The sequence below is a fragment of the Vigna unguiculata genome, chromosome 9 (assembly GCF_004118075.2).
Source record: "Vigna unguiculata cultivar IT97K-499-35 chromosome 9, ASM411807v1, whole genome shotgun sequence".
Taxonomy (NCBI): domain Eukaryota; kingdom Viridiplantae; phylum Streptophyta; class Magnoliopsida; order Fabales; family Fabaceae; genus Vigna; species Vigna unguiculata.
In genome coordinates, this window is record NC_040287.1 from 30469954 (window position 1) to 30542042 (window position 72089).

Here is a 72089-nt window from a genome sequence, read left to right on the forward strand (position 1 = left end):
AAGAAAAAAGGAATAAAAACACAACCACCAACATCAAACCAACATTTTAAGCATGATTCAAGACCAAAAACATGCAAGACACTTAAAAACATTAAAACCCTAACTTCCCTCTTACCTTGATTGAGTTAAACTAGAGGGAGAAAAAGCAGTAATAGAAAGAGCACCACAGCTCCAAAAGCAAACTCGAGGGCTAAAAAACACGAACACAAGAATGAAGATGAGATTTTAAGAAAGAACCCATGACAGAACCAATGCAATAGAGTTGTAAAAGGAGAAAAAAATGGAAGTTTGAGCTTAACTTACATGGAGGAAAGACAGTTCCGCTAGTTGGGAGGAGGGTTTCGCAGCTGCCCTAGCACAACTTTTGTTTCAAAAAGAGGAGAAAGTAAGTGAGTTGTTGTTAGGTGAGGAGACAGAAAGGAAGGTAGGTGAGTAGCTGAAAGAGTTATGGGGGAAAACAAGTGGGCTGACTTTGGCCCTTTTCAATGAAATTGGGACCAATATTTTAGAATAGAGAGTGGGTCTTACAAAGTTCGAAAATGGAAGGTTTATGTTAAATTTAAATTATTATTAGTTTAATCTTTATTCTTTGTGTGATTTTGACAAAGTAATATATTATAATTTTTATTAGTATATAAAAAAGAGATTTCATTAAAATTTTAATAATTGAACCAAACAGACATTTAAAATATTTTTAATTTGAATATTTCTCTATCTTTTATATTTGGCTTTAAAAATATTTAAATTTTATCAATTATGTTTCATCAACCTTTCAAATTTAATAAATGTTTTGTTTCTCATCAAACTTGAAATGTATACAATTATAATTTATTTCTAAATATTGATATTGAAAACACAAGAATATCATCCTTTCAATATTAAATATTTTGATAAGATTATATTTTCTTTATTGTAATTAATTGAAACTGAACTAGTAGGGACCTATGAGTACGAATATATATCCATTATCCAATAGAGATAGGACATGGGAATGAGAAAAAGATTTGATACCCATATGTAGTACTCAATAAATTTATAGTTTTCAATTAAGTAGTTGGGGTTTAATTTGGGTGAAGTGGCTTAGCAGACATGATTGCTATCTTGCCTTATCATCCTTATATGTTATTTTTATATTTTCAAATCTTATAATTTATTATTTAATAATTTATCATTTTATAATATTATAATTTTATAAATTAATAATATATATATATATATATATATATAATTATACAATCATATAATTATAAAAGAAAAATTTATGAAATTATAAAAGAATAAAATTATAAAAATAATAAAAATCAATTATAAGAAAGTAAAAAACAAATTAAAATAATGAAAAAAATCACATATCGGCAGTGTTAATTAACGTGGTTAATTAGTAATCTTTTATGAAAGACCTAATCCTCTCTCCAAAGTTATTACGTAATTGAAATTTTTTTTAAACTTCTTGATGAGTGTAGACTTTCTATCCAAAGTTGAAACCAAACAAATAATTAAGAAAAAAAAGTTAATACCAATTTTATCATTGATTAATATTTTTCGAACACATCATTAGATCACTTTTTAGTTTACATATATAAATCTTAAAAGGTCAAATCTTTGTTTAAAGAATAAAATTACATTTAAATCAACTTCGTGTTCGTAAATACATTTAAGTTTAGTGAAAAATGTACAAAAAAAAACATAGTTTGTTTATCTTTTCAATTTAAATTTGCCCATAAATTATAATAATAATATACATAAAAATTTAAATTTAAAAAATTACTAGAAAAAAAATATAAAACTTGGGAATTCCAAGAAAATTATCCTGTCTCACTAGTTTTTGTGAGTTTAACTTTTAAGTACTAGTTAAGAACACAAAAAATATATTTACAATAAATTCTCAAATTAATCTTAAGAAAAGATGTGACACCTATTTAATAGATAAAATTTTAATAAATAAAATATTACATATCATAAATAAATAGAGCACGAGATAAAAGTATAAAGGATTAGCTATTATAGTTATTCATAGTATACTGAATTAGGAGTACTAAGGCACAAAACCATACCATAGACAGAACACAAGATGGAACAATTGTCCAAAAAGTGCTCACAGAGCAACGAAATTTCAAAATAATAGTTCACAAAAGGTGCTCCAAACAAGCATAAAACAGGACCTATCTTAAACAATTGCATCTCCATCATCTGAACGACCACCAGGAACTTTCACATCTGTTGATACCAAGTATTTGGTGATCATTGCAAAAAGAAAAGCCAAACAGAAAACAAACACAAAAAAAAGGGTAAGCTAAAGTAAATAATAACATGATATTGAACAAGCCATTCATTTAACAGATTTTTAAACAAGCAAATCAGTAAGCATACAAGGCATGTGATGACAAATAAATGCACGACCTTATGACTCAATTATCCGAATAAATATAAAAAGATTGGATTCACTGATGCTTGCACTTGTGGTGACTTCTACTACTCTACAGAGCCACTGCCAATGGGTTTCACCCTACCACGCACAAGGTTAGTCTGTGATCATTTAGGGTCATTATCTTGCCAAAGACTAATCAGTATGTTCTATGTGAGACTGATTGATTCTTTAGAGTTTCAGGATGCAACCTTACTTGAATCCTTATCTAATTATATACACTACAACACCACCATGAAATCTCGCTAAGAGACTTGTGGAATTATGTCTAGCTCATACCATGTCCATGTTCCAACACCAAAACCTCATGTTATCTCGAAGTATTATCACCTCATGTCATTCATATGAAATACAGTTCCAAATACCACACCATGCATGCTCAACATCATTTATCATACCTTTAAGGAGTAAAATAGCCAATAACAACAGAGAGCAATTAATAAAACACATCTCTGCACCTGTCTCACTTAAGCTAGAAGTCTTCACTTAAGTGACATAAGCCTCTCGCTTAAGCTAGGCATTCTCATCTGGGCGAGAGCTCGAATAGTGAGCACTGCAGGTTTCTGCGAGTTCTCGCTTAAGCGAGACCTTCTCACTTGAGCGAGATTACTCGTTGCTCAAACAGAAGCTCGCCGCCTAAGCGAAAACTCGAACAGAAACTAGGAGTGAGTTTCTACTACTCTCGCTTAGACGAGGCTTGCTCGCTTGGGCAAAAATATCAGGTTTCTCAAGCAATACCAAGCAACATCTTAACATTTCCAAACAACCACAATAGCAAGCAAGCATTATAAACATGAAATCGAACTAAAAATAGGCATATATTTAAAAAACATGAAAAACTCTAGCTTCCCTTACCTTTGACAGATGCTACAACTTTGGACAAGATGAGCCCTAAGAGGAAAGGAGCATTGCAACTCCAAAACAGTTTACGAAGCTGAAAAACAAGTACACAAAGAGATAAAAAGTGAGGCCCTAAGATAGACCCAAGGATGAACTAACATCATTGAGCTGGAAAAGGAGAACGTAGAAGTTGAGGTTCAACTTATGTAGAAGAAAATGAGCTCAGCTAGATCAGAGAAGAACGTGGTTCAAACCCTAGCAGGACTTCTATTTGAGAACAGAGAGAAGGTAAGTAAGTTGTCTTTGGAAAAGGAGGCAAGGAAAAGTGAATGATAACTGAACAGGTTCCAAGGAACACAAGGTTAGTTATGGGCCTTACTCACTAGAGTTGGACCCATCAACTTAAAACATAAAAAATGGGCCTTAAACAGGACCAAACGTTTTAGACTTTTTTAAAACACTGTTGTTATCTTTTATTTTTCCGAAAGTAACTGTATTTTTATTAAAATAATAAAACACAGTATTTACCAAAGTCCATACAAAAAAAATTACAAATAATTTTAAAATTAAAATAGTCTATGTATTCAATTTGGAGATTTAGTCGGGATTGCATGTTGAGGGTAGAAAATAATGTCGTGGGAAGTCTCTTTTCCAAATTTTATTGCATGAAGACAACAATAGTATTGAAAATTCATTTATACGCACCAGTGCAGGAAGGACTTTTGGCAGCGGTTGTTTTTGATGTTCTACACTGATTCCCGAACCGAAGCATATTGGGGCGGGGCCAAAAGGTGAAGGTTTTTGGTCTCGGGTGTGACCCGAAGCCATAGATCCACATTTATGCTTCGGTTATCCTAGAAACTGAGGCCATAGAGTCTCAAAATTTTTAGAGATTCACCGTAGCAAACCTCACCACCGTTCGCCGCAAACGAACCTCACCACCATTTCGCCATGAACTCCACCGCAACAAACCTCACCACCGTTCGAAACCCTAATTGTGAAAGATCACTACGCTGCCTCCATCTTCAACGGAAAAGCAATCCAGATCGCGCCTAACAGAAGAACGCGAGTCATCTGCCACCAACATGAAACCCCAAAGCACGAGTGAGGCGCTGGAACGAACCAGAGTTCCTCCACAGCAGCACCTTCGAACCTTCATCGGAGCAACTGCATCAGACCATTGACGTATAGCCACAACGTCACAACAAAGTGGCACAGAGCAGTGACAACCTTCGTCGGAGAACAGTGGTGGCTGTGGTGGACGGTGGCGCAATGGTGCGATGGAGTGTGGTGGAGTTCGCGCAGAGAGGGACAACAGCTTCGAGTTTGGGATGAAGATGAACAGTGCTGGATTCGCAAATTTGGAACCCTAAATTATATGGCCTCGGTTCAATTAATAACTGAGGCATAAAGTGGAATAGGCCTCGGTCATATTCCATCGAGGCCAAAGGCTCTGCTGTCGATGGCAATTTTGAAAATTTGGAGAACTCTGACATGTTATAGGCCTCGGTTGAGTGATAACTGAAGCATAAAAGCCCTTATAGGCTTCAGTTGGATTGGGACCCGAGGCAAAAAAGTTCGAAAAATTTCAAAAATGTCACTGCGTCCTTATAGGCTTCGGTTCCGCAATAACCGAGGCCTATAAGGCGATGTAAAAACACGATTCTGCACTATGGACGACTGAATCATTTCTCTAGAATGCAAATAACTTTTTTTTAATGTACGTTAAATAATTTTACATTTATATATGTATGTAATATATTTTATTTATAAATTTTATTGTGCTTTTTAGTATATATTTAAATACAATTTTGAATATTACTATTTCAAAAAAAATATTTAGATACTAAATCACTTTATTTATAAGTGATTTAAAAACTATTAATTTTTATAACTACATAATTATATGTATACTTGTATATAACTTGTGATCATGTTTGATCAAAGAGGTTCAGATAAGAATTTAAATTTATAATTTAATTAAAAATATTTGACACAAAATCAAAGATTAGAATCTGAGCCATTTAGTTGAATAAAAAGTAAAAATTGATGTAATCATAAAATAATAAAAGTATTTGATTGTGACGATAAAATATATCAATAGTAACAAAAATATTATATTTAATATAAAAGGAAAAGTGAGTACGCATCGTAGATATTTATTTTGTAGTATAATGTGGAAAGCTATGAGAATTGTTGGAAAAGAAAAATATCTTGTTGTCGTGTTGAAGACTTTTTGGAAATTAATTTTAATTATGATATTTGATATGAAAAGTAAGAAGAAAAGATGATATTTACTTACATAAAAAAACGTGTTTATAGGTTTTAGTCTTCTATAGGACCAAGTAAACGAAGAATATCTGTGCAGAGAATGCATAATTTATTTAATTAAAAGTTATGCATCTTTATATAATATAAAATATTCTTTTAAGAGATTTTATCTCTTTAAATTCTTCAAAATATTTACTTTGTGTTTGGATAAAGCATTTTAAGAATGTTGAGAAATTAAAATGCATTGTATTTAAATTGCTTGCAATTAAATTTCTTTATTTTTTAAATAACTTGTTTGGATAAAGAAATTAAAATACCTTACATTTCAATTTCTTGTTTGGATAAAAATAATTGAATTTCTTGTGAGATAAAATTTCATTTTAACAATATTTATTATAGGCTTAATTATGTTTTGAGTTCATGATAAATTTGGAAACAAGCTCGATAACCTAAAGGTCAGTCCACGACTCAGTCGGGCTGGAAAATCCAGATGGGCTAGGTTAGGTCGGCTCGACAATCCAGACAAGCCTGATCAATCTGATGACCCATACGGTTTGATCATGCCCATCAAGTTCGTTGACCTAGCCCGACCCAACCCGTCTAGGTCGTTGTCCCAACTTAGCCCCACTAGGTCGTTGAGTCCGTCCGACGCATCTGGGTTGTTGGGCCCATTTGTGCCACTGGGCACACCCAGCAAGTCTGTGTCGTTGGGTCGTCCCGACCCGGCAAGGTTGTCGGACCGATCGGTATCGCTCGAGTTATTAAATCGGTCATGCCCGTCTAGGTCATCGGGTTAGTCGGGCACGTCTAGATCGTCGGGCCAGTCGAGCTTGACTAGGTCATTAGGTCGGTCAAGCTTTTCGGGTAGTTCGGGTCGTTGGGCTTGCATGACACGTTTGTGTCGTCAGACCCGCCTGACACCTCTAGGTCGTCTGGCCTCCAAACTCGTGTGAGTCGTCGGGCTCGCCCGTCCTGTTTGGGCCATCGAACTCGCTGACCCGTCTTGGTTGTCAGGTCGGCTCGACCTGTCTTTGTCTTCGAGCCAACATGTTTCGGTCGTCAGGCCCGCCCAACCCATTTATGTTTTCGTGTTAGCCCGGTCCGTTTGGGTCGTTGGGCCAGCCCAACACATCTTGGTCGTCGAGCCCGCTGGGGCAGTGTGGGTTGTCGGGCCTGATCGACTTGTTTGAGTTGTCAAACCCGCCCGACCTGTTTGGTTCGTTAGGCCTGCTCGACTCGTTTGTGTCATCAGGTCGATCCAATTTGTCTAGATCGTCTAGATCGTCTGGCTAGCCTAACCTGTCATGGTTATCGGGTTTGCTGGGTTCGTTTGGGGTTGAGTCCAGAGTGTGAGGTTGAGTGAGAAGAATTTTAAATTTCACATTTTTTTAGGGTATTTGAATTTCTTCTAATTTAGCTAATTGAAATATACTTCAAAAAAATGCATGCATTTTAAATATTTTTTAATTTCTCTATTCAAACAAAATATTTCATTACAAAGAATTTCAAATTCTCAAAATAAATGAATCACCCTTTTGAATTGCCTCATCCAAACACACCATTAATTTCTATCTAGAATTTATAAGGTAATTTTCTTTATTTTTCTCTAATAACTTATAAGGTAGCGAAGTTTTAATAAAATCACTAGTGCTATTTGAAATTGCCTAATAAATTTTGAAATAAAAAAATGAAGTTTTTCAAAATGAGGTGACATTATTTAAACTATTTGTACAACTATAGGTTTCAGTTCTCAAATAATTGAAGTCAATATTAGTATAGGATTCGGTTCTTTAAAGAATTAAAGCCTATAATTATGCAAATACTTAAAAAATTTAGGGGTGAAAAAACGAGTCAGCCCAACCCATTTTAACCTGACCCGCTACTGACCCAAAAAAAATGGGATGGGCCGGACCAACCCCCAATTGTAAAAAATGGGATGAAAATGATAACCCATCTTGCCATTTTGGACAAGTTGGCGGGCTGACGGGATGGCCCGCCAGTTTTTTTTTTGTAGTTTTGGGCTTAAACCAACAGTTTAACCAATGCAAAACAAACCTTAATTCCTAAATAGAACACGTGGAGAGAAAAAAAATACAGAGGGAACAATGGTGTCAGCGGAATATTTTGGTCGCGGGACCCACGACATAAAACATTCATTCTTAGCTCTGACCTCAAATTATCAACATCAATCAATACCATAAACCATAACAATGGCAATTTCATTTACTTTCGTCAATAAATAAAAGCAATTAAAAGACCCAACCAGTAGTTGATCCTTGTAAAGCAGCCCCTAAAACACCAGATCTGGTGACGACGAAAGACATGCATTGAATACCCATAAGTAATGATTAAGAATTGCGACTCAAAACACATACAAAGACGTTCAATGGCAGCTGCGCCGGAACAACGTCCTCAACGGTGTAGTGGCAGTGTAGCGACGATGCAGGCGGAATGAAGGGCTGCGTGCAGTGGAATGTTCGTGATGGTTGTTCGGAGAAGACGAAGATGTAGCGGCGCCAGAACAATCTCGTTGACGGTGAAGTGACAGTGTCGCGGCAGTGCAGGTGGAACGAATGGCGTAGTGGAAGAGTGGTGATGGTTGCTTGAAGAAGAAGAAGATGCAATAGCGGCCCCGGAACAACCTCCTCGACGATGCAGTGATGGTGCAGCAGCGGTGAAGCTAGAACGAACGGTTGGCGCATAGTGGAAGAGTGGAAGTTGTGTGCGGGTTGCTCAGAGAAGAAGAAAATCGCATAACGTTGTTGATGCAGTGAAAATATTTGGGGGGGGGTTTAACCCTACGATGCGATATTGCCTCGGTTAATTCGAAACTGAGGCATATTGGCTTCTTATATGCCTCGATTGGCAGGAGGACCGAAGCATAAGGTCCCTACTGCCTCGGTTATAAAAGAACCGAGGCATATTTTTTCAATGAAATAATAAACAAATTAAAATACTGCAAATTAACTACATCGGGTAAAAAGTACCTAAAGCAGAAAAACTATTAGGCCTCAATTCAGTGGTACCTGAGGCATAAAAGTAGGTAAAAAATTTCAAATTCTGGGACAGCGAGAATTGTTAAAAAAGTTTTAAGCTATATGCCTCGGTTAGAATAACAACTGAGGCATAAAAGGTGACTTTAATTACAAAAATGTCATCACATGTTTATATACAGCGGGTGCACAAGAACTGAGGCATATACTACGATGTAAAAACTCTTAAATGCACTAGTGTTGTCTTGTGTTGCTGGAGAAAGAAAGCAGATGGAGAGACACGTGCACCTCAGAGAAGAGTAATGCACGAACAAACGAAGCAACCCTCACTCTCACTCTCATATCTCACGCTTGTCATTGTTGAATCTGACCCTCACTCTTAGATCTCACCCTCGTATTGTTGGATCTGGACCTCACTCTCGCTCCCATATCTTGTCTTCATTGTTGTTGGATCCAGCTCCACCCTACTAATGTATGGTGTGGAAGGTGAACAAAATTGTTGGATCTAGCTCACTCTATTGTTGCTTGGTGTGTATAGTTTGGTCGGTGAACAAAACACTTAAACGTATGCAGGCTGGCAAGATAGCTCACTATGTCTATAGCCTGGCAGGTTGATGGGTTAGGCGGATTGGGTTTTTTCGGGTTGGCGACGGGTTCAAATATCTAACCCAGCCTGCTTCTTTTCTGTCGAGTTAGCGGATCAGCCCATCAGGTTCAACCCACTTTGTCATCCCTAACAAAAATTGCACAACTATAAGCTTCCATTTTTTTAAAAACTGAAGCCTATTTTTCTGCTTCAAGTATTATTATTTTTTTAAAGGCCACAATAATAGGCTTCGACTATTACTCATAATCAAAGCATATAATCGAATAGGCTTCGATTCTTTTTCAAAATCAAAGCATATTACTTTATTTTTATTCTTTACTGTTTTGGACTTGGACTTCGATTTTAGAGACAACCGAAGTCTAATATCAAAATGTATGTTTCGATTTAGAACTGAATCCAAAAAGACTCCTCCTTTTTTACTTGTTCAATGTCTACCCTAATAACAACATTTGCATCTAATTTTGTTTAAAAAATTTAACCTCAAATTTTTAATATAAATTACATATCACAATATGTTATATTTTATTCATATATACATTATTACTTTTGTTTACAATATTTTAAGTTTATTTTTATTTTTTCTAATTTCATATTGTCAATCCGTAATGCAGAATATATGCTTATGTTTTAGTTTAACAACAGCCCGTCCATGTATATATTTCCTTTTAATATTAAATTTTAATAATATAATAATATTATTTTATAACATATCACTGATCAATTATGTCAATTTTATAATTTATAACAAACATATTTATATTCAAATATTATTTTTTTAATCTTATTATTATTAATATTATTGATTATTAGTATTGATATAGGTATTATTTTTATTATTAGTATCATCAGTAATAGTATTAGTGTAATATATCACTATTATTTGTATTGATATTATAAGTTGTACTTTCTATAATCAAATTACTTTAGATTAAAAATATCAATATTAAAATAATAGTTTTTCTTGTTAATTAATTTGTTATTAAAAAGAAAAAAACTCATAATTAATTATTAAATTTTTCTCATATTATCAAACTCTCTTATTGAAATATTACATTTATAACTGTTCCTCCGGAGAACAAATAAGATGTTAGATATAAATATCACCTTACATCAATCCGTAATCTCTCTAATGGGCTTCCTCTCGGCTCGCATATGCCATCTGCTGGTATTATGACTTGGACCCGTGAGGGATTACTTGCAGAGAAGACTTTGACGATCAAGTCAGCCAATAGATCCTCAGAAAGTCAAATCTCATGATTAAGGGATTAATGAATGCGTACCTTTAATTGTTGGGGTCCACGCGTATTTATAGTTTATTAATTATGTTTGGCCACATCATGGGATGGGCCCTTGTTTGAGCCGCATGTGGTCTGGGCCAGGCTCAAACCCCTTAGCTCGATCACCGTTGGCCTTAGGGGCTTTGCTAGTAATGCTTTAAGTCTGTAAGGGTCGTCAGGTTCTCGTTTCGTCTTTTGAACTAGGCGGCTTAGGCCGTTTACTCTTGTCCGTTTTGGTTTATTTGATAACTGCTTGCATGTTTGCGAGACTTTATGTAGGCAATTTTTTATGGTATAGTTGTGTTAGGCCGCTTAGGTGCAGTACATTAATCCCCCAACCTTTGTCGGTAGAAAAATAGAGACAAAGGGTGAAAAGTGTGAACGTTTTGGTTAGGCCGTCTAGGTGCAATACAATAACTATATATAATTATAACACTTAAATATAATTATTTATCTAAATATAGTAATTATTATATTAATTTTCTTAATACAAGTTAAAATAACACATTGACCCCTTACCTATGCATTACCAAGGTTAATTAATGGTTTTTCTTAACACTAATTTGTATGTTGTATCTATTTTGTACGAGCTTATATATTATATAGTACTATCATATGCCTACATTTTACTTTAAAAACGTGCATTCACATCTAATTTTAATATAATATATAACTAAAAATTTTAATTGTAAATTTTAATCATACACCAATATTGTTTTAATATACATCTCTAATCATTATTGTGTCTATTTTATAATTTAAAACAAATAAATTCATATCTAATTTTTTTTTCAATTTTATTATTATTATTAATAATATTGGTATTATTATTATTACTAGTGATATTATAAGTATAATCTATTACTATTTCTATACCATTACATTAGTTTTAAAGAAATCAATATTAAAATTATATTATTTACTTTTAATCAATTTATTATAAAAATATCCTCATTATTAATTATTTAACTTTTTTTATATTATCTAATTATATATTTAAATATTATATTTATATATATAATTATAACACTTAAATATAATTATATAAATATTTTTTAAATACAATAACAATTAATTAATTTTCTAAACATAAAATAAAAAAAATAAAAACAAAGACACGTGCGTATGCACGGGTCAAGACCTAGTTTTGTTAAGAAAATAAATAATTAAGAGATCCGATAAGTATATGCTCAGGCAAAGAAGTCTTCCATATTTTGATGGGTGTGTGATGTGTGATACTAGGCCGCTCATGGATGTATAATGGGATACCTAGGATGGTATCATGTCCTAAATTTCTAATATTAAACACGGAATTGGAAATTTAGAAATTTTAACTTAATGATTGAGAGAAGAAAAAATAAACACAGATACGTGTATAAATAAATAGATAGACAGAGGAAAATAGGTAGATAGATGATTAACTAGGTAGATAGCTAGGGAGATAGTTAGTTAGATAGCTATATTAAATAAATTCAATGATATGACAAGTTAAGAAAAAAATATAACTATCTCAATTTTATAGGCGAATGCTTATGAGGGTTGAGTTCGATAAATTCATACTTAATTATATTATTAAATGAATTATGATCTCGATAAATATTAGTTAATGTTTATTATATTTAGAGAAAAAAATTCTCCACAAATATTATATTGTTGTAATTGATGATATATTTATTGTATTCTAAAATAAGTTAAAAAATAATAAAACAATTATATTTTAATGTTGTTAAAAATTAAAATATAATTAAAAGTAAGAAATTTAAATTATAAAAAAATAAATATTATTTATTATTTGTTATTTTAATAAAGAAGATAAAAGATAATTAACACAATATTGTCAATATTAAAAAAACAATATTTTATTTTCTATTAACTTTTTAAAATTTAATTATATTTTCAGTAACATTAAAATATTAAAAAAATATTGTTTAGTTATTTTTTTCATAAAATAAATAAATTACAAATATGTAAAATTTATAAAAAATTTTGTTCACTAAATAAAGTAAAAGTGGACATTAAAGTTATAGTTTATTTAATATTACATTTATTTATAATTTTTTATAGAAATTAATATTTATTAATTATTTCTTAAAGAATGTCTTAAGACATTGATTAACAAAACCTTATATATATATATATATATATATATATATATATATATATATATATATATATATATATATATATATATATATATATATATATATATATAATATTTATTTTTGATAAATTTAAAAATAAATGTTAATCCATTAACCTTTAACTGTCAATTTATTTAAGGAATATATTAGCATTTATGATGAACATTTTAATAAATTTATTCTGATGTTTTATCTAAATACAGTAAACATTAATTTAAGTTTGTATTTTGATTTTGAAAGTTTGAAGCAGATTTTATTGGAATGCAGACTTCTAAAGTTTTATGAGTCATATAACAATATAAAATATTATGAGTCATATAACAATATAAAATATTATGAGTCATATAATTATTATTGTGAAAATATAAGAGATATGAAATATATGAGATATGTTATTGGAGGAACTTGTTATTTTATTTATTAATATGAATGAGTTGAAATATTTTTTTTATTTATCATCGGATCAGGTAAATCAAACTAAATGCGTGTTCTTCATCTTTTGTCGCATCTTACACAATGGTCAACTAACAATCACATGTGAATGAATTGAAAATAATTGTCACGTGACTTTAGGTGATCTTTTCTGAAAATAAAGTCACAAAATTATTGATCAAAGGATTTTCTCTTTTCAAATACGGATTTAGGCAAGATGTAGAATTAAATGAATACAAACTTAAACGAATATTTACTATGTGTTCACAAATGAATAGTCCTAATTTTCGATTTCCAAATTCTAATTTTTATAATAATAAATAAAATTAAAATACTTTAATGTCATGATTTAAATTTTAATTTAAAACTAGTTAAGATTTTTCTTTCTCGTATTATCTTGAACTGCTATCTTTTATCGTCATAAGTACGCATGAATATTTTTCAAATTAACCAGTGATTTGCGATCCAGTTCTACATTTATATTAAAAAACAACTTTAGAGGAAATAAAAAATGAAAATAATGTTTGATCTATAATTAAATAATAATAGTGATATAAAATTACAAATTCTGGTGAGAAAAATATTTTTATATTTAATCCATCCTGTTCTAAGCCGAAGATTGCGGGAAGGGTGGCAGCACATTTTCTTTCCCTCAACGGCGGCTGGAAACAAAAAACTGTTTGGACTAAAAGGTTTCAAAGAACTGCAAATTTCACGATTGAAATGTCAAGATGCAACTCATCAAATTCAAAAAACAAAAAATCAAATGACTGCGAGATAGCAACGTATTAGTTGGAATATTACGAGAATATTAATACATTGGAATAAATAAATAGTTAAATATATTTTAGTTTTTAAATTATTTCTAAAAATGATGTTTGTCACTAAAATAAATATATTGTAATTCATTTAAACATTTAACAAAAGTCACTAAATACTCATCATAGTCTATGTTCCACTCATTGAGTTCACCCCTTTGCTAAACGTAACCAAAAGTCAACATACGGTGCCCCTTATGCTTGTTCACATTGACAGACACATGGATTTGGGTAGAGTAAATGGAACAACTTGAGGTGATAGACAGTGAATTGTGGTGTTATTTATTGTGAGGGAATGAGAGATAAAAGTTAATGAATTTAAATGGAAAGTTTGTGAAATATGTTATTGATATAATAAATTAAAAAAAAAATATAAGATTATACATCTATTCTTGTCGTTAAAAATAATATAAAATAAAGAATTGTTGGACTAAAATTAATTTAAAAAAGATGATTATGATTAATATTTAAATTAAAAATTAATGGATGTAATATTGGTATTAAAAAAATCCTTTAACATTTTAATTTAAAAATAATGTTCAAATTAAATTAAAATAAATTTTTAATAATTATTTTTCTAATTAAAAAGAAGAATAAATACAATTAATGTCAACAAAATTGGTTGAATGGATAATTATATATATATATATATATATATATATATATAATTGTAAAAAATAAAAATTATTACCAAAGGTCATTCAAATTCATTTAATTTTTACTGAGAATTAATAGAGAAAAAACATATATAACCTTATGTAATAATATCGACATGAAAAAAATTTAATTATGCTATAAATTTTTTATTAAATTTCATATAGAATAAAAAAAATTAATAAATATACACCATTTTAATTACATAATTATTATTATATATTTATACACACAAATATGTATTAATTAGATCTAATAATCAAATATTCATTGTATTCATCCCATAACAAACTGAATATAAACTCTAAACACAAATTTAAATTAAACACACAATCTTATATCAATTTTAACAAACAACCTTACACTAATTCACATAATCATATATGAAATTATTTAAATTTTTTATTTACCTGGTGAAGATTTATTTACCAATCCACGAAGCCAATCAAATCTTTCACACCACCTAAGCAGATTCACTGAAGCTCAACCTCCGCGACCCGTGGTTAGAGATGATAAATCAATTTATTCTTTAGATATTATTCGAATTCGTTTCTGTTTTGATAGGAAATTTTTGTATTAATTAGGTATGAATATGGGTATGGGAAATCCCTAACTTTTTCAATTGGATATCGAGATAGATATAGGGATGTACATATCCCGCCATAATACGCATCCCATCATATCTCTGTCTCCATTTAAATTATTAAAATATTCATAATTAATTAAGTAACCATATATATATATATATATATATATATATATATATATATATATACTTTCTAGTTTTTATTTCTTCTAATTATTTGATTTGTCATGAAATTCATCCGCATTTCTAATATATTTTTGGGATCTTATCATAACCTTTATGTAATTATGTTAAAATGATATATGTCAATTAAAAAAAAAAGTATGTCTCACATTTGAATATTTTTAATATTTTTATTTATTGTATATTTTCCTTTCACATGAGAATGTTTAATATTCTGAATTTAAGTATTTAATAGCATAAATCTTTCATTTACTAGGTAATATAAAAAAAAATCTTTACTTCTTATTATTACTTTTTGTTTCATTTGAAAAACTCTTTTGTTTCGTTAAAATAATTTTTATTTTTTCTCAACCATTGAGTATATATGTTGGTATTTAAAAAGTTTTCTTAGATCTCTAAGGTATTATTCATTTTATCATACCCTTAATTATACATTTATTTTTTTTGTGCGATTTCTTTCAATAGTCTCTCAAATTGTTCATAAGACTCACATTTGTTAGTTTTTTAATATTTTTATTTGTTGTTTATTTTCATCATGTAGAATACTATTTTGATATATTTTATCTAATTTATTTTTTATTTTCTAACTCATTATCAATCATATTATAATATTTTAACTATAATTGTATAAATAACTTTTATTTACTACAATATAAAAATTTAATGTAATTGTCATGAATATTTTTTTATCACCATCCACCGAAGTTCAAAAAATACAAGATCTATGTTAAAATTTTATTATTATGTTTATTATTTATTCTTTGCGTCATTTTGATCAAGTGATGTAAAATAACTTTTATTAGTGTATAAAAAAGAGATTCATTAGAATTTAAAAAATTGAAATAAACAAACATTTAAAATATATTTTAATTTGAATATTTGTTTTCCTTTTATATTTTTTTTTAAAAATTAAATCTTATCAACTAGGTTTCATTAATGTTTGCAAATTTAATAAACGTTTTGGTTCTCATGAAATTTTATTTGGTATTATAATCTAAAAAGTAAAAAATTATAATTTATTTCAAAGTATTTGACATCGAATAAACAATCATCCTCCTAATGTTGAATATTTGAAGTGCTGGTTTTTATAAAAATGAATTAAAATGAATTAAAATTAATATTGAAGTAGTAAGAAAACGGGTACGAGTATGGGTATGAGATTATACCCGTTACCCGGTAGAGATGGGGATGAGACAAAAGTTTGATACCCGTTGGATTTGGATATAAGGATGTAGATGAATTTTTTCTATAGGGATGGGTATGAGATAGCGAAACTCGTCCCCGCCCCGTTGTCATCCCTACCCGGGACGAAACTTTGAACAAAAAATTAAGGATGTTAAATTAAATTTTTTATATTCAAATATTTTTTCTAATAAAAAAAATATTCATTTCCTATTTTCAAGTCGTCTACTCAAAATAAGCACATATGATAGTAGAATCCAAAATAATATAACCATCATATCATAAAATAACATTAAAAATTATCATTAAATGTGGAAGATTACTAAGCATGAAATAAAGTAGGGATGACAATCAGGCCGGTCCGGCCCATTTAGGCCCGTCCCGCATAAGTGTGGGCCTGCGAGCCAACCCACTTTTTTTTATTATTTTTTTAAATTCTATTGGAAGTCCTACATCGATTAGAGATAAAGTCAATTCACAATATATAAGTGGATGCAATCCTCATCTTACAAGCTGGTTTTGTGGGGTTGAGTTAGGCTTAAAACCTACTTTTTGTAGAGTTGAGTTAAGCTTAAAACCCAATTTTGACTTTTAACACAATTTTGAACCGAATACTGACTTATTATTTTATGTCTTGGGAACCGAATTCTGAACTGGTTTTTTTTTTTAAAATTTTTTAATTTTCATTATTTTAAAAGAGAAGGAAGAAAAGTAAAAAAGAAAAATATATGTAACAATTATAATAAGTTAATTTAGTATTTGATGTAAATTTTTGAGATAATAGTATTAATAAAAGTATAATTATATTGTTAAATAAAATAATTTGATTATTATTTTATTGTTGAGTAGAAAAATTAAAAGTGATGTATCATTATTAAAAATAAAAATAAATAAATAAATAAATAATTGAATGAAAATTTGTTGTTGAAGAAAAAAATATTCAAATAAAAATAAAAATTAACTTACACTTAAATATTTTGTATTTTTTAATTACTTTACTTTTCCATTTCTTTTTCTTTGATATTTCAAAACAAAATTAACTATACAATTTAAAAATTCTATTTTACAACCTCCAACCATAAATATAAATATAAATTTATTGTTAATCTAATAAATATATAATTCTTTCTAAAGCTATAATTTAAAACTACAAAAATTTCAAATAAAAAACTATAGTTTTGCATCAAAATTTTTTTTTTAAAAGTAAACGAAAATTAAAAAAATAATAAAACCAGTTCAGAATTCGATTTAACTGGTCTCAAGAAAAAAAAAAGTGCTGTCATATTGTAAGCCTCTCATAGTCGAATTCCTAACTCCAAGAAAATCAGGTATATTGATAAATAATATATATTAGGATTAAAAAAGGACATGTGTGCTAGTGAAAAAAGAAAAAAACACAAAATAAAGGTTGGGAACCGAATTCCCATCCAAAACCATGCTAACGTTGGTAAATATGAAAAACAATAAACAGTGTGCATATGTTTATTTTTTTTAAGTTTATCATCATGAATATTGACATCCGATTAATAATATATATATATATATATATATATATATATATATATATAACTAATTTTAAAATCTATTATACATATAATAGATATCGATATGTATATATCTTTTTTCTTTTCTTTTCTTTTATTTATTTATTTTTTAATTTAATTGATTTCGAAAGATTATTTATTTTTATATATAGTATCAAATTAAATAAACATATAGATAAATATATATTAATATTTTATTTTATTCTTAAAATTTATATTAAACAAATTAAAAAATTAAAATATAAATAAATTTTAAAAAATTAAGAGTAAAAAAATAATACAAAAAGATAAAGTAAAAAAATTAAAGAAAAAGGACATTTTTTTATACATACATATATATATATATATATATATATTTTTCTTATATCTTTCTTTTATTTTATTTTTTTAAATTAATTTTATAATTTATTTATTTTCTATATATTATATTAAAATATATTAAACATATATATATATATATATTAATATATATTAATATATAATTTTATTATATTAAAAAAATTAAAAAATTAAAATATAAATAAATTTTAAAAAAAATTAACCGTAAGAAAAAAGTATATATATATATATATATATATATATATATATATTTCTTTTCTTAAAAATGATTTTTTTAATTAAATTTATTTCAAAATCTAACTTATTTTTCATATATCATATAAAAATAAATTAAAAATATATATAAATATATATTAATATTTTATTTTATTCTTAAAATATACATTAAACAAATAAAAATTAAAATATAAATAAATTTTGAAAAAATTAACATGAAAAAATAAATAAAAAGATAAAATAAATATATATATCGGATGTTAGAAAAAAAAAACTTTGAAATGGATAAATTAGATAGTAAAAAAGTAATTACTCGTCGTGAGGGACAAAATGAAAATTTAAAATTTGTTTAGGATGCAGAAGCAAGTGTTTGGAGGTGGAGGGAGAACTCCCAACATGGTAAGAGAAAGGCTTTGAGACTATGGACTACAAACAAAATGATGGTATTCTTCTATGAAATTATGATAAATGATGGAGGGTTCTTTCGTAAAACCATACGTACAATTAGTGACTTGCATTAAAGATCCTATCCGAACAAGGATTCAGGTTATAAATATCGAAAAATTTATCTGGACATCAATATTTCTAAATAATTATCAATGACGCTAACTTTTCATAATAAAATATTATTATTTAAATAAAATATTAATTTATACGAGTAGAGTACAGGTATCAGACTACCACCGTACTATAAATATATGCAAATGAACATGTAAGCCAACTTGCCAACTTAATCATGATGATCTACGTTCCCTTTCTCTTGCTCTCTTGTTTCCTATTTCATCATTTTCATGCCATTCTATGTGACAGTAACACAGACAGAGAAGCCCTTCTTTCTTTCAAATCCCAAGTCACAGACCCTAAAAATGCTCTCTCTGCCTGGTCCACAAACTCTAATCACTGCAACTGGTACGGTGTCAGATGCTCCAAAGTTGGAAACAGGGTCCAATCTCTGAATCTACCAGGACTTTCCCTCTCTGGCAAACTGCCCCCTCACCTTTCCAACCTCACTTTCCTACACTCACTTGACCTTTCCAACAACACTTTTCATGGCCAAATTCCCCAATCATTTGGCAATCTTTCTTCTCTAGAGGTTCTTTCCTTGGCAAGGAACGCTTTGGAGGGTGAGATTCCAACTGAACTTGGTAATCTCCGCAATCTTTCCTTTCTTCAAATCTCAGTAAACAATTTCTCTGGCAACTTTCCCACTTCTATCTTCAACATCTCTTCCTTAGTCTATTTATTCATGACACGAAACAAGCTTACAGGTGAGTTACCACAAAATTTTGGCCTTCTTCTTCGAAATTTAAAGAGTCTATACCTGGCAACCAATATGTTCGAAGGGGTAATTCCAAATTCCATATCCAATGCCTCACATCTTCAAGAGATTGACCTTTCTAACAATAAATTTACTGGACCCATACCTCTATTCTACAACTTAAACCTTACCCGCTTCGCTCTTGGTAATAATTTTTTCTCTTCCACAACCTCGTTAAATTTTCAGTTCTTTAATTCCCTTAGAAACTCCACCCAGTTACAAATTGTCATGATCAATGATAACCTTTTGGCTGGGGAGCTTCCCAGCTCTGTTGCTAATCTTTCCCGGAATCTCGAAGATTTCTGTGTAGCTAATAATTTTCTTACTGGTACCATTCCTCGAGGAATGAAGAAATTCCAAAATCTCATATCCTTGTCTTTTGAAAACAATTCTTTCACTGGAGAGTTATCATCAGAAATAGGAGCACTAAATACTCTACAGCGACTTGCGATACACAGCAACAGATTGTCTGGGGACATTCCAGATATTTTTGGCAATCTCACAAATCTCTTTATCCTTACAATGGGAAATAACCAACTCTCGGGTAGAATTCACCAAAGTATCGGGCAATGCAAGAGATTATCTTTTCTTGACTTGAGCATGAATAGACTTGGTGGGACCGTATCAAATGAGATTTTTCAACTATCTAGCTTGAGAATGTTGAATTTAGCAGGAAACTCTCTCCAGGGTCCGTTACCTCCTATGGTGGGAAACATGGAACAGCTTGAGACCTTGTATATTTCTGACAACCAGCTGTCAGGGAACATTCCTGAGAAAATAGGGGAGTGTTTAACCTTGAAGTCGCTAAAGATGGCAAGAAACAAATTCAATGGTTCGATCCCAACAAATATTGGGAATTTATCATCCCTTGAGACTTTGGATTTATCATTAAACAGTCTCACTGGTCCTATTCCTCAAAGTTTAGAAAAGCTCGAGTATATGCAGAAATTAAATTTGTCTTTCAACCATTTGGAAGGGGAGGTTCCTACGAAAGGTCTTTTTACGAACCTTACCAAGTTTGATCTTCGAGGTAACAACCAACTCTGTAGCCTTAGCAAGGAAATTGTACAAAATTTGGGAGTACTTCCGTGTGTTGTTGGCAAGAAGAAAAGAAAATTCTTACTCCCTACCATGTTTGCAGTAGTTGGTGCTACTGCTTTGTTCATTTCAGTGCTCTTTCTGTTTTGGACAATGAAGAAGAAAAGAAAGGAGAGGAAAACCCTTGTGTCATCTGACCCTTTCATGGGGTTGTCCAAAAATATAACTTACGGTGATATTCGGATAGCTACAAACAATTTTGCAGCTGAAAACTTAATTGGAAAAGGAGGTTTTGGCTCTGTGTACAAGGGTGTTTTCAGCTTCAGCACTGGTGAAACCGTGACCCTTGCCGTCAAAGTCCTGGACCTGCAACAAAGCAAAGCGTCTAAGAGTTTCAACGCGGAATGTGAAGCTTTGAAAAATGTTAGGCATCGGAACCTGGTGAAGGTTATCACCTCTTGCTCCAGCCTTGATTATAAAGGCGAGGAATTTAAGGCCATTGTCATGCAATTCATGCCCAATGGAAACTTGGACTTCAAAATACACCCAGGAGATGAAGACTCAGGATCCCTTCTAAACTTGATGCAAAGATTGAGCATTGCAATTGATGTTGCTTCTGCTTTGGAGTACTTGCATCATGACTGCGATCCACCAATAGCACATTGTGATCTGAAACCTGCCAATGTCCTTCTAGATGAAAATATGACTGCACATGTTGTAGATTTTGGATTGGCAAGATTTTTGTGTCAAAACACATCAGAGAAGCAGAGTAGCACTCTAGGACTGAAAGGATCAATTGGCTACATAGCACCAGGTACACATTAACACTTTGCTTTCTATTAATACTTTTGCTTTATAGTTTCCTTTTACATGCTATTTGTGCATAACTGACATACACGCACCTATATCTGGCTCTAATAATACTAGTGTGATATGATATGTTTCAGAATATGGTTTTGGAAGCAAGGCTTCAACTGAGGGCGATGCGTACAGTTTTGGGATCCTACTGCTAGAGATGTTCACAGCCAAAAGACCAAGCGATGAAATGTTCAAAGAAGGGTTAAGCCTCAACAAATTTGTCTCAAGCATGGATGAGAATGAAGTAGTGAAGGTTGCAGATCGAAGGCTCATTGAGGATTATGAATGTTCAACACAAAGCTCAAACAGTGATGATGGTAGCAGTGGCTTTGACAGCAACACACATTGGATGCATAAAGCTGAAGAGTGCATCGGTGATGTGTTGAGAGTTGGTCTGAGTTGCGCAGCTGATCAACCCAAAGAACGATGGAATATGAGAGAGGCCTTATCAAAATTGCATGCTATTAAGCACTCTATGCTCGCTTTCTGAACTAGGCCTCAAGCCCAGATGCAATCGATGTGGCCCAAAAAAACAACATTTATCAGAATCAGATAAATAAGTATTTAATAAATTGCACTAGTCTCTCGTCATACAGTGTTTAAATTGTACTGTTTTCATTTTCAAAATTATACTCCCTTCTCTTAAGAAATTAGTATATGTTAAACGTGCTATATGAGGAAATAAAAGCTCTGGTGTGCTATTTTGGAAAAGAGAGATGTTAAAAATTATTTTACAGACTTTTCTGCAGTTATATAATGTATAAGGGTGTCTTCAGAGTAAAGAACGATGGAGCATGAGAGACGCCTCATCAAAATTGCAAACGATTAAGCACTCTATTTCTGTCCTTTGAACTTTAGTCTCATCTCAACTACATGCTTCCTGCAGTCTTTTAAAAGGAAAATAATCACTGAAAAATAATGTACTTACAGAAATATAGATATTATAAATGTAGTATAATATCTATATTTTAAACTATGTCGTCCACTTTCTCTTCTTTTTCTTTTAAATACAAAAGTTTGCTTTTGTTATAATATTTTCATCCTTAATGAGTTGTGAAATGGTAGATATTGGTGTGAAATTTTTTTTACTTCTGGGATTTCTGCATGCAAGCATCGAGGTGTTGACATTTTGGTATCCGCACACACACAGTTATCATAGAATATGTATATATATAAATTTATTGGCTGCAATTCAGGTCTATCCACTAATTAGTGGTGACACACATAATAGTAGTACAAATGATTCGCCGAAATTAAGTACATGAACATGTCATCATGTATTATTTTCCTATCTTCTACTCTAGCACACACATGCATATCGTCACTAAAAGTAACTTTTATGACTCCTGATGAAATAAAAGAACTAAAGAACGATAGTGCAATATTTCAGGCACAGTGAACTGTTATGCATCAGTTTATCGCTTTCTTCATGGTTTTGGGTTATATCCTCCACCACCAGGATATGATCCATATGCTGGTGGTAATTCATATTGGAATAGTCTTCTCCCTGCACCGTATAAAAGGAGAATATAAATAAATAATTGAGTGGAAGTGAAAGAAGGTAATGAATAAGGATTGTGAAACTATAACAGCAACATACCGAGTTTAATAGCAGGTTGGTCAGCACTTGCCACCATAGAGAACATGAGTAAAAGTAGTGCTGCAACAGCAACAAATGTCATGAACTTAGAGGCACCGTAGATGGCCATTTTAGAAAAATATATTTGTGTAGCTTATTGCAAGTTTGAGGATGGAAGTTTATGACTTAAGGAGTTGGTATTTATAGAGATGAAGACAGTGATGATCTCTTAGAAACGTGATCATCCCGTCTCTGACAATGTCTTCACCTAACCCTAATAATACCTCATACGTTGATCCATCTGATAGATTAATAGTTACAAGTGGTTATTTAATTCAACAACTTGAAACGTGATAATTAATAATAGACAGAGCAGCAGCAACAGGAGGAAAAGAAAAAAACAGAAAGACCAAGTCAATGTTAAACCAGACGTTGTTGCATGTGAACTTGGAGTCAAAAGCGTAGTATTATTTATGCATATATAATACTTTTCGTGAAGCTAGTTAGAGCATGTTTGCTGAACTTTTCACGAGCTCAACACGTCTTTATTTAAGACACTCCTTTTTGGTTTGTGTAGGTTTGGATCAAAGTTTATAAATAAAGTTTAATAAAATTTTAAAATAATTAAGTCTTCTATCTGCAAAACTGATTTTTCAAACAAAATTTAATGTGCAATCACTCTTTCAATCATACTTAAACATGAGCATTCCAACCAGAAAATCAACATAATCTATATTTCTCTTAAACATTAGTACCTACAACAAAACAAAGGTAACCTCTAATATTCTTTTAGATTTCGTGTTGACTAAAATGGTATAACTACTAGAACAGTTGAAAAGTTATTAGTTTGTAATTTCACTTCTTAAGTTGACAAAGTCAATAGAACAAATTCGCAGTAAAACATAGTTGGATAAATATGATTGTATTATAAATTTTAATTTTAATATATTGTATAAATATATATCAATAAAAGTTGACAAAAGAAATTTTATGTTTCATCCAAGACCATACCATGACTTGAGATAGGCCAAAAATTTTTTGTGTCTATCTTCTCCTCACCAGTGTAATAAGGGCTTTTGACCCCGGTTATTTTTGTCATTCTGCCTCAGTTTTAGAATCGAGGCATATTGGGGTGAGGCCAAAAGGGGGTGCTTTTTGGTCTCGGTTATCACCTGAGGCCATAAAAACACTTTTCTACCTCGATTGCAGAGGGACCGGAGCCATAGGTTCAATAATATTTTTTTTAATTAAAAATTTCGCAAGGCCTTTGGCCTCGGTTATGGTAAGAACCGAGGCCATATACCCCGTCAGTACCCATCAACAACCATCCATCATCAACAAACCCATTCTCTTCAGATTCACCCACTTTCCAGTTCAGAAGCCTCCATTTTATACGAATATCAGACCCAAATTCTAAGCCTTTGTTATTGTATTTCTTTTTTATCAAACTCAAGAGAGGATTTGGAAGATTCTCTTCTCCACGAGCCACCAAATTCACTAAGGTAGTATTAATGTTCTCACATTCTGAACAGCAAAACCAATTCCCTTCTGGTAATTCCTGGAAGAAAACAACACTAGTTAACAATTGCATGCATTAATTAAATTAAATAAATAAAATAAAATAACAAGAATATGAAAAACTGGACCAGCCGAAACCACGCTTGAACCCCGTCAGTACCCATCAACAACCGCCGCTGCCGTTGTGGCCGGCGTCTAGCGACTACCTTCACGCTCAACGCACTCGCTGTGGAAGTTGTATTCGCATCCAAGGAGAACCTTCAGCTTCGCGCCGTCGACGAACGCGCCGAGGCAGATCTAGCACTCTGACTCCTCCGCCGTCGCGCGCTGGTGCAGGATGAACGGTAGGCGCTTGATCGCGTCGGCATCGAGGCCGTCCTGAGAAGGAAGCATCGACGGCGCCTAGTGCGATGGGACAGCGTCGAAGAGGAGGCCGTGGTGGCGGCAGATCTGTCGAGCGAAGAAGAGCCACCGGCGAGAGCTTGTCACGACCTTGCAAGAAGAGCCATCGGTGACGGCTTGCGGAGACGGTGGCCGGAGCAGCGCAGTGGCAGCACAACGTGGTTGCAGAGCTTCGCGTGGTGGTGGTGGGTGACTGGAGCAGCAAGTTGTAGAGAGAAAGAGAAAGAGAGGAGAAATGCATCGCGGGGAAGAAAAGGGGGTTCGCGAATTTTGAACCCTAATTAAACTATATGGCCTCGGTTCAATTAATAACCGAGGCATATAGCCCTATTTGGCCCCAGTTCAGTGACACCCGAGGCCAAAGACTTAATGGTTAGTGGAACTTTTGAAATATCCAGCAACATTTTTGGCTTTGGGTCTTTGGAACCGAAGTATATAACCCTCTTTTGGCACCGGTTTTTTTGAACCGAAGCATATAATCCTCTTTTGCTTCGGGTTTTCGCTGAACCGAGGCATAAAAGTTGCCTGAAATTGTAAAAATGCCACTGCGCCATTATATGCTTCGGTTCCTGACCAACCGAGGCATATAAGGTGAGGTAAAAAGCAAAATCTGCACTAGTGCCTATTTAAAGATTACCAAATTCTTATCTTTTAAAACTTCTCCAACTATTGATAATCACATACCTCTCCAAATTGTATGTTGCTTACTATTAAGAGCGTTGAGGTAAAAATGCAAAAAATTTGCGCTAACTTAATTGTGATGCAGTGAACTTATTCCCAACCATCTATCACACGCATATTCCACACTTTTTGAGTTACTCTGCATAAAAAGGACAAGTGTTCTACACTCTCCTCAAATGATGAAGACAAGTCACAAAAACTATTTTACAATTGGATCCCTCCTACAAATAATTTAACCTTTGTTGGGAGCTTATCCTATATAAGTCTAGTAAAGAAAAAAAATATATGTATAGTAAATTCTCACATTAAATCTTAAAGGATCAACGTTTTAGACTTCAAATTATAAAAAACGGTTGTTATCTTTCATTTTACCAAAAAAAAAGTAACTATTTCTATTTAAAGAAAATAAAAACACAACATTTGCCAAAAGTCAAAAAAGTAATTTACAAAGAATTTTAAAACTAAAATAGTCAATATATTCAACTTCGAAATTTAGTCGTCATAAGCAGTGGCGGAGCATACAAGGGGCAGGCGGGTGCCACGGCCCCCCTCCCCAATTTTTTTAATTTTTTTTTCATTATTTTATATTTATTTATTTTTAAATATTTTAAATTATTTAAATATTTTAAATTAAATAATATTATATTCAAAATTAATAAAAATTAAATTAATTATTTTTTATTTATTTTATAATGTACAATAATAAATAATAAAATATAAAATTAAATATATAAGAAAACAAAATTATTAAGATATTTTTTATTTTCTCTCTTAATTATCTTTTGAGTTTTTTATATGTTGTATTCTTCTTTTATGTTTATTTATTTTCTTTTGTTACTAAAAAAAAGTTAGGCATAAACTCAATATTTCTACCCTTATCTTTTTATATTTTCTCTTCCATTATTAAATAAATAAATAAGGTAATTTTCTCTTGTCTCACTTGATAGTAAACTATTTCTTTAACATTTAGTATTATTTTTTTATCTCATGACCTTTTTGTATATTGATTTTTTATTAATATAGAAGAAGAAACAATGTACTATGTGATTTTTCATAGTCAATTTTTAATTGTAACTTGATTATCATAGTTTTTTTTTGTAATTATGTCTCTCAACTTTTGATTAGATTATGATAAATTATTTTTTAGTCTTAAACTTATTTTCTAAATAGGTATATTAATGAAAAATAAAAAAATAAATTTATTTTTTAAAATTGATAGAGAAACTACTAGTGAAGATGAAAACATGATAATATGGTTATTTATCGCATAATAATGAAATGAAAGTTTGTGAATATTTTTTGAATCAAATGTATGTTAATAAAACGGAAGATGAATATTTTGCAGATAATATGATTATTTACATCGAAAAATGTTAACTGAAAAATCTAATTATAATCAATTTCCATGAGTTAAAAAATATGACAAAAACGATAAACATTCCTTTAGATTGTATAATTTCTTTGATAATTATATATGTACTAGATTGTGTATTCATTTTTATTGAATTAGTCACAAAAATATTAAATATATAAATTTTGAGTATATTATTTTGGCTCCCCCAAAAATTTTGGTGAAGATCCGCTATTGGTCATAAGGATTGCATGCCGATGACAGTGGAAAAAAATGTTGTGGTAGGTCTCTTTTCCAAATTTTATTGCATGACAACGATAGAATTGAAAATTCTGTATATACGACTCGATAGTCTCTCTAGAATGCAAATAAACTTTTGTAATGTACTTTAAATAATTTTATATTTATATGTATGTAATATATTTTATTTATAAATTGGAATCTACTTTTTAATTCTAGTATATATTTAAATATAATTTTGAATATTAATATTTGAATAATTTTTATTTACATACTAAATCACTTATTTATAGAAATAAGTTTTAAAACTATTACTTTTTATAACTACATAATTACACTTGTATATAACTTGTGATCATATTTTGATAGAAGATTTTTTAACGTCCCATTTAATTATTAAACGAAATTAAAGGAAACGCCACACATAAGATAGTATAACAATGCAGTCCTGGGGTTCTCAACACTTCCTCTAACCAAAACTAGGCACACCACGATGCCAACAAAAGCAGGATAACAATTTAATTAAAAGTTTAAAATCCAATACAACGAAATACAGGGGCCATAGCCCTAAAGAAAAGTCCAAAGGAAGCTATAGTCCAAATCACGTGGACTAGGCAGCGAAATCTCCATTTCCTTGCTGGCCACGAGAATCTCGTCCATCTGCTCCCATCAATCAAATTGATGATCATCGCAAAAGAAAAGCCACACCATAGAACATACAACAAACAACAGAAAGGGTAAGCTAGAGCCAATAACATATTCATCATACAGTCAATTATATTTTCACCATACCATACTCATACAACAACCAAGCATATCATGACTCTTCATTCAATACACTACGACTCGACTCGACTCATCCGGATACGTATAACTTAGTCGGATTCAGCGGATGCTTGCACTTGTGGTGGATACCTCTGCTCGACCCTGAGCTGCTCACCCCCGAGCTATGTGTTACAAGTGTTACGATGAATCAAATCTCCCTCACCACAAGGTTAGACCTTAATGAATTTCAGGCCTCCTGCTACTCTCACCACAGGAGTCAGTCTGCTCTAAGTGAGACTAACTAGCTCCTTAGAGCGTCAGGATGCAACCTTAACTTGAATCCTTACCTAGTCATACAGATGGGGCACCACCATGGACACCCACTAACAGGGGCCATGGAATTACGTCCCGACCACTGAAGCGCGACCTCGGAGGTCTCACCTAGAGACCCCAATGAATTTACACGTTGACACGGACCAACGATCATAAATTCACAATATTAGAACGTTAAATCACGTTTGAAATTTCACACCAACCCCTGAGGCCAATTCCTCATACTCATCCCATTTTGGATCCATGCTACTGATCATCACCATCCCATGAGTCTAGGACCTCTTCTCATATCAATACCATGTTACTTTAATTCCAGTCCACTCATTCATTTCACATGTCAAGGTTCCATAATATCCGTCATTCACCATTCATGAATCATATCATACATACTTAGCAATCCATTGTGCACATATACATACATATGAACATGTATCTCATCACAACAATCATACCCAAACAATTTCCAATCATCCAAGAGCAATCAAACCACCAAACAGCGCCCTGTCTCGCCCAACCCCTCGCTCAGGCCGAAGGGTCTCGCTCAGGTGGTACCCCTTCGTCTAGGCGAGGGCTCGAAGGAGGAACAAGGAGCCAACACGGGATCTCGTTTAGGCGAGTCCCTTCTCGCCTGGGCGAGATGTTCACTCGCTCAAAAGTTGAGCAGGTCGCCTGGGCGACTTTTCGCGCAAAAAGGGGTTTGGGCGAGTCCCTGTTTGTCTCGCCTAGGCGAGACTGGCTCGCTTGGGCGAGATTGGCAGGTCTCGCCACTGTTTTCCTGCAACAGCGATCCCAGCCAACCCATCCCACATACATTAACACATTCACAGCTCATAACCACATCATACCAGCCCATAACTTCAACACGATAGTTCATACTTAATGAAAACGAAATATGCAAGTGAGCTAGAGCTTCCCTACCTGGAAATGGGTTCGTACAGGTCTTTCGACACAGAACTACGGAGCACAACCGCTCTAGAACCCGACTTGCAACTGGAACAGTGGATAAAAACGAGTTATAACAGAGTTTCCACTGCTACTGTGAAAGCTATACAAGACAGAGGCGGTAAGGGTTAAAGGTACTTACGTGAGCAGAACAAAGACCAAGCCGAACGTGATTCTCTGAACGTTGGAACCCTAGCAGAGGTAGAAGACGACTGCGGCTCTAATGCAAGGATAATGATTTTCTGAAATGCCAAGAAGTGAAGTGTTTAGGGCAGACCCTAAGACTTTATCTGTTGGGCCGGCCTTAGGCCCACTTACAAGGGCAGCCCACTAACTTTTAGGGCAGAAAATAAAAAGGGGGCCTTACAGAGTTTTAGACCGGAATTTAAATTTAGAATTTAATAAAAAATATTTGACACAGAAATTAAAAATTATAATGTGTCATTAAAGGATTTTGATTGTAACAATGTTAATTATGTTTTTTTTTATCTACAATATTAACTGATTTTTGTTTTTTTTTTTTCAAAGTTTGATTTCGTTAGATTTTTATCCTTTCGAGATTTATGAAATCATTCTTCAATGACCAATGGACGTCAGTGTATTTTCGACGTTGCAAATGGAGTGTCATGTCACTCCGTTTTAAGAGATGTTTTTTATTATATGTGAGAAGTAGAAAATGAAGAATGGAACAGGATTAGAGCTCTGTGCAACATCACTGCTTTTAACGTTGAAGAAGACATCGAAGCATTGTTGAGGAGTCTCACCCATAAAATTCCATTCGAGTTGAAGCACCGGTGTTTCGTGTCGTTGGCTTTGTAGAGTTCAAATTGGAAAGATAGGTAAGAAAAATTGTTTTTAGTGGGAATGGAGTTAATAAATTGGTGTTTTTTTATCTAGGGTTTTACATTATTGTAGGATTTGGGTGAATTATAATGTTGATTGGTAATATAATTTGTAAACAGTGTTGTAACACATATGACATACACAACACAAACAAAGGTTGGCCTGCAAAGTAAGGGAAAAACATCTTTATCCATACAAAGATTTAATTGTTATACTCCTTACAATAGTTCTCAATACAATCTTTAAGATTGATTTATCATTCATCTGTTTCACTTAGTTTTGCTTCCCAGATATATATCAACTTTTTGGAACTCCTTTCAAAACCATGCAATAGTTGAACCTGGTATTGTTGGCCACATTGCTAGCTTTTTATATAGGTTTAATTTAATTTTTTTGTCCCTATTTTGTTTAAAAATGTCAAATTGGTTCTCTAATTTTTTAAGTTTCAATGTGATCGTGATTTTTTAAGAAATGATACAATTTAATCCTTTTCGTTAAATTTTTTGAAGTAAATCAATAATTTCTTATTAAAATTAGTACCATGATCATGTTAATTACATCATTAAAGCAAGTCATCCTTATTAACAACTTTAATTTTGATGAATTTTTTGATTCGTGTCAAGAAATTTAATGAAAATAATCAAATTGCATTAATTTTTTAAAAATCATGACCAAATTGAAATTTCAAATAACTAGAGGATCAATTTAACATTTTTTTTGACAAAAATTAAGATCAAAAGAGTAATTAAACCTTTTATATATATGGATTTAAAAATAAGAAAAACATGCTCTCAAAATCATGTTTTTTGTAATGTTTCTGGTAAAGATTAATTATAACTGGTGTGCCTATAAGTTGTATCCTTATCAAGTGTATCAAGGTTTGTGCAAACTATGTTATTTGTAATGTGTTGAACCTTACTAATGAAAGAACGGTGTATTGTAATTGTAACTTTTCATTTGTATTATATAAGGTTTATATTATTTGTTGTTTCATAGAGGTATTTTATTGTAACCTTTCATTTATTAAGGTATATAATATGTACTACAAATTCAGTTAATCAGTCATCATCTTTACAGTCCTCAATTGAATAAATTAGTCAATATTTAACTTTGTGTGTTTATTGACTGAAAGTTACCTTTGTGGTTTCTTAACCTAATTCATACGTGTTAACTAAAAAAATTGCGTTTATTATCATTATTATTATATATTAGTTTTATCATTATTATTTTATATTCTATATTGCTACCATTATTATTATATATTAATTTTATTATTATTATATAGTTATATTACTATTAGTTTTTTTATCGTTATTATTATTATTATTATATATTATTACAATTATTATTATTTATCACTTTTATTATGATTATTTAGTTATACTATTATTATCATTATAACTAATAATATATATATATATATATATATATATATATATATATGTTAAATGTATAATAATATTATAATTATTAATATTACAATAATAATAATAATTATTATTATAATTATAATTGTAAGGCCCACTTTAAATTTGTTCTAATGTTTAAGGGCTGGTCTTAAATCTGTTAGGCCAAAGGACTGGCCCATAGGGTGTCCAAGACCCTAAACTGTCCTAACCCTCTCATTTCACTGCACTTTTCCAAATTAGTCTCACTCTTCCTCTCTTAGAGCTGCAACCACCTTTTGCTAGGGTTTGGACTTTGGCTCTCTTCAAGTTCGCTCCACCAGTTTCGACTCCACGTAAGTTGATCCTTAGCTCATACTAGTTCCTTTCTAAGCCTTATTTTTGCGTTTCCTCTGAGGCTCATTTCAATGACCTTGTTTTGTCCCGTTCTACTATTTTTTCAACTCTAAGAGCTGTCCTAGAAGCTGTAGTGTTTCTCTGGTCGTACTCAAACTCTCACAGTAGCTCAGGTAAGAGAAGCTAGGGTTTTTTGTTCTTGTGTTTTCCCGTTCATTTCACTTTTGTTTCATGTTTGTATGGATTGGTTGTTGTCATATGTGATTTGGGATATGTAAAACTATGCTTTGGTTCGAATACCTATTGCTACACGCGCGAACAGTGGAGAATCCTGGTATTTTTGTCCAGGAGAGCCAGTCTTGCCCAAGCAAGGGCACCAAAGGTTTTTGCCTAGAACTTGCGCGAGTTGTCGCTCAGGCGACGAGCTCCTATTTTGAGCGAGAGTTCATCTCGCTCAAGCGAGGAAGTCTCGCCTAAGCGAGAGAACGTGAAAGTGTAAGACCCGAGAAAATTAATTAATTAATAAATGCGGGAGGAGGGCGTCTTTATGACATTAATTGCGGTATAATGTGACGTGGAAAAGTATTAACTCATGTGGTTGAGAGTACTTGGTTTGTGTGAGAGGACTTGAGTTTGATTCCTATCTATGCCAATTATGTGTGATTGTTTTTGTTAGTGATTTTTAAGGATATGTATGAGTATGTGATTAGTATTGTAAGATATTGTTGATTTGTGAGTATCACCAAATGTGATTTGGTATAGTGGTTGTGATATGGCCTTATGTGTGGAAGGTCATGGGTTCAAACCTTGGTGGGCAAATAATAAACTTTATTTTTGCTAACTAATAGTGGTGATATGAATGTGAAGGGGTAAAGAAAAGCCTAGCAGAATGGGCAGCCAAGGGGGCTGAGAATTTATCAAATAAGTAATAATGAAGAGGAAATTAAAGGCCCAAAACTCGTTTTATTTTTTATTTTTAAGCATTGCTGGAATTTGTTTGGGAGAGGAGCACGAGTTGGAAAGGGTGAACTGAGTTTTGAGGTGCAAGGGTTGAAGCAAGAAAGGGTTTTGAGTCAAGGGGGTTCTGCCTTCACAATTGTTGAGCAATCAAACCAGGTTAGGGGAGCTATACTTTACGTATGTCAATAATCTGTTCTGTGTTATGAATTTGAGGTTCTAATTGGGTCCTGTTTGATTGGAAAAATTTGTACCTGATGTATTGTGATTGGGAAAAAGGGTATTTGAGTTTTGATGCATGAACATGTATGGGTAATGTGTTGTAGGAGGAGGGTTTTGACCATTCTGGTTATTGATCATTATATGTTCCAATGTGATTGTCAATTTTGTGAGAAAAGTATGGTTCTGGGCTCTAATTGCCATTACAAATACATTGGTATTGATTGCATGTTTTGTAGTATGCTTTTGGGGATGGTTTGACACTGTTTTGGGTAAAATTCGTGTGTGACAGTGAGGGAACTCTGCAAGTCTCGCCCAAGCGAGTCTATCTCGTCTAGGCGAGAGTTGCAGAACCTCACGTCTGATTTGGGGTCGCGCTGCTCGCCCAGGCGACCTTGGTTTGGTGTTGAGCGACTTAGTCTCGCTCAGGCGAGGGACAGCTCGCCTAAGCGAGGTCGCGAGGTGACTTGAGCGCTTTTGAGCGCGATATCTCGCCCAGGCGAGAAGTATCAGTGTTTGAGCGACTCTGTCTCGCTCAAGCGAGAGACATTCGCCTGAGCGAGGTCGCGACGTGAAATGACATGGTTAAGTGGTTCCTCGTCTAGGCAAGGTAAGGGTGTTGCTTTGATCGATGGTGCAACTCGCCCAGGCGAGGGAATCTCGCCTAAGCGAGATAACGTGTAGTTGTGGTTATTTTAAGCTCGCTCAGGCAAGGCGAACTAGCCTAAGCGAAGCAGAGGGCTTAGCTTGGGCGAGGGGTCCCTAGTCTAAGCGAGTTTATGTGATTAGCTATGTTTTTATGTGCTTGTGAGTGTGTTTGGTTGTTATACTATGGTTAGATTGTATATGCATGTGTTGTGGTGTGTTGGGCTTGAAGGACTAAGTCCATTAGGGGTTTGGGATGTGCTCGGTGGTTGGACACATGATGGGCATGGAACTGGTTGAGTTCCCGTCGGCTACTATTGGGCGAGGAGTCCTTAGTATGGTGATTGCATGTGTCGGGCGCACGATGGGCAAGGAACTGTGTTGTTCCCGTCGGCTACTATTGGGCGAGGAGTCCATAGTATGGTGATTGCGTGTGTGCCAGGGTCCAAGTGTGAGACTCAGATGTTTTTACTACAGACGAGGAGTCTGTAGGGCAGGACTATGAGCGAGATAGGCTCATAGGGTTGGACCACGAATGAGTCAGTTTCGTGGGAGCACAGGGAAGTCCTAAGACCTAGCTCATGCATATGACTCATGAAGGACTATGAGGTCATGGTTGGGTCTTTGGAAATTATGAGTTTTGTACTTATATTGTTTTGGGTGGGGAAGCATATTTACTTCATATATATCTGTTATGTTTTATTGTGCATAGCTCACCCTATCTGTGTGTGTGTGTGGCGATGATCGGATAACTTGTTATCCGGGAGCAGATGATGTGACAGGTGGGCCAGGAGATGCGTAGACACGAAGCGGGGGCTATCATGGGATAATTTTGTAGATACATATGTATACTTTTACTGTTTTGTTTTTGAGAATATTATGTAAATCCGGCTGGAGTCGTTGACTTTTATTCTAGTTTCTATGAATCATGGATTCTTGGATTTACGGATTTTAATTGTTAAAGTTTTAAATTTTCCCGTGTTTTTGGGAAATAGTTCAAAATCAATGTGGACTTTAATGAAATTCGAATTTTATTTATTTTATATCAGTAATATTCCTTAGGGATGTTATAGAAAGCTCCATGTTCCTCTTTTCGAGCTCTCGCCTAAGCGAAAGGAGCTCGCCTGAGCGAGACCTTTCTGCCTGAGCGAGAAGCTGGGCGAGAATGTGTTTTACTTTATTATTTCCCTTTGTCCTTGGATGAATGACATATGCTTTGTTGGATTACTATATTAAGGCATGATTTGAGTGATGTTGCTTGTATGGAATGGTTCATGGGCTGAATATGATGAGTTTTAATATGATTTTGGTATGGAATATGGATGAAGGATGGTTGTAAATGTTGCATGAGATTGATATGCATGACAAGTATATACTTGATTGATGGAACATGTTATTGGTATGGTCAGGACGTAATTCCACGATAGTTTCGTGGTGGTGCCTCATTGGTTAGGGCGTAATTCCATGAATCTCTAGGTGAGATCTCATGGTGGTGCCTTAGTTGGTCATGACATAATTCCATGACCCCTGTTAGTTAGAATTTATGGTGATGCCTCATTTATATAATTTAGTAAGAATTCAAGGTAAAGATTACATCATGACACTCTAGAGAGTCAGTTAGTCTCACATAGAGCGTACTGACTCTAGTGGTGAGAGTAGCAAGAGGCCTGGAACACTTTAAGGGCTAACCTTGTGGGGGGAAGTGAGACACTGTAACAATTAGCTCGGTAGAGCAGTAAAGGCCACCATAAGTGCAAGCATTCGCTGAATCCGACTAATTTTATGTATCCGAATGAGTCGTGTCGTGAGTCTTAGTGTATTGTTTGCAAGTCATAACATGATTGGTTGACATAAGCATATTGGACTATGAAATTGTATGTAACTGTATGATAAATCATTTTCTGCTCTAGCTTACCAATTGCTTGTTTGATTGTTATGTGTGTGGTGTTCTCTTCTTGCGATGATCATCAATTTATTGATGTGAGCAGATGTGAGAAACCCTCATGGTCAATAGGGAAATGGTGACTTCACTGCATAGCCTGTCTGGGCTGGATTCCGTTTATTTGGGCTTTTCTTTTAGGGCTATGGCCCATGTATTGTCTTGCCTCTAGGGTTTATTTTGAATTACTGTTGATCCTTTACTATACTTTGTTATTGGCATCGTGGTGTGCCCTAGTTCCTTCCTGGTTCCTTTTGGGATAACGGTAAGAGTAACGCTTATACTCCAGGACCTTACTTATTATACTATTATGTGTGACATTCCTTTTAATTAGAATTATTAATTAAATGGGGTGTTACAATAACTATTATTATTAAATTTATTATTATTATCAATATCATTCATATGATTATTACTAGCGTAAATACATGTGTTATTGTGTCTATGTGTATGTATTTTTTAAATATACATAATATTATATTAGTAGGTGATGATATTATAATGTTATTAAGTTAATATACAAAATAAAATTATATTTATTAAAAATAAAGTAAAACGTAGGAAGAAAAAATGAGAAAATAACTATATCGATGAATAAGAAAAAAATGAGAGAAGATAGAAAGCCTTATATAAATTTTTTTAAAATAATTATTAATTTTTAAAAATTTAACAAATAATTATACAATAAAACATTAAAATTAAAATAATGAAATATGGCCACAGAAAAGAAATCACCTTTATATATAATTACATACACTAACAACCGAGGCTGAAAAAAATTAATTTAACTGTACTAAACCAGTTAAGTGAACTATTAAAAAACTAAAAAAGATAAGCAAACTAATTATACTAATAATTGATGTGAACCGTAAAACAATTCAGCTTTAAAAAATTGTACTCTTATCAGTTAATTAAAGACTCAGTTAATTAAAGACTGAACTGAAATTCATCTTTGATCTTTAGCTTTGTTTTCTTCATTTCTGAATTTATGATGTCATGACATTTTGCAAGACATATGTATCAATTGTTTGCCTTGGGCTTGGTGCGTCCATGACTAGAGTCAGCATCAAACACCATATGAGATTTAATTATTTACATGTGCAACTTATTTAATAAGATGATAATGTAAAAATATAATTTATTGTGTGACAGATTTTTTATTTTATTTTATTTTATTATATAATATTTTGGAAATTCAGCAAGTGTGTGGTTAACTGTATTTTTCTGTAGTTCTGGACAAGAAAATGCGAATTTTAAAATCAGTACCTAAAAGTAGATTAATTCAAATTATGAAATTAAAATTGATCTTTAATAAAACTGGTATAAATCAACGTTAGGATATTCTATTATCATAGTTAAAATGATGAATAAGAAATACATGATTAACATGATGTATGTTCTTTAAATTTAAGTTTTATAATAAATATAAACGAGATACTTGACCGATAAATCTATTAAAGTTTTGATTTAAAAGTGATATTAATCTTTTAAGTAGATTGAACCGACATTTTATCGATAATGTGTCTATCTATCATATGATAAAAAAAGAAGTATTACTAATATAAGAATTCAAGATTTGTGATCTTCCACACTATACCCATCATTTTCAATTTAAAATCAAATATTTTTTATTATAAAAATATACAATGGTGATATGTTATTTTTTTTTTATATTGGTACCGGTTATATAAAATATTATAATTAAATAATTTTTCAATGAAAAGAAAAAAAGTAAAAAAATTAAAGTTTATATGAAAACTTATATACTTTTTATTTGATTTTTTAAGTTTATTTTAAGTTTTCAAAAATATGAATGGAACCTTCAAGTGTTATTAGTTTAGATGATTGAAGATATATTAGTATTTAGTATGTTGACGTTGTTTATGGGAGAACCTATATATGTATTAAGATGTATTGAATGAAATATCATGCATGTGATGTGGTTTTGTTGATAAATGGATGACCTTGTTTGTCTTTAATACGATTCTTGAAATACAAAACTTACTCATGTTGAGTAGGATTGTGTAGTTTGGTTCAAAATCAGTGCAATTCGATTAAAAAAGAATACAATTCGGTTAAAAAATAATGTAGTTAGTTCAAAATTAGTGCAATTAGGTTAAAAAATAATACAATTTGATTAAAAAATAATGTAGTTCGGTTCAAAAATCAGTGCAATTCACTTAAAAAATGGCGCAGTTCGAAAAACAGATCAATGTACAATTCAGTTAAGTTCATATTATAATACAGTACAGTTTGTTAGAAAAAAAAAACAGTTTGATTCAATTGTTTGAACTATTTTTCAGTTAAATTCAAATGAACTAATTTTTAATTCAGTGCAGTTTTTAATAGTTAAGTTAAGTTTAGTTTATTTTACCTGATCCTACTGACAACATAAACAAAATCTGCATTAACTTAAAATTATTAGTCGTGTTCCATCCATTAAAAAAAAAATCTATGGATGAAAAAGATCAAGCCGTATTATTTACTTCCAATCCAAAAACCAACGATGTAGCCTTAACAAATCTAACCAAACTCCAAGAGAAAATCAAAAACAAAATAACTTGATCTAGCAATAGCCAAAAACCCTTGATATCATTCACCAAGAGATACCAATACACAAGAGATAATTGTCAATATATATATATATATATATATATATATATATATATTGATCTATAATTAAAAATAATGGTGATATAACATTATATATATGGTGGAAAAAAATCTAATATTTAATTATGCATCCTTTTCAAAACCGAAGATTGCGGGTAGTGTGGCAGTACAAATTCTTTCTCTCAACCGCGTCTGGAAACATAAAACTATTTGCACTACAAAGTTTCGAAGAACTGCAAATTTCATAATTGAAATGTCAACACGCAACTCATCAATAAAATAAAGTCAAATGATTGCTGAGACCAACGTATTAATTGGAATATTAGCAGAGTATTAAAATAATGAAATAAATAAGTAAAGAGATAAATATGTTTTCAGTTTTTAAATTATTTTTAAAAATTATGTTCTGTTTTATAGAGTAAATATATATTTATTTCATTTATGTATAAATATTATATTGTATTTTATTGTAAAATTTATCATGAAAATATTATATTTATTATATAAATATGTAGTTATTTCATCTAGTTCATAAAATTTATATAAATATTTTAGATGAATTTTACAAAAAAAGATGAACAGAAATACATTATACAATTTTTTCAATATAACAATCTATGAATCCAATACATATTTAATTCATATAATAAATAAATAGATAAAATATATATAATTTCTACAGCCAACTGCTATTAACTGAAAATATTAGTCAACAGCAGCTACCATGAGTGGTTCCAAGCCTTAAGTGGCACTGAACCATTTAAACATTTAGTCATGAAATGCATGCTCATTAAGTTACACTTTTTCTTTTTTTTCACTCATCATATTCTATGGTTCACTCATTGAGTTCATCCTTTTGCCACTCCAAAACCCTTAGTATGACTGGTTCAAAGCAACGACTTTTGACTTGCATTAAAGATCCCAACAAGGATTTGGGCTATAAATAAATACTTGCCTTCCATGCAAATGAACATGTAAGCCAACTTGCCAACTTAATCATGATGATCTACGTTCCACTTCTCTTCTTCTCTTGTTTCCTATTTCATCATTTTCATGCCATCCTATGTGACAGTAACACAGACAGAGAAGCCCTTCTTTCTTTCAAATCTCAAGTCACAGACCCTAAAAATGCTCTCTCTGCCTGGTCCACAAACTCTAATCACTGCAACTGGTACGGTGTCAGATGCTCCAAAGTTGGAAACAGGGTCCAATCTCTGAATCTACCAGGACTTTCCCTCTCTGGCAAACTGCCCCCTCACCTTTCCAACCTCACTTACCTACATTCACTTGACCTTTCCAACAACAATTTTCATGGCCAAATTCCCACACACTTTGCCCATCTCTCACTTCTCAATGTCATTCAATTATCTTCCAACAATCTCAGTGGTACAATTCCATCACAACTGGGTTATCTCCACCGTCTACAAATTTTAGATTTTTCTGTCAATAATCTCACAGGTCAGATTCCTCCATCATTTGCCAATCTCTCTTCTCTTAAGAATCTTTCATTGGCAAGGAACCGTTTGGAGGGGGACATTCCAACTGAACTTGGTAATCTCCGCAATCTTTCCTTTCTTCAAATCTCAGAGAACAATTTCTCTGCCAACTTTCCCACTTCTATCTTCAACATCTCTTCCTTAGTCTTTTTATCCGTCACAAAGAACAATCTTACGGGTGAGTTACCACAAAATTTTGGCCTTTTTCTTCCAAATTTAAAGTATCTACACCTGGCAACTAATATGTTTGAAGGGGTAATTCCGAATTCCATATCCAATGCCTCACAACTTCAAGAGATTGACCTTGCCAACAATAAATTTACTGGACCCATACCTCTATTCTACAACTTAAAAAACCTTACCCGCCTCGTTCTTGGTCATAATTATCTCTCTTCCACAACCTTGTTAAATGTTCAGTTCTTTGATAGCCTTAGAAACTCCACCAAGTTGCAGGAACTCCGGATCCATGAAAACCATTTGGCTGGGGAGCTCCCAAGCTCTGTTGCTAATCTTTCCCGGAATCTCGAACATTTCTGTGTTGCTAATAATTTTCTTACTGGTACCATTCCTCAAGGAATGAAGAAATTCAAAAATCTCATATCCTTGTCCTTTGAAATCAATTCTTTCACTGGAGAGTTACCATCAGAAATAGGAGCACTCAATAATCTACAGCAACTTCTTATATACAGCAACAGATTGTCTGGGGACATTCCAGACATTTTTGGCAATCTCACAAATCTCTTTATCCTTGCAATGGGAAATAACCAATTCTCGGGTACAATTCACCAAAGTATTGGACAATGCAAGAGATTAACTTTTCTTGACTTGCGACTGAATAGACTTGGTGGGACCGTACCAAACGAGATTTTTCAGCTTTCTAGCTTAAGAATGTTGAATTTAGCAGGAAACTCTCTGCAGGGTCCGTTACCTCCTATGGTGGGAACCATGAAACAGCTTGAGACCATGCATATTTCTGACAACCAGTTGTCAGGGAACATTCCTGAGCAAATAGAGAACTGTTTGAGCTTGAAGTGGGTAACGATGGCAAGAAACAGATTCAATGGTTCGATCCCAACAAAAATTGGGAATTTAGCATCCCTTGAGACTTTGGATTTATCATTAAACAGTCTCACTGGTCCTATTCCTCAAAGTTTAGAAAAGCTCGAGTATATGCAGAAATTAAATTTGTCTTTCAACCATTTGGAAGGGGAGGTTCCTACGAAAGGTCTTTTTACGAACCTTACCAAGTTTGATCTTCGAGGTAACAACCAACTCTGTAGCCTTAGCAAGGAAATTGTACAAAATTTGGGAGTACTCCCGTGTGTTGTTGGCAAGAAGAAAAGAAAATTCTTACTCCCTACCATGCTTGCAGTAGTTGGTGCTACTGCTTTGTTCATTTCAGTGCTCTTTCTGTTTTGGACAATGAAGAAGAAAAGAAAGGAGAGGAAAACCCTTGTGTCATCTGACCCTTTCATGGGGTTGTCTAAAAATATAACTTACGGTGATATTCGGATAGCTACAAACAATTTTGCAGCTGAAAACTTAATTGGAAAAGGAGGTTTTGGCTCTGTGTACAAGGGTGTTTTCAGCTTCAGCACTGGTGAAACCGTGACCCTTGCTGTCAAAGTCCTGGACCTGCAACAAAGCAAAGCGTCTAAGAGTTTCAACGCGGAATGTGAAGCTTTGAAAAATGTTAGGCATCGGAACCTGGTGAAGGTCATCACCTCTTGCTCCAGCCTTGATTATAAAGGCGAGGAATTTAAGGCCATTGTCATGCAATTCATGCCCAATGGAAACTTGGACTTCAAAATACACCCAGGAGACGAAGAGTCAGGCTCCCTTCTAACCTTGATGCAAAGATTGAACATTGCAATCGATGTTGCTTCTGCTCTGGAGTACTTGCACCATGACTGCGATCCACCAATAGCACATTGTGATCTGAAACCTGCCAATGTCCTTCTAGATGAAAATATGACTGCACATGTTGTAGATTTTGGATTGGCAAGGTTTTTGTGTCAAAACACATCAGAGAAGCAGAGTAGCACTCTAGGACTGAAAGGATCAATTGGCTACATAGCCCCAGGTACACATTAACACTTTGCTTTCTATTAACAATAATCCAGTTTCTTTTTTCTTTTGATATTTGTGCATAACTGACATACACGCACCTATATCTGGCTCTAATAACACTAGTGTGATATGTTTCAGAATATGGTTTTGGAAGCAAGGCTTCAACTGAGGGCGATGTTTACAGTTTTGGGATCCTACTGCTAGAGATGTTCACAGCCAAAAGACCAAGCGATAAAATGTTCAAAGAAGGGTTAAGCCTCAACAAATTTGTCTCAAGCATGGATGAGAATGAAGTAGTGAAGGTTGCAGATCGAAGGCTCATTGAGGATTATGAATGTTCAACACAAAGCTCAAACAGTGATGATGGTAGCAGTGGCTTTGACAGCAACACACATTGGATGCATAAAGCTGAAGACTGCATCGCTGATGTGTTGAGAGTTGGTCTGAGTTGCGCAGCTGATCAACCCAAAGAACGATGGAATATGAGAGAGGCCTTATCAAAATTGCATGCTATTAACCACTCTATGCTGCCTTTCTGAACTAGGCCTCAAGCCCAGATGCAATCGATGTGGCCCAAAAAACATCATTTATCAGAATTAGATTTAAATAATTATTCAATAAATTGCACTAGTCTCTCGTCGTCATACAGTGTTTAAATTGTACTGTTTTTTATTTCAAAATTATACTCCCCTCTCTTAAGAAATTAATATATGTTAAAAGTGCTTGTTATATGAGTAAATAAAAGTTACAGTGTGCTATTTTGGAAAAAAGAGATGTGACTGTGTGTATCTGTGTAAAATATTCTAACATTTGATCTCTTCACCTCTTTAATTTATTTTTTTCTGTGACTCTCAACATCAACAATAATTAAAGTTAATGACGGATTAAAAAGTTAAATTTAAGATTTTGAGTGAAATTACAAAGCTTATAAAAAAGTGAAGTTAAACAATGAATTCCAACTCATATACTTCTATTAGTACAGGAGTACTGATATTAATTTGTTCTTGATTTTAGGCTAGTTTTCATATGTAAGACTTCAATTAAAATACCTACTTGTGTTAGTAACTCTCTATCTGTATAATATGAGGGATTGGGTCGGAAAAAGCTTAGTTTTTTTTACTTTAACTTTACTTTGAATAAGAAATTTTGTTTTTTTTTTTTTACATGAAACTGAGAGCATTTTTCTCTTTCAGAAATTTTTATATTTCATTAAAATGAGCTTAAAAATTGTGAATAGATAGTTGAATTTGTGATTACAGTGATTTTGAGTTGAATTTAGATTGTACATGAGTATTATACATTCAATCTAATTTAGATGTAGCTCGAATTAGGTTTTTATTTGAGTTTCACGTTTTAAATACAATGTGATAGAGATTAGAATGTGACATTAATTTTTTTACTGAGATGAATATATTGGTCATACTTCACCATAAAAAATGCATTTGAGACGGATTGAATTAACATGGATTAGAAACCCGTTTTGATCCTTGCTTTAACCATTTTATGTGAAGATTCTGTCTACTCATAGTAAATCAATAAAATGGACTTTTTCCAGTAGACATAAATTAACATGGAGATCATAAGTCAATTTCGCAAGTCTTCCTTCAATATCTAAATATCTAAAAGAGAAAGGTACTCTCACAGTAACTTTTGCAATACCTATGTCCAAAAGTCATGAAGAATATTCCTAGTAATGTTTCGTAGACAAAAGGTGAATATAACATTTTGGAACAACTAACTGATAATAGATGTTAAAAACGTGGTATTTTAAAGAATTAATCAACAGTATTTTTGTTAGATAATAAGATATGGATGGACATGGAAGAAGAAGAAGAGCAGAAATAAAATGTGTAGAAAAATGGCGGTGGTTGATATTTTTTGAGAGGGAGAAGGGTGAAGAGGTAGATGGTTGACATAGTCAAAGTTGGATTTATGTCTTTTCCGACAAGTTGGGTCAGGAGGTAAGGACCCCACAAGAAACAACCGCATGGCATTGATTCATACACTGGGAGGTAGAGATAAGTAACATCATGACGTTTCCATGAACCAAGAATTTAAAGCTGCAACCAGTCCTCATCACATAAACAGAAACACAGGTTGTTCACCAGAGGGTTTTCAGTATATAACAAACCGTCCTCCACAATAGGACACAGGGCCTATACCTATCCGAATGGACACCACACTTAGCCAAATATGCCACATTACATAATAATATTACCCCATTTCAAATCAACACTAATTTAATTAATTTACATTTGGTTGAAACCTCAGCAGGGCCATCTCAGAATTCGCCCTTGATGATGCAACCCTTGGGCTGCTATTGCTACTGCTATCAGACAACGAAACAAGCGTTTTCTGCAACACCCCAGATGGAGACGACACCATTGTTCCCAGAGGACTGTTAGATTCAACATGTGTGGTGGCTGGTGATGGTGTGTTTGAGGTTGCTTCGTTGGTTGTTGTCGCAGTCACCGTGCTTGACCTAAGAACTTCAGCCAGAGGACCCCCAAGTGTTGAGGCCACCCATGGTGCAGGGTTGAGCCAGTTCGAGAGAGAGATTTTGGTATCGGTGTGTGTGTTTGCAATAGACTCCATTAGGCCCAGCCCTATGTTAACATTACCTACATCTTCATTCACAGCACCACCCCCCATTGATAGATCAAGAGAAGAAAGGGACAATTTACCGATTGATGCAGCAGAGTTTTTGTTGTTGGTGGGGGCATTGTTTTCACCGGTTTCTGTGTTGGACCAAGCATCGATGAAACCTCTTGGCTTCTCTGGTTGGAGATTTTCCACAGGAACAACCAGAGGATTCAGGAACAAAGGGTGGCGTCTGTTCTGTTGATCCATCCCAGTGTTGTATAGTGTAAATGAATTCAGGTAGTGAGGATGGGGATTGTTACAAGAACCCTCACTGCTCAGTCCAACTTTGTGATGCATCAGAGACTGCCATTCTGAGTCAGAAGCACCTAGGGAAATAGGATCTCCATTCAGCATCCACTCCAAACCCCTATCACATTCACATCCAATTCACCAGATCAGTAACACAGCACCAATTTATCACAACATAACCATAGAAGAAAAGCATTTCTCGACTACTCTAGTAAAATAGACTAAATGTAGAACTACAACAATACTTCAGTTTAATAAGAATCAAAAAGGAAAAACAAAATGTATAAGGTGTTGAAAAAGTTCTAAGTAATGCATTGTTCTTTATGTATTTTGACTAAAGATCTGAGAAGAGGAAAACATGTCCGGGGAAGTAGAATTAAAATCAGAACGCAAATCGAGAAATAAAGACCAGGCAAAATGGAACTTGAAACTCACCTGGGCTCCTTATTTGCAGAAACAGAAGGCATGGAGTCGAAATGTGCAGCTTTGTAACCAAAGTTAGCAAGAGAGAGGGGAGATTCAAGGTATGGCAGAGTGGTGGAAGAGCCAAGAAAGTGGGGTGAAGGTCCATGTTTTCTAGATGTGGGGTTAGAAATGGCGACGGTTACATCAGGTATAGGAGGAAAAGGATTACACTCATGGCGAGGCCTCTTGATTTGGTGGGTATTGTTATTGATGCAAGTGGGAGTGGCGGTCTTGGTGTTAACTTCCACAGGCTTTCTTGAACGGGGACGCCCTCTGTGCATATGGCGCTCGCAGTACTTGTGGTTGGGAGCCACATCTCTTGAACATCTCCATTTTTTACCATCTGTTCTTCTACACCTACCTGGCTCCGGGTCGGTGCCACTGGCCAACCTCAGATTGAAACCACCATCCACTGAAAATAAAAATGAAATTAAAAAACAAAAGGGAATGCAAAGTTCAAGAAACAGTGAAAGCAAGCCCCCATGTGATGAAAAGGGCCACAGTGATTTGAACAACAAAAAAAGGTGAAGTCTTTGAGGCAAATGCAAAGAGTGGTGGAGAGAGAGCAGGCAAAGAAAGACACAAACTTTAGATGGGAATGGAGTAAAAAGGCAGAAAAGGCACGGGAACATGCTGCTGTCTGGTGTTTGTGCGTGAAGTATGAGAATGAGAGTAGAAAAATAGAAATTAAGAAGCAGGAGAAAGTAAAGGGTCATTCATACTGCAGGCAGAGCGTGAAGAGGGTGTGAGTGAAGTAGGGATGAGAAGATCAGGTGGAACAGGAACAGAAGCCATCATGTACTTGTATATCATGGCTTGTCTTTCAAGCTCCCTCCATTGTGCACTTGTGAAAGGAAACCCCAACGAAGCCGCCATCCCACCTGCTGTAACACACAACCAAGACACAACACAAGTATGTTCAGAGTCTTAGACAGGACAGAAACCCCAAAGCACCTACACTACACACAATCTCTCTCTCTCTTTTGACCCACCTTTACTTTCTTTTTATTCTAGGAAAAAGATGCAATCTTTGGGATGTATTAGTGAGAAAGATGCAACGAAACATAAGCTTAGCACACACAGCAATGAGGGGGGACAGAGTAATTAAAACGCAAACCTGAGGGTTTGAAGGTAGAAGAGGTGGTGGTGGGAGAAGTATAAGGAGAAATGTCAAAAGGCTGCAAAGTCCTTACAGGTGCAGGAGCACCACAGCCACCATCAATAGCAGGAGCGAGAACAGAAGCTCCACTAACAAGGTTTATATGATTAGTAAAAGACATGTAAGCCGTGGGACCATCGCCATCACCAGCACAGGAATCATTATCAAAGGGTGATGACAATGGACGGTGGTGATGATTATGATGCGCCATCATCGTCATCTTATTATGGAATAATGCTTCAGGGCTCTGCACTCTCACATCCAACCCAACAACGCTACCACCACTGTTCTCGCTGCTGCTTCTTTTTCTCGTGTGGGGAACACCACCAAACCCACCCATTACTCATACGATAATTAAGTTAAGTCGAATAAATTAAAACCAACCAGTTTTGCTTAAACCCGGGAGGGAAAAAAAAAGAATTAGAAAAGCAACTTTTCAGGTAAGGGAGGAAAGTGCAGTTTATGGCATTGGGATGTCTTGTGTTTATCTAACTATGTAAACAGTAAATGGTACAGTGAAGATAATAAAAAAATGAAAAATGGTATCCCTCGAGTGCCAGGTGTTGTAATGGAGAAAGAGTGAGGTTGATGTGGGATTTATGATTGAGTTATGGGTTGCCGCCATTCTCGGCCTTTGCTTTGCTTCCATGCTTCCAACATTCGCACCACACGCTAGCAGACAAATTAGTAAAAAGGTGACCCGTTTTTGTTTCTTTCTTTTCACCCTTTCTCTCTCTTTCTTGTCGGTTTTTAAGTTTTTATCTATTGGTATCTATCCCTTTCTGCATGTATAGCTAGACCCCGCTGAGAGATACTCTTATCCCACATCGAGTTTATTGATATTGGAACCAAGGTACCACCACACAACAAATAACAAACACACCCTACACCTACACACGCTACACTTTTTTTCCTCTCAATATTAACACACCAATGTAAAATAAAGTACTATTACTTCTCCTTTTGTCATACCGCTTTTATTCAAAACATATTTCTTTCAGTCATCAAAGTTTTTTTGGAAGTGGCAACCTTTTTTTGTTTTTCCCGTATATATTAGCCTAGTTCCGTTAACGGCTCTTACACGAGAGTGAGGAAGACATGGGTAAATTCTATAGTCACGGTTCTACTACCTTCCAATTCCCAAATACGTGTAAGAAGAAGAATTCGATAATCAATGTTTCCATTAAAAAATTACACATATCAATAATCAAGGTTGCTGGGTGAGCATTCTCCGAGACTCTTCCCACAAGTGTCATTCTCCCTCTTATACCCTAATAAACATTTTCGAGTTGCTAGGTGAAGTCTATGTCTAATGTTTGACTTTTGAATTAATTATTTTGTTCTCGAAGCACTTGCTATAGCATGGTGATGTGGGACAGCCACATGGGTATTCATCAAACACGAAAGAGAATTATATCGGTGCAAAATCTTGCATAAAACATATACAATAAAGAAAAATGAAAAAAAAAAAAGTGTAGCATAGTATGACTGTGTCAGTTAATGGGAGATGATAAAAGAATGTAAGGTTTCAGTTTGCTGTATGCATAAGTGATCTCAATCTATAAAATATTATCTTAGTACGTGAAAGTGCATTCAATATGGTAAAATATTGAGTTTTTTTTCTTATTTCAATTTACTGTTTAATTTTTTAAAAATTTATAATACGCGCGTTAAAAAAATAATATTAATAAGAGTAGTCATAATTGAATACTATGATGACCCATTCAGGTAGGTATGAGATAAAGTGGAGGAAGGGCAAGTGCCCTGTTTTTCTTCATCTTTAAAATGAAAAGTACTTGTCCTAATTTGGGGCACCAAATTTTGTTAAAATAGTTCGGCTTCTTGGAGGACTTGTTTGGCCATACTTGATAAAAAGTGAAGCAGGACCTAATAAATTATCCTCCATAGTCAGGTTTTTGAAACTAAATCTTTAATGTTGTCAGTGGCATTTCATCAAACAGGTTGTTCCACGTATGACCCTCTCCTCGTCTCCGCCCCCTCTAACCCTCCTTCACTGACCCCTCTAAACTTTTTCTTTACCTTCTAACTAATCTTCACATCACTTTTCTTCCTGAAAAAACTAGTACAATTGTCAAATCCATAATAATACGAATATTTTATATTTAAATGTCTTTAATCTTAAAAAAATAAGAGAGTTTTTTATTTTAATCTATGCCAAATTTTAATTCATTTTATTTCTTCTAAAATTTAAAATCAGTAGTATCTCGAGATCTTCAAATTACTCAGGCATGGGAAATTTTCCCCGATTCTGCTCCCTATTTTGTTTTCACTAAATTTGATAATCTATGTGGGACGTGAGTTAAGATGAATTAAATTCTCCACAGCTAACAATTAGATTTATCTTAGTTGGTGGGGATTTGATGATGAGTAAATATGAGGTTTGTTACCATAAAAAAAAATGCAAATTATATATATATATAAGTTGAAAATTCTCTCATATTTTTTTCTTACATAAGACAATAATTTAATAAGAATTAGTTTTTCTCATTTTAAATTTACAAATGTCTTGTTTTAATGTTTCTCTGGCGTACATATAATGTCACTATAATGCATGTGCAGTAACTATGGTGTGGTCGCTAATAACTACCTTAAACTAATCACATTGGGTTGAAAAACAAATGATTATTCTCTTAAAATGAAATTAAATTTTCAACTTAAGAAAACGAATAGAATTGATCTTGTTGAAACCTTATGGATTAAGCAAAACAATATATCCTATTTTATAAGATTAAATATATTTAGTTATACTTTCTGTGTCTATAGATATAATTATAAAAGAATTAATATAAAACTCTTTTAACTAAATAACATTGTTTTAAAAAAAAATAGGTTATTTATTAAGTAACTTTAAAATTATTAATAATTTATAATATTTTAAAAAATTGTCCTTAAACCATCATGTCACTCATTCCACTTAATTATTTTTTAACTAATAATTTTTCAAAATGTGTTGGTGATCTTTCTTTTATACTGTGATAGAGAGTGAATTTATTGTATTTCATCTTGTCTCCAATATAATGAAAAAGGAACTCATTTGTATTATTTTGAATATTTGAAATGTAAAAAATTTGCAGTGAAGTGATAATATCAAAGAAATTAAAAAGAATATCAACAAAATTTGATTATCAAATTATTAGTAATAAGAGATATTTATAAAGTTAGTTATTCAAGTATAAGATCAAGTACAAAATTTTAGGTCTAGTTCAGTTATGAAAAAATCTTTAAATAGAAAGTTTCACGTTAAAAATCAATTTGAAAAAAATCCCTTTTGGGATAGATGTGCATTTTGAAGGCGGTAGACATTTATCTCTATCATTATTTTAGTAGTCAGAAGGCTAATCTAATTAGGATAAAACAACTAATAAATTTCACATACTAGACGTAGATGTGAAACATCATAATTTTAATCATTAATGCAAACTTATCATAAAAATGTTAAACATAGAATTTTTATTATTTAAGTTTAGACTTGTCGATAAGACATTATAACTTGTTATAAGATGTGTGAATGATATAGAAGGAATTAAGAATATATTATTTGTTGTTTTTCTGTAAATTTAATCATTAAACTTAATCCAAGTGAAATCTTTATTATATGTTATATTATATCATATATTTAATAAAAATACAAAAAAAAAGTTTTTTTTTAATATTTTTATAAAATTTATCGTATAATTGAATTATGAATCGTAAAAATTATCAATTATTACACATCTCATAAATTTAGAGATTTTACGATAAAATTAATATCAAATATCTTTATTAAACTAAAGTCTATGTATAATCACTCCCTAATATATATATATATATATATATATATATATATATATATATATATATATATATGAAATGGACCTGTCTTACATGTATCCTATTAAAGGTACATATTAAGTAAAACTAATATATTTTATTAGAACTAATCCTTCTTGATTTATTTTTTTCTTCCAAAACATATCATCAGCCCAATTATGGTATAGACCAAAGAAAATAAGGAGATTAGGTGTATTTTAGTTTTAAAAAAATCAGTTTAAGTTAAAGAACATCATTATAATTTTTAAGTGAGTTGAAATGGAGGCAAATTTTATTTTTATTTATATTTTTCTTTTAAAAATGTCAAATACATATTTAATGAAGCTGAAAATTGGTAAAAAAAAAAAGGCGAAAGAGGTAGACAGCTGTAGAATACAACCAGAAGCGCTCTGTCACATCATTCACTATCTCCAAACATTTAACATTCCAAACTACTCATTCTCTATCCACTTTAACTAATTCACCTTTACTTTTCTTCCCTACCATACCCCATTGCATTGCCAAACACTGCCTTAATCAAACTCCAAATTCCTCCATTCCCAATTTAATCACTTTTCTAAATCCCTAACCCTCATCCTTCACGCGCACACAATCCCAATCCAACATTATTATTAACATTCAAATCTTCCGGTGTCCCAAACGCAAACAACCTTTGCCTTTAATAGAATTCTTATCCTCCGTTACTCTTTATTCTTCATTTTTATGAACATAAAAAGTAGTTGGGAATAATAAGTCTAATACAAAAAAAAGTGTAATTAAAAATTAAATACTATATAAGACTCTTAAATTTATTGTCACAAGATTTTTTTTATTAAAAATGATGTTAAATATTTTATTTTATATGTATAAAATTAATGTTATATATATATATATATATATAATATCTCAATGATACAAGAAAAATATATAATTAATCATTGGTATCAGAGACGACGATGATTTGTGGTGATTTACTTATATTGTTATAACAACAATATCATAATCACAAAAAAGGTTTAAATATGACAACTAAGACCCATAAAGTTAAAAATAAATCACCAATATATACTAAAAGAGAAATATATCATATAAAAAAAAGATTTATTTTTAAAGAGAAATTGTTAAGAATAATTTAGATTTGAGTCAAAACTTCATATTTGTTAGAAGTACCACATCGACTAAAGATAAAACAATTTCATAATATATAAATGAAGTGCAAATTTAATTTTACAAATCGATTTTGTAAACTTAGATTAAATTTAAAACCTACATGCAAATACCTTTAACATAAAAGAATATGTTAAAAATTTTATATCAACTAAAAATAAGATAATTTCATAATATAATACGATCTTTGTCTTAGAAATGATATATATTTATGATAAAAATAAACTATCAATCTTTTGCTTGACCTCACTTTCCTCATTTTTTTCATGCACTTCTTATTATGTTACTTTTTTATTTTTATAGTCAAAGTATCTTTCAAATCAAATCTCACTGTTACATTACTTTGTCGTAAGAAAGAGGAGTATATTTTTGTGAATTTTAATTTTTCTTTATGAACTCTATTATAATTTTAAAGGTATAACGAGAGGTGTTGTAGAGAGGAAAATAGATGAAGCAAAAAGAGTAAATAAGGTAGAGGGTGGTGGGGATCTCAGCTGATCTATGGTAAGCTTTTTTGTCCGTTGTTGATTCCAAAGCTACCACCGTCAAGGAAACACCGACTAAGCAATGATTTTCTGAAATGAATTATTTCTTCTTTTTCTTTTTGCCTTTTCCCTTTTCATAATTTAGAATTTGCTTTTCTTTTTCACTGGGGAGGGACCATTTCTATTTCTATCTTCTTCTCACCATGGCCCCATCATCCTCACACACCTTTCTTTCTTTGTTTTCCTAGGAAAATGGATTAATATTCTTTGCCTTCCCAATGTGTGTAACGTAAAAAACTCTTCAAATCATTTCTTTCCCTTTCTTTTCTCACTTTTCTTCACCATTATATGCCTCTTTTCCTTCTAAAATATTTTCATTTCTAAATCAAATATGTATGATTAGTTATATAGAGGTTGCTTTATCAAACAATAATTTATGCATAGTATAACAAGTAAGGAAAGTGTTTCCAAAGTTAATATAGAATAGAGAAGAATTTTACGTCAATGTTAAAAATAAGTTTAGATGAATTAAAATTTGGAGTAATGAAGAAAGTGACTCTTGCCACATATAGCATCTATCGTAGTTGCAAGGGCGAATCAATCAATGTCAAAGAAATTGTTATCCTCACAAACATAAGCCCTCACCACAAGCTCCCCGTCATCGTGGAACCCAAACCCTCGCCTAAAAAAAATGCCAGATCAAAATTTAAAGGTTTAAGTAATTTTGTTTTTGTCCGAAAATGTAAAATTATTTTTCGAATTCTTTTAAGTTTCAAGTTAATTTCAATTTATAAAAAATAACATAATTTGGTCATTTTTGTTAAATTTATAGAAAAGAAAAATTGATTTCTTTTTACAAAATTACAGAAGAGGAGATTTCAATTGAGAGAACAAACACCAATAAGACCAGAGTCCAAGCATATAAGACATTAACAACACTTTCAATCCAAAATTTTAAAATAATAAATTTATAAGTCTTTATTCTTATATAATATTTTACTTTCTTATTTTTAATCAATATAGAACTTAAACTCATACTTATATTTCTAACACTTATAAATAAGTTAACATTTAAAATTGATTTGTCCGATATCTTATGATTGACTATACATAAATTGATTAAAACTATATTTCTATTTCTCTTTCATAAAATGTTGTATTGAACCATATCTAATAGACTTAAATGGTTTTAGTACGTGTCCGTGTTGTGCAAAATTGTCATGTTCATGGATGGAGCACACCTTAGGTTATGGTCGGTTTACGTCAAAGAGTTATGTTTTGTGGATATATTTTATTTGGTTTTATTACCTTTTTACCTTAGTTATTTTTTGTTACGTTGAAGTCAATGTCTTTATTACTTTTAGTAATACTCATTGTTCTAACAGGTGATTTGTATTCCTTAAAAAATATGTGAATTTGTTCACGATGTTATGTTCCAATATTTGACAATGATGTTAAGAAAAAAAAAAAATCCCTGAATAAACGTTTACTTCAATTTCAGCTCCACGACCCATTCGAAATGGGTTGGAGAAGACAATGAATAGTGACAAAGCATCGTGTGGGCCCCACTTAATTCAACACAAGAGTTGAAATGGCCCATTTCCCTTGACTTATTTGGTTGGATTCTTCTATTCAATTTATTCCGACCTGTATCTGGACTTTGGTCTGTACTGTATTGTACACGTATTGTTAGTGTATATAGACACAGAAATCAAGTTAGCAAAAGAGGCACCGACTCAAGTTTAATTATTATTTTTTTTATTAGAGGGAGGAGGTGCGAAGAGAAATAAATGAAGGTGGGAGGAGAGAGATGAAATCAGTGAGAGATCTTTTAAAAAAATATTTTGTAGGAGTGAAGATTGATATAGAATACTTTGAGATGCTTTGTAAGATACACTAAAATTAAAATAAACTATTTTTCTTTATATATTAATATGTAAACAAAATTGGGAGGGTTAAAGTCCATTCAAAGTGTACAAAGCTCAGTCCTTAGTTGAAATTGAAGTAGATTGAATTTGAGTGAAAAAATTGAAAGATATGATTGAAAAATATTTTATTTTTATTTTTATTTTAATAATATTATATTAATTATTTAATTTATTGTTAATATATAAATACATAAATATTACTGAAAATTAAGAACAAAATTAATCATGTTTTAATATATAACATATTAACATGTATTATGTTGTAAATATATAGTCAATAATTATGATTCTACTTTTACGTCAATTTTCGGTCTTATTGAAGAAGGATTTTTTATTATTATAATTTTTTCAATAATTATTTACCTAAGATTTTAAAATTTTCTCTTTCTTTCTTCATCCATTTTCTCTCTTTCCGATATGTTCAAATAGAGTGTAAATGATCAGATCCAATTGGTTTAATGTTAATAAATCCTCAACAATAGTCTATTCCGATTTGGATAAAAAAAAATTGTATTAATTTAGTATGAGCATAAGTGTAATTTTTTAAATTGAGTATAAATGTTAAGAACGTGCATATGTGTAGATAACTGCGGAGGTTAAAGTTCAAGTAGTTAATTGATTATCATATATTTAGAGATATTTTTTGTGAGTGTTTCTATAAGTTTGTTTTCTGTTAGTAGTGGACCCCTAATTTGTAGCACTTAATTATTTGTTATTTACCTATTTAATAGTTTGATTAAGTGAATAATACAACATTGCACTCCAATATTATTCCCTGCCTCTCCAATATTTTATACTTACTGCAACAACAAATTTATTTACTTTCAATCCTTTCGCAGTAACCATTTTCTTCCATTCATTTGTTTGTAACAGTGGTATCAGAGCTACTGCAAACAAAATAATGGAAGATAACTTTGTCCAACCCATCCATTCCTCGTTTCGATGGACACTACGACCACTGGAGTATGTTGATGGAGAACTTCTTAAGATCCAAGGAGTATTGGCAAGTTGTTTCTGAGGACATTCAGGAACCAAAAGATGTCACAGCAGTGAAAAAGGTTCAAACAAAGGAATTTGAAGGGCTGCGCCTAAAAGATTTAAAGACAAAAAAATTATCTTTTTCAAGCAATTGATCGGTCAATCTTGGAGACCATCCTCTGTAAAGATACATCCAAGCACATTTGGAATTTCATGAAGAAGAAATATCAGGGTTTTGCAAGGGCAAACAAGCAACAACATCAAGCTCTTCGTTTAGAGTTTGAAACCCTACGAATGAAATCAGGTGAGTCTGTAACCAATTACATTTCACGGACAATGGTCATTGTCAACCAAATGCGTATTCATGGTGACAAAACAAATGATGTTGTTGTGGTTGAGAAGATACTCCGCTCCATGACTCCAAACTTCAATTTTGTAGTTTGTTCAATCAAAGAAGCTCATGTAGTTGAGGAACTTTCAATTGATGAGTTGCAAAGTTATTTATTGATTCATGAGCGGAAAATTTGCCAACAAGAGAAGGAGGAACAAGTATTGAAAGCTTCTACAGATAATAATTTCACACACAGAAGAGGTCGTGGTAGAGGAAACAGAGGAAGAGGTAGAGGATACAATGGTCGTGGTCATCAAAATCATCACCAAGGAGGAGGTCGTAGTTATCAAAATTATCACCAAGGAGGAGGCCGTGGTTATCAAAATCATCACCAAAGAGGAGTTCGTGGTTATCAAAATCATTACCATCAAGGACGAGGACGAGGAAGTCATAACTCTACAAATTCCGTAGACAAGTCAAATGTTGAGTGTTTTCGGTGTCATAGGTATGGTCATTATCAATCAGAATGTCGAGTTAATTTGGATAATGAAAATGGAGAAAGAACTAACGTTGTAGAAAATGAAGAAGAAGTCTCTTTGTTGATGGTTTGTAATGCCAAAGAAGAAAAGCAGAAGAATTTATGGTACAAGTTGCAACAACCATATGAGCGGTGACAAGTTCGCGTTTTCGATGTTAGATGAGTCTTTTCATGACAATGTGAAGTTTGGAGATGATTCTAGAGTCTCTGTGATGGGAAAAGGAGAGGTAATAATTCAAACAAAAAGAAATATTGTTCAGACTATATCTAATGTCCTTTTTGTTCTAGATTTAAACACAAATTTGTTGAGTATTGGCCAATTACAAGAAAATGGATATGAGATTTCTATTAAAGATGGAGTTTGCAAAATTCAAGATGAAAAATTGGAATTAATATCCCAAGTTGGTATGACACCTAATAGGATGTTTCCACTATACCTCCACATCATCACCAACTCATGTTTTACAGCAAGGTTGAAAGATGAAAGTTGGCTTTGGCATTTTCGATATGGACATTTAAATTTTGGAGGTTTAAAAACACTATAGTGAAAGAATATGGTGATAGGGCTCCCGCAAATACAAATTTCTTCGCAAATATGTGAAGAATGTGTCATTGGTAAACAACATTGGGAACCATTTCAAAAAGGCAAATCATGGAGAGCAAGGAAGGCACTGGAGCTTGTGCATTCAGATCTGTGTGGACCCATCACTTCGATGTCAAATGGAGGTAAACGACATTTTATATCGTACATTGATGATTTTAGTAGAAAAACTTGGGTTTATTATTTGCATGAAAAATCTGAAGCTCTCACAACTTTTAAAAGTTTCAAAGCTTTAGTTGAAAAGGAAGCAAGGACTCCAATCAAGGTATTGTGCAGTGATCATGGTGGAGAATACAATTCAAAAGAATTTATTAATTTATGTGAAAAGCAAAGAATAAAGAAACAATTGACTACAACATACACACCTCAACAAAATGGCATATGTGAAAGGAAGAATCGCACAATTTTGAACATGGTACGAAGTCTTTTAGCAAGCAGTGGAATTCCAAAAGCCTTTTGGCCTGAAGCAGTTAATTGGAGTATACAAATTCTAAATAGAAGCCCTACAATAGTTGTTCAAAATATGACACTACAAGAAGCTTAGAGTAATCCAAGACCGGAGGTAGATTATTTCATAATCTTTAGGTGTGTTGCTTATGCCCATATCCCAGATTAGAGGAGGAGAAAGATTGATGATAAAGGAGAAAAATGTATTTTTCTTGGTATTAGTGAGCAATCAAAAGCTTACAAATTGTACAATCCTATTACCAAGAAAATGGTGATTAGTCGTGATGTGTTGTTTGATGAGGGCATGTTTTGGAATTGGGATACAAGTAAAGTGGAACATCAAATACAAGCTGATTTTAACTATGAAGATGAAGAAAGGAAACAACCACAAATAACACAAGTACAAAGTGAGCAACAAGTTGAACTAGTGGATGAACATGAGCAACAAGCAGCTGAATCAACAAATGAACGTCTACAACGAAACAAAAGGAGACTTGCATGGATGGAGGATTTTATGGTAAAGGAAATTAATGAAGAGGTAGCTACTCATTTTGCTCTATTTGTAGATTGTGATTCAGTGGTTTTTGAATAAGTTGTTAAAGAGCCCAAATGGAGGAAGGCAATGGATTAAGGTATTGCAGCCATAGAGCACAACAATACTTAGGAGTTGACTCATCTTCCAAAAGGGCACCAAACAATTGGTGTGAAGTGGGTATATAAGACTAAACTAAAATAAAATGGTGAGGTTGACAAATTCAAGGCACGCTTAGTAGTTAAAGGCTATAAGCAACAATTTGGTGCTGATTATAAAGAGGTGTTTGTTCCTGTTGCTCGTCATGATACAATCAAATTGGTAATTGATATTGCAGCTCAAACTCATGGCCTATTTTTCAATTAGATGTGAAATCATCATTTCTACATGGTGATTTGAAAGAGCAAGTGTTTGTTGATCAACCTTCTGGATATGTGAAGAAAGGGAATGAACACAAGGTATATAAACTAAAGAAGGCATTGTATGGATTGAAACAAGCCCCAAGATCTTGGTATAGTCACATTGAATCTTACTTTCTAAAAAAAGGCTTTCACAAGTGTCCATATGAACATACACTATTTACTAGGTTTGTGATAAAAATAAGATTGTTATTGTTAGCTTATACGTTGATGATCTTATTTTTACTGGGAGTGATGTTGCCATGTTTAACAAGTTCAAAGAGTCTATGATGATTGAATTTGATATGACTGATCTTGGCATGCTTCATTATTTTTTGGGCATTGAAATAGTGCAATCTACTGCTGGAATTTTTATTTCTCAGAAGAAATATATGCAAGATATTTTAAATAGGTTTCAGATGCAGAATTGCAACTCTGTTTGCATTCCTACTGAAGTAGGAATGAAACTTATTAAAGATCATGAAGGGAGGAAGGTTGACAACACTATCTACAAGCAAATGGTGGGAAGTCTAATGTATTTGACTGCCACAAGACCAAACATTATGCATGTTGTAAGTCTCATTAGCAGGTTCATGGAATGCCCAAAGGAAATTCATCTTTTAGCTGCAAAAAGAATACTTCGATATTTGAAAGGCACTGCTAGTTATGGCTTGCTCTATAAAAAGGGTGGAAAAACAAATTTGTTTGGCTTTACTGACAGTGATTATGCCGGTGATCCGGATGATAGAAAAAGTACTTCAGGATATGCATTTAAGTTGGGCTCAGGGGCCGTTTCATGGTTATCAAAGAAACAACCAATTGTCACTTTATCTACAATTGAAGCAGAGTTTGCGGCTGCAACAAGATGTGCTTGTCAATCTTTTTAGTTAAGGAAAATACTTGGAGAATTACACATATTGCAGCAAGGGCCAACAACAATTTATTGCGACAATAATTCGACAATCAAACTTTCAAAAAATCCTGTGTTACACAGAAGAAACAAACATATAAATGTTAAGTACCATTATTTGAGAGATCTCACAAATAATGAAGTCAATGATTTGATGTGAAGACCAAGTTGCTGATATTTTTACTAAATCTCTGAAAATAGTTGTTTTTCAAAGGTTAAGAAGGTTGTTGGGTGTTTGCACTTTTGGAAGATCCATCAGTTTAATACTACCATCTTTTAAACAAAATATTTTCTAATATTTTGGTTTAAGGAGAGTTTGTTAAGAACGTGCATATGTGTGCATAGAGCTGCGAAGGTTAAAGTCCAAGTAGTTAGTTGATTGCCATATATTTAGAGATATTTTCTATGAGTGCTCCTATAATTTTATTTTCTGTTAGTAGTGGACCCTTAATTTGTAGCATTAACTATTTGTTATTTACCTATTTAATACAACAGTGCACTCCAATATTATTATCTGCCTCTTCAATATTTTATACTTACAGCAGCAAATTTACTCACTTTCAGTCCTTCCATAGTGACCATTTTCTTCCACTAATTTTGAGAGAATATTTCATTAGGAAGGCAGAAATTCGACTTTCTAGTGAATTGTGGAGGTCATTCATCTGGAAAAGCAAGGAAAGTTCGTTGATGAAGTGGAGCAGAACACGAGTTGTAAAAATTACAATGCCAATTTTCAAACAAAACCTAACTCATTCCTTTCCCATGCAAGAAAATGATGGAGTGAGAGATGATTGCCAATATGCGAGGTATCACTACAAATGTGACGCAAATCTTGTGTTACAAGAAAGAAGCAAACATATAGATGTTAAGTACCATTATTTGAGAGATCTCACAAATAATGGAGTCATCAATTTGATTTATTGTAGAAGTAAAGACCAAGTTGCTGATATTTTCACTAAATCTCTGAAAATAGTTGTTTTTCAAAGGTTAAGAAGGTTGTTGGGTGTTTGCAGTTTTGGAAGATCCATAAGTTTAATATTACCATTTTTTAAACAAAATATTTTCTAATATTTTGGTTTAAGGAGAGTTTGTTAAGAACGTGCATATGTGTGCAGAGCTGCGGAGATTAAAGTCCAAGTAATTAGTTGATTGCCATATATTTAGAGATATTTTCTGTGAGTGCTCCTATAATTTTGTTTTCTGTTAGTAGTGGACCCCTAATTTGTAGCACCTAATTATTTGTTATTTACCTATTTAAAAGTTTGATTAAGTGAATAATACAACATTGCACTCCAATATTATTCTCTACCTCTTCAATATTTTATACTTAGTACAGCAGCAAGTTTATTTACTTTAAGCCCTTCCATAGTGGCCATTTTCTACCATTCATTTGTTTGTAACAATAAGATGGGAATAGATGTAAACGTATTTGTTTTTTTATTGGTTCCCATTTTAAATTGTTGAAACACATTTAATTTAATAAATAATCTAAAAAATTATATTAATTTTATAAGCCATACATTTGATTTCCTTTCTTTTTTATATAATAAATCAATATTTATTTAATTGTTATTCAATACTCTTATTTAATGTTTATATAAATATTTAATATTAAATAAAAATGTATTCTTTCAACATTGATTGTTTGGTAATACTGTATTTTTTTACTTTTAAGAAAATATTTAACTAATATTTAAAAATGTAACATCTCAATTACTAGTAAAAAAAACTACTAAATAAAGATACTTAATAAATTATAGTAAATATTTGTTCAAGATTAAGAGTTTTTAAGAGCTTCTTATTTGACATTAGGTGATATTGTGGTATTAACACAATGTGTATTCTTTCCTAGTTTTGTCTTTTGTTATTCAATCTTTTGTATTTTTTTCATTGTGTATAAGTGATAGATTTAGAACAATTATGTGAAGTATTGCTTTTTGATTGTATTTCTTGAGAGTTATTTCAAGATTTTATATAGAATAGAAATTATATAAGTGCATATTGTAATCTTTGACTCTTAATTTTAATAGCAGAAATCTAACTAAAGTTATTAGATAATTGGATGTAAATTCCGATTCTCATATAATTGAAATGGTATAAAAATTATTATCACTTGTTCCTTTTTTCTCTCGTATATATGAATCTTGATGATTGAAAATGTATCATAATTAAGCATTATCCATACATCATCTTGCTAATCGATTAAAAATGTATCTTAAAATTGTTTTGAATAACTAAAAAAATCAAAATTTCAAAACAACCTGTTCACTTGAAAGATATTGATTGTAACCTTTTTAACATATTTGACGATCTATTTTCCAAACTAAATATTAGATATACCTTATTTAAGAGATACTTCAACTTTATAATGAACTTTTTTCCAAATATTTTATGTGAAATTATTTTTTCATTTATAAGCAATCGACTAGAGCTTGACATTATGAGAGTTTGTAGGACAATGACAGCTTAATTCATTTTTTGGATTTCCTAAATTGTCTCATACACTAAAATCAAGTCTTGTGATAGCTTAAGATCTATCTAACGTCAGATGAATGGTTTCATGAAGATAGTAATTTGCACCCTTTTGTCAACATTTAAAATGTACTGAACTGCACTGTACTAAAAAATAGTTCATTTGGACTGCATTGAACTGAAAAACAGTTCAAACAAACTGAACTGAATTATTTTTTTTTCTGACAAACTGAACTGAATTGAATTGTACTGAACTGCAGTGCACTATAATATGAACTGAATTGTTATAAACATATATGTTTGACGAACTGCATTATTCTTAAACTGAATTGCACTATTTTTGAACTTAACTACAATATTTTTGAATCGTTTTTGAATCGAATTGCTTTGATTTTGAACCAAAATGTATTATTTTTTGATTGAATTGCACTAATTTTGAACCAAATGTACTATTTTTGAACTGAATTGTAATATTTTTGAACCAAATTGTAATGATTTTAAACTGAATTTTACTAATTTAAAATTGAATTGCACTATTTTTGAACTGAAATGCACTGATTTTGAACCAACTACACTATTTTTGAACCAAATTGTACTATTTTTATACCGAATTACATTGATTTTGAACTAAACTGCTTAAGAAAATTACAAAATCTTAAACAACATAAACAAGATTTATATTTCAAAAATCATATTGAAGACAAAACCAACATCATATATATCATACTTCAATTAATACACCAAAATCAACATATTAATACGTGTTAATACAAGGGTTTATATCTTAATACATATGTTTATGTAAATAAAATTAATTATTAACTAAAAATTAGTAAAATATATTTACTTATATAATTTTATATATTTTTGTTTTATGTAACTAAAGTTAAATTGGAAATTAAATATAAAAAGATGACTTAAAATTATATTTTACATTTTGTTTTCTTAAAAATATAATAATATTTTCAATTTTGTATCTAAATATAACATATTTAAATATTTATAAGTATATTATTAATTTTATATAAATAAAAATTGATTTTATTATACTTATTTTGTAAATAAATTTAAATTCTCATTAATCGTTGTAATTCATTTATAAGCAACCTTTTAAAAAAGTAGTACTATATTACTTATTTATTATCACTGTTACTACATTCATTTATTTTTAGTTAGAGTACTCATATTTATATTTTTTATAATTACTTTATATGTCATTCATTGGCAACTTAATTAATTATTCACAACGTCAACTACTTTTATTAGTAAATTAAATATATGCTAAATCATATATTAACCAAAATCATGTAAAAGAATGTTATTATTTTCAAATACCAATTTTTTAAAGGAATGTATCATTCTTTCGAAATATTAAAATTAAAATTGAATTATATTAAACTAAGAAAATGAAAAATTTATATAAAATTTTGGTCTATCAAACCGGTGAAATCAATGTTGTAGCTTCATCTTATTCCACCTCAGGAAATTCCACACCACCCCCATTCTTTGTCCTTCAATGCTCTTGAAAAACCTCTATTGCTAACTAAGGGAAAATAAACTTAATCATGAATAGTATAATAGTTAACTATTAGTGCAAATAGTTAACCATTTCAAGTACAGTTTTTCAAAACTTTAACTAATCAATAGTACAATTCAATTTTATTATTAATAGTTCAATTATTTTTAATTTGATATAGTTTAGTTAACTATAGTTTAGTATAATTAAGCTATTTTTTTCCCACCCTAAACATTTTAACTGGCCTTTGTTTGATTCTGAAATAAAGTGAAAAGGGAATTAAAGAAAGAAAAATGGTGTAAAATAAGAGTGTTTGAATCAGAAAAGAATATTGAAAAATGAAGAGAAATAAATAAAAAATTGTGAATTATTTAATTTATGTGATAAAAAAATTGCATTAATCGTAAGGTTCACAAAAATGATCAAATTAAGCTTGTATTAAAAATCATATTTGATTAAATGGTAGAAATGTTTGAATACTCATGTATTAGCTGAAAAAGTTTGTCCATACCCCCTTAAAAAATAATAGTCAATTATTTCATGCTTGTCAATATATGTAGCTTAGTAAAAATTCTTAATGCTAAAAAGTTTATAAAATCATAAATTAAAGTTAAAATAAATTTTAAATTAAAATAAAAATCATAATATAATAAAAATACATTTCGAAATGACATTTATATCTACTATAAAATATTAACTAATAATTTCAAAATTTAATCTGCAAGATACTTTTAAATTAAATTGTATCTTAAAAGTCAAACCATAATTTTTGTCTATATTAAAAAAATTCTAAACACTACTATGCATATTAAACTAAGATAAAAAAAAATATCAACCTTTTTTCAACATTTTAATAACTACTACAAAAATGGTCTTCTATCTCAATGAAATAAATAATACTTTCATATTTTCAATCCTAAACTCTTCTACCCAATTGTAAATACTTAATCCCAACTACGACGCTATTCAAATTCATATGTGCAATAATCAAATTGAGATGCGAAATAGTTGTACATAATCGATTGATAATCGACTATGCTCCACTCATAAATGATATTGTTTCCCTGGTCGATCAATAACAATAATTTCATCCAAAGAAGCTATGCATAACGTGATCTTGGTGTCAAACAAACACATGCACAACATGAAAACTCACCCACATCAAGTCATGAATTACCTTCATACTATTAACAATGTGAATCACAGATCGAATTCAACATAGACCAATACAAGAAAAAATCATTGATGTATTTTTGGGATCTTACATGTGCTCATTGATAGTGTTTCCAAGGTTACGTGTGGAGCTCCAAGAACCTCCAGCTTAAATCAGGTATAGAAGGGAGAACTAAACTTCAATGGTTACCCCAACACAAAAACCAAACGGTAATGCAACAACTTTTTACTCTTTGTTCAAATCTTATCACTGTTGGAACAATGCATCTTTCTTGACATTTCTCACTAGTTTGCAATATATGAGAAATGACGAAAATGGAGCCCACAGAATTTATCTTTCTTTTTTCATATATCAATTTGAAACAAATCACTCACACCACCTTGTGGAAACAAGCACAGTTTTACCTGTTTAATTTCATTAATTCAAGGATTACCAGAATAGTACGTTGCAATATTGGGTCTTAGAATGGTGGTAAAACTATTACACAAAATATTCTTTAAGCAGAACATAAATTTTATTCTCAAGCTATATGCAGTGAACAGAAACAACAAAGAAAGCACAATTTTCATATTTAAAAAGTAAAAACAAGTCATTCAAATATTACTCAATTACCACGTACAACCGCGGCGAAAGCTAAATGCTCATGGCCGAAAAATAATCAACAATACATTTGGTGGCACAACAGATCCGTACTCTTTAGACGAAAAAGTCAGTGAGGTGAGGTGCCATAAAATGAGTCAACTTGAACTTATTCCTGAAGAAAGCAAACCAAAAGTCACTTTTCATAGTAAGCACATTGAATCATTTTTTTTCCGTAATGGATGCTCAGTCTGGAGTCTATTCTGATGCTTCAACCTGTTCCGAAGTTTCCGTTTGTTTCAGTTTTTCCAAGGCAGAAATTCGACTTTCTAGTGAATTGTGGAGGTCATTCATCTGAAAAAGCAAGGAAAGTTCGTTCATGAAGCGGAGCACAACACGAGTTGTAAAAATTACAATGTCAATTTTCAAACAAAACCTAAACCTAACTCATTCCTTTCCCATGCAAGAAAATGATGGAATGAGAGATGATTACCAATATGCGAGGTATCACTACAAATGTGACGCAAATCTATTATGGATTTATTTTGATAAACTTCTCAGTAATCACTTGAAAAATATTAAAATAAGTTTTTACTAGCTATGTATAAATTAGAAGTCTAATTTTAAAAAAAAAAACTACATCTTTGCGAATAAATTAATTTTAGCTTATAGATAGATATGTTTCTTCTGTTTTTCCTTCCTATCTTTGTTTTCTTAGAAATGTTTACCAAAAATAGTTATCCAAACCGGTGCTATCTCCAAATAGCACGAACAATATGGCTCAATTCCATGAGTAGACATAATTTGGATTTAAGATTCAAAAAGAGAAATTCCAAATAAAATTTGCAGCAATACATCTTCTACCGTAAGAACAATTAGAAAAGAAACCATCTGCATTTTCAATTTTTGACAATAAACAAAAATTTTAAACCATGAGGGAAGAGACATTCATTCGAGACAGCAACAAAGTATGATGGTAGTTTGCAGCTCCCATTGCATTCCTCATTCATGCAAAACTTCCACATGTCTCTAAAAAGCTATATTAAATACAACAACTGAAGCATTGCACTTAACACTTACAAAAATAACAATCCACTATTTAATTTGAAAGTCCTTACAAGAACCACGAAGGAAAATTTATCCCGTTCTAAAACAAATAAGACTAAGTCATTATTGATAAAACCAGTTTGCATACGTCGAAGAAGGTAAGACAGGAAAACACTTAATGGAAATGCACTAGACAAGTCGAGGAGGTCTTATAGAGAACAAAACAACGAGAAATGTTTATTGACAAATTCAGGGACCGAGAATTTCATGAAAAAGGCTAGGGAGAAACAGATCAATGTTGGGAGGAAAATACACATAACAAACCTACAACAGCAAGACAAGTCTTTGCATTAAACAAACTAACTAAAAGCAAGCGCAAAATAAATAAAATACATGCAGATATTGCAAGTATGTGTATATTGTAGTAACCAGGGAATAAACAATAATCATATTCAATATTTCCAACAGATCTGTTGTTAACAAGTAAGGCTTAGGTTATTACACGAGGCAACGAGATATAAATATTATATCTATTCTATTGTTCATTCTGCAAAAAATGTAAATATCACCACCATACCATGACTGCCTCTCAATAATCCAAAATACCAATTAAGAGCGTAGAAACCCAACCCAAACCCACCTCTGCTCGGGTCAGGTCACACAAAAGATGTACTGTTAAAATTGAAATCGAACAGAAGATTATCCAAGATGGAAGCTAAGTCTTTGTTTGGATAGACTGATGTAAAGCGAGAGAATGAAGAAAGGAAAAGAAGTAAAAGAAGAGACAGGAAATGAGTAGAAAATGGAGTTGTTTGAGTTAAGTGAAAATGAGTGAAAACTAAGATAAGAATAAAACGCAAATTAAAATGAGTTAACTATTTTTAGCTAATCTCATTTCAATTCAATTCATACAAAAAACAGGATACAAAAATGAAGCAGCCTGCTTCCCCTGCACAGTCCTCATTCCCCATCAATCAAAAGACAAAATACAGTCATCTAAATAATAAGAAACAAAATGGCATGTTTCCTACATTTTGTGGCGCAGGATAAGTAGAATAGCTTTAAAACCCAGCCACAACACAGCATCGCTACAACCATTGGTGAAGACTTTAACATTACAACAAGAAGGAAACAAATTTATGAGGAAAACAGAAGCCCCTACCAATTGCAAAATTCTTACATGCATTGGTGGCATTTCTAACCCATTTATCTCAACCATAATCGCATCAACTCATCATCATTTTATATCAATATCGTATCTCTCTTCCTAACCAAAATTCCAAAAAAGGTATTATAATTAACACCTATAAGAGATTTCGATGAACAGCTCACGCAATGACATGATTAGGGGAACAAAAACTAAATGCAACATAAATCAACCGAAAAAAAATGAGAACACCAAAATAATAAAAATTAAAAAGGGAGAGAAATTGATGAGGATATTTGCGTGTACCTGTTTGGAAAAAGATTGGTGTGCAACCTTGTAATCCTTGTGGAGGATGTAGAGGCCCGCAAACGACGCCGTTGCAGCCCCGGCGAAGAACGACGCCAATCTCACTCTCATGACATACCCCATTTTGCCCCAATTTCCTTCTCTCTCTCTCTCTCTCTCTCTCTCTCTCTCTCTATTACAGCCTCACAGGTAACAAAATAATGACCCCTTTCAAAGATGCTCGCTAAAACGACGCCGAATCAAATCAAACCGCGCGAGTTTAGACTTAAGCATGAGTGAAGAAAGAGCGACGTCGTTTTCAATTCCCTACATTAGCTTTGCAGAAGAATTTCTTCATTGGATTTAAAAATATAATTTATTTATGCGTTGTGAGGGTAACAATTCTCAAAATCTAGAAGTTTGTCTAAATTGTCAAATGATCTAATTCTATAACATTTAAATATATTAAATTTAAATTAATCTTATTTCAAATTATTTTTCTTTTTTAAATATTTTTCAAGATAAAGTTATTAAAATTTATTTTTTTTATTACATAAAATATTTTAATTATTATTGAATTCAAAAAATTGTTTAAATATTAAATACTTGTAAAAAATATTAGTAGTTATATTTTTTATGGTTGATGATTGATATCACCTTTTTGTTAAAATTTTTTAAGACTTTTTTATTTTATATTTATAAAGAAATTCTCAATTAAATTATTTTTAAATTATGAACTTTTAAATAATGTCATAATCAAGTAATATAGCATCAAGTTAATGATTAAGTCAATTGAGCCTAACTCAAGTTAAATCAACTTGAATTCAAATTCAGTTAAAGACTATTTCAGCTTAACTTGAATTAAGTAGATTTAGATCCTGATTAAATCAAGTTTGTTTAAGCTAAGATTAAACTAAGTTTGTTTGGATTTAAGTTGTGTTGACCTAAATCAAACTCAAGTCAAGTCAAGTTAACTCTAGTCCAAATAAAGTAAATTTGGGCTCAGGTTGAACAAAGTCAGTTTAGACCAAATTTGAACCATGTTAGAACTCTAAGCTTACTCAAGTCAACTCAACTCGACAAGTTGATTCTTCTTCCGTCCTATTCTTTTTTCAATCATTCCCATTTTTGCCTCATTAGTATATATTAAATAATTAAATAAATGAACCCGTTTTTTGGGTTCTGGTAAAGAGGAACCGGATCACATAATTACATAGAGAAATGATAGGTTGACACCCACATTTGACCACTTTTTTTACCACCTTCATAGGTTACAAGTTAATTTGTCTTGGATTACAAGTTAATTTTAAAGTGGTAAAAAAAGTGGTCAAATGTGGGTGTCAACCTATCATTTCTCAATTACATAACCTCAGTAAGGTATTTATTCATCGGATTCACATTCCAGTTTGGCATCTGACGCTGCTGTGAACAGTGAGATGAGGTTGTAGCATATTGGCTTCGCAACTCATGAATCTGGAGGAAACCCCACACAAGAGAAAGAGGTTGGCATCAGGGGTTCATTGAAGCTTCCATGGTGGTTGGGTGAAGAAGTCCCACGTTTTGAAGAAGATGGGAATATGCAAATACCGGATTCTCAAATATGATTTTAGACATTTTAAAAGTGGTTCACCCTGCACAGGAATGAAGAACCCAATGCAGGTGCAACGCTTTTGAACCACTGAACAACAATGGAAGTGCGTGAGGTTGTCAAGAAGGAAGGAGGTGTTCTGCTTGGGGGTGCATCAACTTGTAGAGGCGTCTTTCGGGTGTAGCAACCTGTTTCCAAATTGAGAAGAAGATGTACAATACAGGGTTTTAGGTAGGGTTGATCCACTATGTGTTAAAAGGGACGGGTTAGGTTGAAGATTTCAATCTGTCAGTCTGTTTTGACTTGTCACGTCAAGTCCGTCAATTTGACGGGTCAAAGTACGGGTCAGTCAATCCATTTAAAAAAAAATAAAAAAATAAAACTAATTAAAAAGATTAATTTTTTATATTATATTTTTTATATATGTAAATATATTATAGTATTATAATTAAAATCATTAACACCTACAAATTAAGTTTCAATTATTAGTTATAATTGAATAATTTAATATGTAAATTTAATAATTATTTTAATTTATCTAATTAAAAAAAATTAACTAATCAATTAAAATTTTTTAAAATATTTTATTTGATTAAATATGCCTTTAATAATAATTTATATGTAAATATAAACAAATTTTAAAAATTAAAAATTAAAAAATTAAAAAAATTAAAAAAAATTAAAAAAGATTTAAGAAAATTAAAAAAAAATGTGGATGGGGCCCGTTAGCCCGTCCAATACAGGACAGGTTGTGATTGTTGGTCCGTTTCTGTTTGGCAGGTTAGTCCGACATGACCCGTTTTTTACGGGACAAAAACGGACTGGACCAAAACGGGTCGGACTGACCCATTTTGCCATCCCTAATTTTAAGTTGTTGACTTTTTTTAGGGTTAAATGGGTATTATAAAAAAGTTTGGAGTGCAGGAAGAAACCGCCATATACATGTTAGTCATGCTTGGTTAGGGCCTATTATATTTAAGGTTCCTCCCTATATCTCCAAACACTTCTGTTGTACCTTCAATTTTTTATGTTAATTTCTATTTTTTCCTTAGTTAAAATAACTACTTTTTTTTTCTCTAACTGACACTCTAAAGTTTTTATTTTTTCAACGGATGTCGACATCCAATACTTTTTTGTTCTACAGAAATTGATATTCGGTATTTTTTTTCTTAAAGATTGTTTTTTTCATATTTCAGATGTCGACATTCGGTATAATGATTTTATGTTATCTACGGATGTCGACATTTAGTATATATATAAAAACAGATGTCAAAATCAGTTTATATATATATATATATATATATATATATATATATATATATTTTTTTTTATTTACTTTTGTTGATTGTTACTTTTCTTAAAATTTATTTTTTATTTTAACTTTTTAATTTATTTAATATATACATTTTATTTTTTTGACACGATTTACAAAAGATAAATAATATTTTAAAATAAATTAAATTAAAAAAATTAATTCTTTAACAAAATATATATATATATATATATATATATATATATATTCTTTTTTTCATTTATTTTTTAATCTTTAATTTACATTTACTTTCAATTTTTTATTATTAATTTTTAAATTTTTTAATATTTTAATATATTAAGATTTATTACTTTAAAATTATAAAAAATATTTTTTGAAAAGTGTTAACCAGATTTCCACGTCCGGTTACCATACGAAAACTTATGTTAATTTTTTAATTTATATTAATTTAAATATTTAATAACTTTAATTAAACTACAATTTAAATAAATAAATAAAATTTACTTTATATTAATTTGTATAAATATTTTAAAAAATTATTATATTAATATTTATTACTTTTAATTTAAAAAAATGCATTTTAAAATTTGTTAACAGAATTTTCTCTTCGAGTTAACATATGTAAAATTATGTTATCATATTAGTTTATGTTAATTTAATAATTTTTATTAAATAAAAAATTAAACAAATAAAATAAAATTTATTTTATATTAATTATATATATATATATATATATATATATATATATATATATATATATATATATATATATATATATATATATATATATTATACACACTACGTTGCTTAGTTAGAGAAGTCAGTTTGTTTTGTATGGTAGAGTGTGTGAAGGGGTTGGTTGGTTGGTGTGAAGTGGATTTATAAGAAAAGAAAATTAACTAGGAAGAATATTCTTGACTTTTGGTGTGTTACGTAGTTTCCCTTTCTGCATGGCTTCTGCATGATAGTAAAGTCTGTTTATAGCTTATTTTCCTCTTGTATTAAAAAAACATGTTTATTAGATAAAGCTTTATTTTTTTACTATGGTATTTGAATTTAGTAATACCATAAATGTATTATATTGGTGAATACTGTTTGAAATTTCTTGCTGATTGAATTTGGTAGCACCATAGATGCATTTGAATGAGAACAAGAGAGGATTTCATTTGTAGTATGGTTTATGAATAGTGGCATGTAGAGAATTTGGGGAGGTTGGATGGATAACTAAGCAATCTGCCCCAATTTTCCATTTTCTTTTGTAATTATATCTTATCATATCCTATGATATTGATTTTAGTTCTTACTCTAATTGTTTCATTGTGAACAAACTTGGTTGTTGCTTTTTTATTATTGCTATTAGCATTAAACATTCTATGCGAAGTTTTATTTTGTATCCATTAAATATTGCTTAATGAGTACCCTAATGTTTATGTATTTGATGAACCCCTCCACATTTGGTACTGTATGATACAAAATTTTAAATGGGTGGCATATTGTATATGTAGCGTATAATGCATTATTGCGTATTGAGTTTGCTCTATAGTGTGAAAGACAAATGTAGAGTGTAATGAATTTTGAAATAACAAAAAAAAAATGATAAATATTAGAAAACATGGTTGAGGGATGTTGCATTTTTTAACATATTACTTGTCATCTAATTGCATCTATTAACAAAGAAGCTTTTGAAGAATTTGCTGATGGATTTGAGAAAATAAGAATAAATGTTAGTAAGTGATATCGTCCATTTTTATCTCTTTTGGACAACAAATGATTTATTTGGGAGCAAATACCCACGCCAGGCGTTGCCGGAATCATGCCCAACAAGCAATCAGTGATGTAGGGAGTCTGGTGCTTGCCAATGGAGGAGTGCCGCCAGGTGGTGGCCAGCGGCACCTAGCGGTGGATAAGTGCCGCCACTATTTCACATTTTATTGATATGGCGCTTGGTGGTGCTGAGATGGCTCCAGGCAGTGATGATGTTGACTTGTCGAAAATGAGTTTTTAGACATGTTTTCTCATGAGGGTTTCAGTTATTCCTCATTTTGCATGATAGAGAAACATTTTTGGGTGCTTGAAGAGCCTCTTGGAGGTTGCTAGGGGCGTTGGGAAGCTCTCCCACTCCACGGTCTTCTCCTCCATCCATGATGGTTTTTCCCCTTTTAGGGATGGAGAGGAAGATGGGTTGCATATTGGAGATGTAGACACAAATGAGAGGTGCAATTGAAGCATGGAGCAATTACCAAGAACCTTGGGAGAGGACATGCATATTCTCTTTGGTTTCCATCTCTTCCCTATCTCTTCATTTTGTAT

General features: G+C 31.9%; 5 protein-coding genes and 1 long non-coding RNA gene across 7 annotated transcripts; 3 read left to right on the forward strand and 3 right to left on the reverse strand.

Moving 5' to 3' along the window:
* Nucleotides 1–19243: 19243 nt before the first annotated feature.
* On the forward strand, nucleotides 19244–22535 carry LOC114196234 (putative receptor-like protein kinase At3g47110). The gene is made up of 2 exons (XM_028086815.1): nucleotides 19244–21678; nucleotides 21812–22535. Exons 1-2 carry the CDS (start codon nucleotides 19245–19247, stop codon nucleotides 22210–22212), a joined length of 2835 nt encoding a protein of 944 aa, XP_027942616.1. The 5' UTR covers nucleotide 19244; the 3' UTR covers nucleotides 22213–22535.
* A 350-nt stretch (nucleotides 22536–22885) lies between these two features.
* LOC114196236 lies at nucleotides 22886–23493 on the reverse strand. The gene is made up of 2 exons (XR_003606641.1): nucleotides 23323–23493; nucleotides 22886–23229 (listed from the first exon to the last, which is right to left on the reverse strand). It is a non-coding gene; the product is annotated as an uncharacterized LOC114196236 (long non-coding RNA).
* Nucleotides 23494–39444: 15951 nt separating this feature from the next.
* On the forward strand, nucleotides 39445–42813 carry LOC114196233 (probable LRR receptor-like serine/threonine-protein kinase At3g47570). Its single transcript, XM_028086814.1, has 2 exons — nucleotides 39445–42070; nucleotides 42196–42813. Exons 1-2 carry the CDS (start codon nucleotides 39490–39492, stop codon nucleotides 42594–42596), a joined length of 2982 nt encoding a protein of 993 aa, XP_027942615.1. The 5' UTR covers nucleotides 39445–39489; the 3' UTR covers nucleotides 42597–42813.
* Nucleotides 42814–43966: 1153 nt separating this feature from the next.
* On the reverse strand, nucleotides 43967–47103 carry LOC114196235 (growth-regulating factor 2). 2 transcript variants are annotated; one of them, XM_028086818.1, is made up of 4 exons: nucleotides 46532–47103; nucleotides 46137–46295; nucleotides 45385–45826; nucleotides 43967–45067 (listed from the first exon to the last, which is right to left on the reverse strand). In XM_028086818.1, exons 1-4 carry the CDS (start codon nucleotides 46911–46913, stop codon nucleotides 44302–44304), a joined length of 1749 nt encoding a protein of 582 aa, XP_027942619.1. In that variant the 5' UTR covers nucleotides 46914–47103; the 3' UTR covers nucleotides 43967–44301. The 2 variants fall into 2 exon arrangements, with proteins under 2 accessions (XP_027942619.1, XP_027942618.1); XM_028086817.1 differs by having other exon boundaries at nucleotides 46137–46298; nucleotides 46532–47101.
* Nucleotides 47104–57467: 10364 nt separating this feature from the next.
* LOC114163654 (uncharacterized mitochondrial protein AtMg00810-like) lies at nucleotides 57468–58675 on the forward strand. The gene is made up of 3 exons (XM_028047952.1): nucleotides 57468–57490; nucleotides 57728–57848; nucleotides 57977–58675. Exons 1-3 carry the CDS (start codon nucleotides 57468–57470, stop codon nucleotides 58673–58675), a joined length of 843 nt encoding a protein of 280 aa, XP_027903753.1.
* Nucleotides 58676–64355: 5680 nt separating this feature from the next.
* LOC114162526 lies at nucleotides 64356–67176 on the reverse strand. The gene is made up of 2 exons (XM_028046447.1): nucleotides 66940–67176; nucleotides 64356–64793 (listed from the first exon to the last, which is right to left on the reverse strand). The coding sequence occupies exons 1-2, from the start codon at nucleotides 67060–67062 to the stop codon at nucleotides 64698–64700; spliced, it is 219 nt and encodes a 72-aa protein (XP_027902248.1). The 5' UTR covers nucleotides 67063–67176; the 3' UTR covers nucleotides 64356–64697.
* Nucleotides 67177–72089: the final 4913 nt, after the last annotated feature.

Bases quoted from the DNA above. Each gene is read 5' to 3' on its own strand.
- LOC114196234 (XM_028086815.1), top strand. From the start codon at position 19,245: ATGATGATCTACGTTCCCTTTCTCTTGCTCTCTTGTTTCCTATTTCAT. The intron at 21,679-21,811 runs GTACACATTAAC...GATATGTTTCAG, and splicing joins AATTGGCTACATAGCACCAG to AATATGGTTTTGGAAGCAAG.
- LOC114196233 (XM_028086814.1), top strand. From the start codon at position 39,490: ATGATGATCTACGTTCCACTTCTCTTCTTCTCTTGTTTCCTATTTCAT. The intron at 42,071-42,195 runs GTACACATTAAC...GATATGTTTCAG, and splicing joins AATTGGCTACATAGCCCCAG to AATATGGTTTTGGAAGCAAG.
- LOC114196235 (XM_028086817.1), bottom strand. From the start codon at position 46,913: ATGGGTGGGTTTGGTGGTGTTCCCCACACGAGAAAAAGAAGCAGCAGC. The intron at 46,299-46,531 runs GTTTGCGTTTTA...TGTGTGTTACAG, and splicing joins TTCTACCTTCAAACCCTCAG to CAGGTGGGATGGCGGCTTCG. The intron at 45,827-46,136 runs GTATGAATGACC...TTTTATTTTCAG, and splicing joins CTCTTCACGCTCTGCCTGCA to TGGATGGTGGTTTCAATCTG.
- LOC114163654 (XM_028047952.1), top strand. From the start codon at position 57,468: ATGGAGGAAGGCAATGGATTAAG. The intron at 57,491-57,727 runs GTATTGCAGCCA...TTGATATTGCAG, and splicing joins GAGGAAGGCAATGGATTAAG to CTCAAACTCATGGCCTATTT. The intron at 57,849-57,976 runs GTATATAAACTA...ACTATTTACTAG, and splicing joins AGAAAGGGAATGAACACAAG to GTTTGTGATAAAAATAAGAT.
- LOC114162526 (XM_028046447.1), bottom strand. From the start codon at position 67,062: ATGGGGTATGTCATGAGAGTGAGATTGGCGTCGTTCTTCGCCGGGGCT. The intron at 64,794-66,939 runs GTACACGCAAAT...TTGCTTTTTCAG, and splicing joins ACCAATCTTTTTCCAAACAG to ATGAATGACCTCCACAATTC.